Genomic DNA, 72089 nt, shown 5'->3' with positions numbered 1-72089 from the left:
TTCTTAAATTGCTACCCCTAGAAAATATCTAGCCAAGGCAACTCATGGGAAAATCAAAATATCAAATGCTAGTGGCCTAGGGAAGCCCATGGTGACTTTGGCCACTAGCCGCTTGGCTGGCCACTGGACAACCACTAGCTCATAATTGGTTGGGCCACCCAAGAACTGCTATTTGGTAGCTCATGAATACTTTGGAAGGGGTTGCCATAGGATGGCCACACTTTGTATGATGAATGCTACCTCACTTGCCTTGGTGGTTCGAGCCCCACCTTGGTCGGCCGATGTGTCCACATTGGGCGCTCGCCGATGAGTGGCCCAAGAGTGCCCAAGCACCCAAACCAAGTATGGTCCAATTGGAAGAGAATGTCCTCTAGAGCATGGCCACTAAGGTTTCCATGAAAGATGAACCCTATGTATCCGTATAGCCCTGCTACAAATGCCTGCCACTATCCCACTTTACTATCTTGGTGCGTGGTCGGATGAGTGGGGTGGCACGCAAAGAAACTATTGCAAACCATAAATGCAACCACTAGAAAAGAAACAACTACAAATATGACTAAGAAAACTAGAAACTATTGAAAACTATTCCAAAGCTGAACTGAGGAATGAAGCAATTTCAACTAGGAGAGCGTTGTATGTACAATGGGCCTAGAAAATTGTGGTGAACTCTAAGGGTGGTGTTGTGGATGATTAGAGCCAATGAATGTTAGTGGATATTAGATCCAATTTATATAAAAAGCAGAGGAAGGGGTTTTATATGTAGCTTCTCCCGATCTCATTTTTGAAGCCATGCACAAACCATTGATGGACTCTTGAGGTGCAGTAGCAAATGATGATGAAGATAATATTTCATCACTACATTGTATACTTGGACCAAATTTTAAAAGTGGGATTCTGAACGAGGAGCATTGCTACAATTCCAAGCTTATTGAACCTCTTCTCCTTTTTTACTTGGTGAGCCAAAGGCTCTTTTCGCAGTATCTCAACGCAAAAGCCACCACGTGGCATTATATTTTTTTATTTTAAAAAATTTGTTGCCATGAAAAGCTCTAAAAATAAAACTCCAGCATGAAAAGCTACCAAGTGAATAAAAATAAAAGCACTTTGCGTTGCAGTTCATCTTCACTTTGGATGCTTGCCAACGTGATGAGCAACAGACTATATCAGATTTCAATCAATGATCAGTTGGCCTAATCTAGAGTCGAATCACCAACACTCATTGCCTTCGCAAGCCCGTTCATTACATTTTTCTACTGATGCTATCAGGCTGTTTGGCAATGCAAACGACAGAGGCCGAAGAAATGGAACAAGTAAATGTCAAAATGGATATGAGGGTAGAAAATCTTAGCAGGATCGATCACACCAAAGCTTATGATGGTTATCCTCAAGTAGTTAAGCCAGCGGCTTCATTGCTAGCTGCTTGCACTTTTAGCAGAGTGTGTGAGGGGATTAGTGGCAGATATAAGCTCAATGTTGAGGGAAAGGCATTGGGGAATATTTCCTATGTGCAAGTCATGGGCTGATGAGCCGTTGGCTTCAGTCGCACTCCTTGTCTAGCTCTGTTGATAGCCTATCTAAAAATTTGATGATTTCGGAACAATGTGCAGACAAACGGGAAGTAGTAAATCACACGTACGTTGCCGACCAGGATCAAAAGAATAGTCAAAGAGCAAAAGTGGAAGCGAAATTTTTTTTCCACACAAAGAGATTTGATGTTGGAGAAGCTGACGAACACAGACTACGGAGTAATGGCATTTCTCGAGACGGGCATACCAATATGTTAGCACCTATTAGCCTCCAGGAGAAGTTCACTGTTGCCCATTCAACAACTACGTGGGATAGCAAAAAACTCTATAGACAATATGGCCAATATTGCAGCCTGTAAAGAGCTTCTCTTGCTCCTAACCATGATTCGGTGGCAGATCCTATGAGAACAGTAGCTATCGGATCAAGTTCAGATGGTTGTAGATGATAGACCTCAGTTTGGTATTGTAGCCAACACAAACCCTCATTTTTCCTTGGAGAAAAGCTACTCCAGGGCGGGTAGTGAAAATCTATTCACATCTTCTCAAAGGTCTTTTGTGCAACATGCAATTGAGGTAGAAACTCCATACAATAGCTATAGTATTCCGAATAGATCGAGTGCAATTATCGCCAACAGCAACTTAACATTCCATAGCGCAAGGCATACTGCTGTTAGTGCCAAGCGTCCTCTTCTACAAATACATTCCTCATGATGCTGCATCTTAGCTCGGTTTTCTTGTAGAGAAGAGTCATCTTTCTTTGCATATCTTAGTGGCTTAGCGTATAAGATCCATTACATCGACAAAAATTCGAGGAGGGTTGTCTGGACAGAGAGGTTGGTTGGGGTGCTGTGGATTAGAGGGCTGCCAAGGCTTGAGAAGGAGAGTTGGCCGCATGGGGTGGTGGATGCGACATCAATTGGACTGAATATATGGAATCTAGTTGTATGCAAAAAAGAGCTAGATTTCTCGCAGGCTTCATACCGCCACCTCAATTGCATCATTAACAGAACTACTAGTATCTCTATCGTAAGCACTAGCTTCTGCATCTTTTGGAGGGATCGCACCTTGAGAGACTTCAAGTTGCATGTTTTGATAGAGATATTAGTTTCTAATGGATGGACATGTTCCAATTGCATAAGCACGACTCCAGCTTGACAACACTGCAAGGTTCATTATCTGCATCCAATTTCCCATGCGCATGTGTTTGCTTGGCGCAACACATAAACGCTACGGGGCAAGGCACGGCTTCCATTTCTTATAATTTTTTGGAGAGACCACAGTGCCAACTCTCCACCATACTTTTGCATGGCACCTCTGTATGACATGCACTGTATACTTTGCACTTTCAATCTGTGATGTTTCATTGCAAGACGATATGTTTAACTATTTATAGTGTTTTTTTGTAGCTCAACTCAAATATCATCTTGTAGATTGGTCAATTGAAGAGCGACAGTACAACATGGCAGGTCAGTAAAGCACCTCATTTATTGTTGCAGCTCATTCATGCTTTATCTATTTGCTTGTTTTAGAATTTTTTGCATTACTTTCTTTGCTTCGGTTTATTTGGATCTCATTTTCATGACTATACTCTTGATGTCGATCAACATCTACACATGTTAGTAACACCTGCAACTCTTTACATGTGGTTGCTAGCCAATGCACGTTATGTATTACAATAGTGAATGCATGTGGTATATCACAATAGTGAACTCACACTCTAAATAATTGATACCATACTAGGTGTCGAAATAATTGATGTCATACTATATATGTCCTTGTTTCTCTCGTACTAGGTGTCAGTATGAAGTTCTCAAGACCTAGAAGATTACAATCCAAGCATCAATAAGCTAGTGAGCAAACTGTAGCCAGCTTGAAACTAGCTTACCGTCCATATGCTGGGTTATGGTTTAAAATTACTGCATTGTATAAAGATTGGCGCATGCAATGTGACATCTTTTCTCACAATCTAGAAATATGTCCCTCCTACATGGCGGCATACCTCACATATATAGCGATAAACAAGGTCGACAGACAAATGAAATAGACACTCCTGTTGCCCTCATTTGTGTATTATTATTGGGCGCTTTGCCTTCGGAGAGGGAACAACAAGACTTAGCAGCATTGCATCTAAAAGCCATTACCAGTTCAAGATACCAACCACGAATCAACAGTAAGCCCTCTCTATTCATGAGACCGATCAGTGATATTTGGATATAAAAGAGGCAGATACTATAATTATAGAGGAGCTATACATGTTAACCCAAATGACTTTTTACCTTATCGCAAGACAAAATGTCAACGTGACAAGCCATACATTGGCAGATCCCTTCAACAAAAAATGTGTTCTCTTGCTTGGTGATCTTGCCCAACTACGCCCAGTTTATCATGCATAGGAGCTTTGTAACACATATATCACAAGCTCAGTCCACTGTCTACATGCAACTTTCTACAGGATGTCATGCTCTGTAAGACATGCAACGGACCCTGAATTGCTTCATTTCTTGACCATTATTCATGAAAGAAAACCAGTTGTAGATGAGATCAATTGTACTTTGGGTGCATGTATTATAGATGAATCACGTATGCATGACTACATCAACAACTCTACTCCAATAATCTGTATTCACAAATCTGACGTCCAATACTATAAGAGCCTGGCCTTGAATAAGTTGTACAATCAAACTGACATTATGAAAGTGGAAATGAAGACGAACGGGTGTAACATGAATGTCCCTCAGTAGTGGCTAAGTTCAACAAGCTAGATTTGATCTCAATTGGCGTGTACTGCATGATCACTAAAAACACCGACTTGACAATAGGTGTGGCAAACGGTGCAACATGCATTGTCAATGCCATAACACAAAACACAGAAGGTGAGGTTACATGTATCACCGTCCTCATTCATTGTACTGATAATAACTACAAAAAAAAGAAAGGAAATACACATTCGTCATTCACCTTCAAAAATGCGAGCCGACATCCTATGCTACCAACCATTCGATGAAAACTTTCTTTTTGAAATACTTTCTGTTTATAAGAATTTACATGTAGCATGTATACTAGAAAAAACATTCATCAGTAGACAGCCTCGCTTGGATATAATCTCAGTTGTAACCATCCCTATAATCTCAACTAATTGATGCACTTAACTTTGTCTCCTCCCATAAACATTATAGCATTTTTGAAATGTATATCCCTTTCACACAGTGCCGCCCTTGCCAAATTAGTCATGCTCTTGTTCCTTCCAATGCTAGATATTAAATGTCAATTTGCATATGTCCTACTGTATTCTACAGATGCTATATAGCAAGGACAACCAAGCAAGACTTTTTTTTTTCCCTAAGGCTACTCTTTGCATTGTGCTACTAGCGAATGTGAAGGCAGGCGAGCGAGAGAGAGAGAGAGAGAGAGAGAGAGAGAGAGAGAGAGAGACTCATCATTATCTCACACAGGCATGGCTGGATGGGATCAATGGCCCATGCCTTTTTTGGGGAGCGCAGGCATCGTGGGCCGTTGATCTCGCGGCGCGCCCCGAATTTACCAGTTTGCTCAAATTTACTAAAGTTGATCCAAATTTACACAACGATGGGTTTATCATAAAATAAACCCTTCTCCCATTGCTTTCAACGAGCACGCGCAGGTGAGGTGGTTAAGGTGATAGGCTTGCAAAGGTGGCGTCCGGGGTTCAAGTCCGGGGGATGAGAGGGGGAAAGGGTGCCCAAATTTACAAGTTTTGGTGCGCCCGAATTTACCTGTTTTTTTGAATTTACACAAGTCGCATCGGACGGCTTATATCGCACCCGATCCCCGAAATGGGTGTGGGTCATTGATCCCCTCCAGTCCATGCCCGTGTGAGATAGTGGGGAGAGAGAGAGAGAGAGAGAGAGAGAGAGAGAGAGAGAGAGAGAGAGAGAGAGAGAGGGGGGGGGGGGGGGGGGGGGGGGGGGGGGGGGGGGGGGGGGCAAGGCAAGAGCGAGATGTGAGAGAGAGTGGCAACGTGGCGAGAGGGGGTAGGCCAGGTGGAGGGTAGGGCATGGGTAGGCTTGGTGAGGGTAGGATGGGAGAGGCAAGAGGGGGCAAGATGGTTAGGCGAGGGCGAGAGGGGGCGGGTGGGTTCAGTGAGCAATGAGACAAGAGAGGGAGGGTGGCTAGCGAGAGGGAGGGAAGCAAGAAGGCAAGGCAGTGCAGGTCAGATGGCTCATCGTTCAGGAGGGAGAGCAAGGGGAGAGGTTGAGAGAGAGCGATAGGGGGTCAGGGGTAGGAGATAATGCGAGTGAGTAGGTTAGGGGGAGAGTAGGACAAGCCATGTAGTGACGAGCACTGAGAGAGTGCAAGCCGCGGCGGCGAGTAGCAAGGGGGAGAGAAGGGTGGTGAGAGAGGGCAAGGAGCGAGTGAGCTGGGCAAGCAGGTCAAGGGTGATAGCGTTAGTGGGAGGGCAAGTGCGCGAGGTAATTAAGTTTGGACGAAGGCAATTAGGCAAGGCAGCCATACAATCGATGGAGGGAAGGGAGAGAGAGAAACCTTTAGAGACATCATCAAGAGTAAGTAGAATCTAACCAAGAATTACAACAATCATGAAAGCAAGGGATAACAATTGGCAATCAACAAATGGGATAGAATTGCTATTTAAGGAAACCCAAAAGAAGAGAGGCAAAAAAATGCATTGCATAGACAAAGCCAAAATTGGAGAGCTAAACTAATGAAGAGCTACTTGAGGCTTGGGAAATCTTGGTGGAAACAGAAAGCTAGTCAATGCAGCTGGATGCTAGTGAAAGGCATGTGAAAATTGTGATGTCTAAGTGTGATAGGGCTTTAGGCAAGAGCCATTGACTAATGGAAGGGACTCCCACGACAAGGTGTGCAATTGGACCGCTCCTTGAGGAAGAATGTTGGTCACCATAGATGGCCCTTGCCAGACTGGCAACAGCTTGTTTCCTTTCTTTCAATAATTTGCTTGATATAAAAGAACTAGGGAGCCTTTGCCAGAATTCCTTGTTTTCAAATGCCGATCATGTTCAAGCCTTTCTTCTTTCTTGCTCAATCTCCAAGGACTTTGCTGCTAATAGACGCTCTTCTTCCAATTTGGTGAGTTGACTTATCCTTGCAGAGTTTTGGCCTCTAAGGCAGTCCACTTTTATTGTTGTGACCGAGGTGAGCCAAAGTGAAATTCAAATGGGGCCACTGTCCTGCATCTCAAAACATGTATGGCCACCACAATCCATTGTGTAAAGTGACATGGGTGGTGATGTGCCCTCGGTAGTGGCCACATGTGATACCAGAGTGAGCCAAAGAATACCATCAAGACCACTTTTGTAGAGCGTGTTGCCAATCATGGTGTAGGGCTTACTTTTGATAAGCAGACTTCTCTTTTCAAGCTTAACAAACCTGGTGGGTAAGAATCTATGGATTGAAGATGCATAACATCTGAATACCAGTCTATGACAGTGTCTATCTTAAAAAGAAAACTATCAAGGAGGTCATCTTCTACTCCTGTTGTTGGTTTCTCTTGACTCAATCCTGGAGAGATGGTCGGCCATTTGATGCTTCTTGTCAGGCAAAGGACAATCTCAAAGTCAAATTCTTGAAACAACCAATAACCACCTCCAAACATGTCATACCACTTGAGGCTTGTTGAGAAGATAGTTGAGAGCGTGGTATCAGTTATAACTACAAAACGTACACCGAAAAGATAATTCCTAAACTTTTGTAGAGCATAAACAATGGGAAAACCCTCTCTCTCAGTGGTGCTATAGTTTCTTTCGGCCTTTGTGAGTAGCCAACTGGCATAGCAGATAGGCTAGTCGACTTGTGCTCCTTGTTGGTGCATGTGTGAGGCATTTCTTCACATAACTAAAGGCTAGTTCTTATGCAGAGGTCCACTAAAAAGGTTGGGTTGAACTAGTGAGGCGAGACAGAGGCCTAGCAATATCAGCATACATTCTAATAAACTACCGATGATAGCCAGTGTGGCCTACAAAGCTATGCAATCCTTTCATATTGATTAGCCTAGGCATGTGTGAGATGGCTATAACCTTTTCTAGGTCCAGGGAAAGTCCTTTAACTGATACAATATGGCCTAGCAGAGTACCTTAAGTGACCATAAAATGACACTTATTGGGGTTGAGTTTCAAATTTACCTCTCAACAACGAGCAAAGATGAGGGCCAAATGTTCCATATTCTCTTGGAAACACTCCACTGGACTTGCACAGCCTTGGCCCAAGAAGGAAGAAAAGTCGTCCATGAAAATCCATGGAAACTTGTTGTGAAAGGGCTCAAACACAATGTAGGCCGTTCGGTTCCAGGAAGTTGGTGCATTCTTCAAGCCAAAGGGCATCCGCTTGAAGACGAAAACTCCCCATGGAGTTAAAAAAGTTGTCTTGATCCTATCATCTCCTAAAATAGGCATCTGATTATAGCCACTGAAGTATTCCATAAAAGTAAGCAGAGCGTGGACGGCTACATCTTCTAACAATCACTCAGAAAATGGGGTGGAAAAGCCATTTAGGCTAGTGACCTTATTCAGAGCCTTGAAGTCTACACAAACCCTAATCTTGCTTGAATTCTTCTTTGGGGCGATAACCATATGGGAGAGCCATTGTGTGTGTTCAATGGGCTCAATACCTGCAGTCAGCATCTTATCAATTTCCTTTCTGACTGCTACTGCATACTTGGGGCTGAGCTTGTATGATCGCCACGCATAGGCTTGTCATTCTCCTGTAGGGGTATGGAGTGAATTCCTAGAGCCGGGGGTCAAGTCCTGTGAGGTCCTTGTATGACCGGAAAAAAAACATCCTTCCAACTAGTAATGAAGGAAACCATCAAATCAAGTAACTAGGGATGATCCCAAAGCCATGTTACCAGCAAAACTGGGTTGGACTTTTCTTCAGAAGCGAGCAGCCAAGGTGGGCAGGTTAATAGAGTTAGATAAGTTAATAGAGTATGTCTATTTTGCAAATGGAGTATGCCAAGCTCTGCAATGAGTGCCTAGAAACCCAAGACGATTACGAATTTGTAACCAACTTGTGTGTTAATGTGAAGAGGGAGATGACATATACATTGACTCCAAGGTCTCATGTTGTGGACCTTGAAAACACAATTCATGTGTTTGGTACTTATAATGCACGGTGGGGAGGCTTTGGAGGCTTCTTACGTGGTTGACCTATCGTCATGCTTTCTATAGGCATCAATACCATCCACTACGTTTTGCAGCTATATTAAGAACGATATCTGCATGAGGCAAAAGCATGGGTATCAAGGAGGTCATTATTGAAAAGTAAGTGAGGTGTTTGTGTTGGACACTATATGCTTATATTGTTTGAATTGATGATCTAATCTTGTCTTTTATCTTCGTGTATATGTAGGTAGAGGACCTTTTGGTGCGGACACCCATGACAACACACCAATGGATCAAAGGATCTCCTTGGTCCCAACAAGTCAAATACCACTCACGTGTCCCAGGAAGATCTTTACAAGTCAGTGCAAGAAATACTAAGACCTTGATGCCAGCACAATGGAAAGGAACGGGATTGAGCTTGCCGTAGAATCTAGCTTGGAAGAAGATCAACGGAAAGCCTAAGTGCAAGAAATATTACAAGACCTTGATGCCTTTGCTAATGATTTGTACACAATTTGGTACTATATGGTACTTTGGTAATTTCGGTATGGTTTGAACAATTTGGTATGCCTGCGTGTTACTTCACACACGTCCCTCTTCTGCATGCTCAGACAAAGCCTGCTGATTCTTCACTGTTGTGTATAGAACTTAGTATTGTTTGGGTTTTTGGTAACTCTAGTGCTATGGTACTTTGGTATTGTGTACACAATTTTGTACTATTTTGTACTTTGATTCTTTGGTACTGTGTTGTACCAAGTTTGGTACTGTGTCACTACTATGTACTATTTGTTACTTGATGACATGGGTTTATAGCCTCCAACAAACTTGAGGTGATCTCTCAGCAGCAGCAGGGTGCAAGTCGCACCCCAAGTCCTCCCAATGACAATGCATGGACGTTTGCATGCCTCTTTCACCTTATTTAAAATGGCTTTTGTTGCCGTCCATTGGAGGCAGCATGGCATATACTGAATCTCGAGCATCTTTTCTCTTTTCCAATGGATAACAGTGCATTCAGAGCAATGAACGGGCTGACCATAGAGAACAAGGATGTTGTAGACTCTGAAAGGAAGATTGGTGACCACAACGGACCTTGAGACTACAGCAACAAGGCCTCAGTCAGCTTTATCAAACAGCTGATTAGGTACTCCCGCAATTATATACATCAGTAAAAGAATTTAGAACCATCTAATTCTGACAAATCTGAAACTGTAAAATTCCTCCACTTTAGGAGTCATTCTTGCACTCCCACTAAGTGAGACTCTGGAGGACTGGGACAATGCTGCTTCTGGAAGGGGAAAAGAGATCTCACAGCCATTCATCGCACTAAAGGCGAGAGATGCTTTTGGTGGAAGCGAGAATTGTGTGCCGAAGTCTCAGCATCAGGACTGCAGAGGCAAAATGCATAATTCAGCATTGCTGAAACTGCAGCCTGGATATTTTGTGATGACCCATGGCTCTGACGTTTTTGGAGGCCTTTGGTGAGAATGACTAACACCACACCTCACTGAAAAAAAGGGAGGATGGGCATGAACAGGAGCATCATAGGTCTCTCTCTTGAAAAGAAAACTCCCCTTTCCCATAGAGGCTCGAAAGCCCTCCTAGTGCCGAGTGATGCTTACGCAAATGGGTTGCAGCTGATGTGCCATTCCATAGCCAGCTTTTTGCCAGAGACACCCAGACAGGTGGGCAACAAAACTGGCAACATTTTGTGCAAGTACTCATCTAGCTGGTTGTCCATACGTCAGCTGCATGAACACCCATACTCAATTGACAATGGTCATTTCCACTAGTATCATCCAAAAGGAAACCTACTAATTTATGTCTCCATGCTTAGTTCTCCATTCTCATGGCTTCACCGTATTCTGCATCTTCTTGCATGCCAGCAGTCGCATACATGCTTCCCATGAGAACGTAAGCTGCTGAATCATGTTTATCTAGACACAATGCCCGATCAAAAGCCCATCTTCCAACAGATATATCTCCCCATTTCTGACAAGCACTCAACAGGGAATGCCAAACTGCATGATCGTTCAGATATTGCAATTCTTGGACCACTCCTACAGCCTTATCAAGGTGGCCTGCACGCCCAAATAGATCGATCATGGAAGTGAGGTGCTCCAAATCTAGCTTAATGCCAAACTTTGTGCTCATGCTGACAAACTGCTCATAACATTCTTCTACTAAACCTAAGTGGTTGCATGCATTGAGGACACCCAAATATGTCACAGCATCAGGAATAATGCCCTCATGCTGCATCCTCTTAAAACACTTAAGTGCCTTCTCACCTTGACCTTGTTGGGCATATCTTGTAATCAGTACATTCCAAGGACCAACATCTTGAAATGGAAGCTCTTCCAGCACTTGGTGTGCCTTTGTAAGTGCCCCAAAGTTGGCATACATATCCACAAGAGCTGTGCCAAGCTCAAAATGCTTACTCAGCAACCCCTGCGCAACAATTTCATCATGAATTTCTTTTCCCTTGTCAATCGCTCCAATGGTGCCACAAGCTTTCAAGATGCAAGCATAGGTCACTGCATTTGGAGACACGCCCTCTTGTTGCATCCGCATATAACATTCAAGTGCTTGGGCACCTTGATCATGCTCCACAAACCCTCCAATCAATGTAGACCAAGAGACGACATCCCGACAAGAAAGCTCCTCAAGAACTTCTTGTGCCTTGTCAAGAACGCCACACTTCACATACATGTGTATCAGGGCATTGTCAAGAACAATGTTTTTTCCTAGCAAACCCTTTCTAGCAATCTCATCATGTAATTTTTTGCCCTCAAGAGGTGCTACAATGCTGCAAGCTTTCAAAACGCAAGACAAGACAACAGAATCTGGGGAGAGGCCCTCACGTTTCATCTGCTCAAAACTTTGCAATGCCTGTTCACCATGGCCATGCTTGACGTACCCTGCAATCAGTGCACTCCACGTAAAAACATCCCGAGAAGACAGCTCCTGGAGTACTTGGTGTGCTTTTGCTAATGCACCACAGTTGGCATACATATCAACCAATGCAGTACCGAGTACAATATCATTTTCCAGTAACCCTTGTATGGCAATCATTTCATGGACTTGTTCTCCTTTATCAGCTGCTCCAATGCTACCACATGCTTGTAAGATGTAAGTAAACGTTACTTTATCTGGACAGATGCCTTCACGCTGCATCTTCTCAAAGCAGCTAATTGCTTGCTCACCCTGGCCATGTTGAGCAAAACCGCCAATAAGTACATTCCAAGAGACGGCATCCCGAGTAGGAAGCTCTTCATGGACCTGTTGTGCCTTGGCAAGATCACCACACTTGACATACATACCCACTAGAGCATTGCCAAGCACAACATCATTTTCCAACAGTCCTCGTTTTGAGATTTCGTCATGTATCTCCTGCCCTTTGTTAAGTGCTTTCATGCTCCCGCAGACCTTTAAAATGCAAGACAAGGACCTTGAATCTGGAGAGAGACCCTTGCTTCGCATCTTTTCAAAACAATGAAAGGCTTGGAGATCCTCGCCCTTTTGGGCATATCCTACAATTAATGCACTCCAACAACAAACATCTTGTGAGCTAAGAGTTTCGAGAATCTGCTGTGCTTTGGAAAGAGCACCACATTTGACATACATATGTACTAAAGCATTTCTCAGCACATCATCACTCCCCAACAAGCCTTGTCTAGAAATCTCTGCATGAATTTGCTCACCCCTTTCAGCAGCCTTCAAATCCCCACATGCCTTCAAAATGGAAGTGAAAGTCATGGCATTTGGAGAAAGGCCCTTATGCAACATCTCATCAAAACAGTCCAAGGCATCTTGCATACGCCCTTGCCGGGTATACGCTGAGATCAAAGCAGTCCAAGAGAAGACATTGCTACTATTAATAGTATCAAGTACTGCTTTTGCCTTTTCGAGTTCACCACATTTAGCATACATGGTCACTAAAGCATCCGAGCATTTTTCGAGCAGTCCCCTCTTCAATATATCATCATGCACTTCAATGCCTCTGATCAAGTCCTTACTCTTGGCACAAGACCGCAGTTCAGAGATGAAGGCAGAGGTTTCTTCATATGAAAAGGGTGTACTTTTAAAAGCTATCATTTTTTGTTTTCCACGGAGTTTTCCATTCTTTGTCTGTGTAGACGATTTGAGCTCTTGAGCAAACCCACTGTGGTCATGAAGCCATGGCGACTTATCATCGTCAGACATGCGGTTACGATCTTGATCCTTAGACGTCTGCAATAACTCAAGCCTCCATAGCCGGTAACAACCCATCAACTTTGGCTGGGGAGTCGTGGGCTGCTTGGCCTTTCACACGGGATCGAAGCCTGAAGGGTCATTGAATTGGGCAATATAGATTTACATGATGATGCATGGCCGAAGGTTATCTTATCCTGAGTTTACACGATCAACAGTTCACATGGCAAGATATTAAAACCCGGCATTCCCCACCCTTGATCCCATTTCCAATATAGAATAGTGAGGGATGACAGCTCGCAATGAGGGTGGGCATACGTTCTCTCTCTCTCTCTCTCTCTCTCTCTCTCTCTCTCTCTCTTCTTCTTCTTCTTCTTCTTCTTCTTCTCCTCTCTCTCTCTCCTCCTTTTTTAACTATTTTAGCTTTGGATCATGAGTGGGCTAGGGTTTTGAGCCATGAAAGGGAACACACGTTTTTGTTGCTCACAATAAAGGGTGGGGCTATGATAGGAGAGATGCACATGTTGCTACACAAGGACCCCAATTGCTTGGAGAAATGGTGTTTAACTCCTCACAGGGTCTAGGAACATGGGTGTTCATCTCTACAAAACCATTCTTTATCATCTTGTTTGAGGTAAGTTAGCCAAGTTAGCAATAGTCGCCTACATTGTAGCTAGTCAAGGGTAGGGTTCTTGCAGATCTCCTTTTCATAGCAAATATGTGAGCTCCTTGCAAGCCCCCTTTGGTATATATTGTCTTGAATGTTTCTCTAGTAATCATGGAGTTTATTAGTGCTAGAAGATCTATTTTTCTCGGAATCATGGGAGTTTTTGCCCAATGCTCCCTCCCCATAAGATTGTTCCCTCATTGGGATAGTAAGGTCTATGTAAGGAGTATCCAAAGGAGGAGAAGCCATCCCATTCAAATTTGAATCAATGTCATCGTTGACCACCACCACAAACTTGGTAGAAAGATATTTTTCCGTCATAAAACTCCTCGTCCAAATGATCGGTAGTCCTCTCTAGTGGCACTCTCAATTCTTCGCTCCCCAACCATGACAATGGCATGCAATGCGCCCAATGTTAGCATTGCAACATGTTCTTGTAAGTACCTAACCCCAAAGATAATCTTTGTGTTGGTAATGGGAAAAGCTCTCTCAAAGGAGGGAAAGACTATAGTGCATGACATGATAGTAGAGTTCAAAAAACTAGCACTAGATTGAAAAATGAGAATGATGGTGCATAACCTTGTGTAGGAGAATTATGAGTATGTTATGTTAACCCTAAAACTCATTTGTAGTTTTTTATAACTTTTGAAATCTGAATTATTCTATTTTACTTGTTAATTTAAATTATTTTATGTGAGAGCTTGTTTGGGATGCCTAATGTCATTGTTCACTAATATATACTAGTGAGTATTGCCTATAGAGAATAATAAATTGATATTTTCCTCCTATGCTCCATCCTACTCACTTGTTTCGTGTGGATAGTTTATTTAAGTTAAAAAATGGTGTTAATAATGGTAAGCAATGACAACCAATCCACTTAGTAACAATGAGTGCATGACTCGTCTCCACACACACACACACATAGAGAGAGAGAGAGAGAGAGAGAGGGACATTATGGTGAAGCCCATGAATTTTGTGGCGGCTCACCATTGTTTAATATATAGATCAGAGATAACTTTGCCATGGAGTTTATGTGCTAGTGATTTGTGTGCCATGGGCTTCATGTGGTAGTGAATAGTGCATCTTCTCTCTCTCTCTCTCTCTCTCTCTCTCTCTCTCTCTCTCTCTCTCTTCCCCCCCCGTAAAGTTGCACATTACAAAAAATATGTTAGCATTACAAACCCAAAAGAGACTATTACAAACATAGCTATCCAAAGATGGCATTGGAAATATAATTAAAATTGGTTGTTAAACCAAGTGTCCCTAATATACTTGGTTTAGCGACCCAATTGTTGACAAGTTTCCCATCCATGGTGGCCAAGTCCATAGATCTTGGCCAACCGTATGAAGTGATATATATGCATCACCGTATCGATAATTCCGCTCCTCATTGAAATTGGTTGTTAAACCAAGTGTCCCTAATATACTTGGTTTAGCGACCCAATTGTTGACAAGTTTCCCATCCATTGTGGCCTGAAGTGATATATATGCATCACCGTATCTATAATTCCGCTCCTCATTGAATTGGTGAGGTATCCACCCTAAAGAAGCTTGTTAGCCACATACTTGAGTGCATTCATTGCAATCAAGAGATCGCTCACTTGGTGGTATTGATTGTCATCAAGCTCAAACTTGAAATCTCCTAGGTGGGTGAAGCCATTATCTGCATAGTTGATGAAGCGAACAGTTTTGTCACCGATTCCAAAAAAGTGTTTGCCTGAAAAATGCTCACCATAAAATATCTTCCCTTCTTATGTAATAAACATTGTACCATTTTGCATCAGAATTGCTCCAATTGCATGATTTCCAATACTTCAGTTGTACATACATACTTGTTTCAATCTGGAGGCATCATAAGGTGACATGTGGAAAGTAGTCTCTTGATAGTCTCAAAGGCATTCTCCTCTTCTTGACTCCATGCAAAAGGGTCTCATTGAGTAACTCTTTACAAGAAATGAATATGATCCACAAGCATACAAAAAGACCTTGAAATATAATGAAGCTTTCGAACAAATCTCATCAATTGACTTTGGTTGATTGGGGAATCTCAACAAAAATAAACTCTCAACTTTAGTAAGATATGGAGCTATACTATTTTTGCTTATTTCATGTCCTGGGAACACTACTTGTGGCCTTGCTGGATGAAGTGAATTGTGCTCCATCTTTATCAAGCTTCTTCATCACCTAAATGAGATCCATGACATGTAAAGCTCTATCACCTCAAACACAAAAGTCATCCATAAAGAATGGAACAAAAGAACCATGGTAAGGAGTAGGAACCTTATCTATCTAGCTTTGGAAGCTTGCAAATGCATTCAAGAATCTAAACAACGTCACTTAGTAGCAAAAAATACCCCAAGGTGTAATAGATCTTGTCTTCTTTTAATATATCTTCAAGTGTGCTATGAAAATTTGAAAGTAGACACTAAAGTCTTTGTTACAGAATACCTCTCATGCCTTGTAACATTATCCAAACTTTTATCATGGAATGGAAGAAGATAATTATACCTCTTTGTAGCATTAAGGATTATGGGCAACACAAATCCTTCACTTGTTGCCTTTCTTTGGAACAATGAGAATACGAGAGAGAGAGAGAGAGAGAGATGAGATTGATTATGAATCATCAACTTAATAGATAAACCTACTCAGTCATGGATGCTTGAGAGTCAGTCGCGCTGCCTGCATCATTGCTTGTGTCATCGCCTACATCATCACTAGAAGGCTCTAGAAGAATCTAGAAGGATCTAAAAGATTCTAAAAAGTTCTAAAAGTATCAAGGAGATTCTAGAAGTTTCTAGAAGCTTGGAGAAGATTCCGAAAGAATCTAGAAGTTTAGAAGATTCTTTAACTCTACCTCATGAAACATACTTGAAGTCCCTCTCATCTGGGAATAATCTTTTGCACAGAGCTTTGGATACTTATAGAAAAGAGTCAAAGAATCTTCTCTTTCATTGAACACTCGAGTCATTAGCGAGGATGCCCATTAATTCCTCCTTTGATATGTCAGGTTTGAGATTGATTTGTCGATCATATTCCTTCTTCTTCTCATTTTGAAAGACCTTTCTCTCATCCATATGTAGCCCCACAACATCCATGTCAAGCTGCAAAATATTATAATTAAAATTTCTTCCTTGCTGCATGTAGAAGAAGCACTGAATTATTCACATACATGTCTTGCATGGCCAAAGTAGACACCTCTAGTTCTTCCTCTTCCTGTACATTCTCTAATACTTTGCTTGTCTTCATGTCATAGTGTTGAATTCTCTGAACTCTTGGATAATCCATTGACATATCAATACAACCTCCATACAATCCTCTCATTATCTCATGGCTATCCACCATAGCCTCCCATAAGCTTCCAACCTTGTTGTCCTCACATGCGTATCCATGATAGCTTTCTACCCAAATACATTCAGCTCCAAACCATGAATAGCACCCAAGCATTTAAATGCAAGCCATTCTCACAGTTAATAAAGTTTCATCAGTGGCTTGTAAATCAAGTAGATGCATTGTTTCTTTAGTCACAATGCATAAACAAGTAGATCCATCTATACACTTTGCTCACCCTTTTTCCACGGATCCACACATCTACAATGAGCAATACATATTCTACCCTATGAAGTTGAATCACATGAGTGTCAGGCATCTTCACCCTAATGCTTCACATGCTTGCTACCTTATGCCAATTCCTCTAGATCCCAAAGTTCAATTGCAAGAGCTGACCATAGGTCATATCAACCCTCTTCTTTTTCAAATCTTCTAAGAGATAATACATTGTTTTCCCTTGACCAAGCTAGAGATCCTCCTCCTTCATGCCCTCACCTTCGCTTGCTTGTTTGACTTGCCCACTTCCATTGGTCCTTTACCTTTATCTTCCCTCTTCTCCCCTTTGCTCTTCCTACTTTTGAAATTTCCTTTTGAAGGAGTACGAACGGAAGTGCGATGCGAGAGAGAGTGCGAGAAGAAGAGCACGACGATATGGTGAACTCGCTCTACTGTAATGTGTAGAGCATATTGAGTTCTTATTAGGTTTTTACAAAAGAATATGTGTACATACCTGGCGGCCCGCCCACTTACCTGGGCGACCACATTGGGCTTTATACCCCAACAACCTCCCACTTAAAGTCCAATGTGGTACTTTAAGTGTGAGAGAAGCTACTATACAAGCTAATATACAAGAGATGTAGAGAAGTGATGTACTACCCTACACCTAACTGCTTGCGAAAATGCGCAAAGCTCTCTGAGGGAAGTACTTTTGTAAGTAGATCAACAGGATTTTCTGTGGTGTGAACTTTGACAAGCTGAAGTTGCTTATCCTCGAGCATTTCCCTGATGAAATGATACTTCACATCCAGATGCTTTGTCTTTGAGTGATAAACTGGATTGCGAGCCAATTGTATAGCCCTTTGACTATCACAATATAACACATGCATCTCTTCTTTGATTCCCAAATCTGTTACTAGTCGATTAAGCCAAATTGATTCTTTGCATGCCTCTGATGCTGCAACATATTCAGCCTCTGTAGTAGACTGAGTAACACAATCTTGTAATCTAGAACGCCAAAGGCATTGAGTGTTCCATTGCCACCATATGTGAAACTTAGCAAACAAGATTGTCCTGTGTCTGAGGAAGAACACGCTGAAATGGATAAGATTCCATATGCGTCTGCACTGGGTAGTTTGATGTATGCAATGATTGCTACTCGCCCAAACATTGCATTTGCAGTGGGAGTAGTAAGTCGATACATGTCAAACCCAGGCAAGAAACATTGGGAGGCAGTGAAAGGAATATTGAGATACCTGAAAGCTACAAAGAGTATGCGTATATGCTATGGGAGTCAAGAGCTAAGTGTAAAGGGTTTTACAGACTCAGATTATGCAGGTGACTTAGACAACCAAAGGTCTACGTTAGGGTATGTCTTTACATTGGCTGGTGGAGCAGTATCATGGAGTTCTAGATTACAAGATTGTGTTACTCAGTCTACTACAGAGGCTGTTCCTTTGCCTTTGTCCATTGTCTTTCTATTGGTTTCTTCAGTAAGCAGACTTCCTTCTACACCTGCTATGTTCAAACCATCTGGAGGTGCAGAATTACTCAAAGCTGTGTGAAAAGTGTCCCAACTTTCCGGCAATGTGATCAACAGGAACATAGCTCTAACAGGTTCATCAAACTTGACACCTTGAGCTGACAACTGACTGTAGATTGTGTTGAATTCATTCAAATGATTGGACATAGGTGTCCCTTCTTTCATCTTCAAGTCAGCAAGCTTCTTAAGCCAGTATACCTGTGAAGCTGCACTCTGCTTCTCATAAAGATCACTCAGCTTTAACCATGCTTGATAAGCCGACATCTCGTCTGCTACATTGAAGTAAACGCTTTCTGCCAAAGTCAGCATAATGGTAGAAAGTGTCAATTCATCCATTTCGCTCCATTCATCTTCGTCCATATCTTCTGGTTTTATCCCCTTGAGCTTTATAGGTTTTATCTGCTTCTTTTGTACCAACACGTGCCAAATCTGCTTCTTCCACAATGGGAAATTGGTTCCATCCAGCTTCTTGATATTGTAAAGAGCAGTGTCCTGTGATCCAGCTATAGCTACGCTTCATAGTAGTTTACTTTCCTGGGAAAAATTCGGCAGAGTTTCCCCTGTAAACTGACCTCTGAACCAATATCAACCTGATGAACTAGTGGATGTCGCCTATAGTCTATGTGTAGATGCGCCCGTGTCATATGTGACACGCCTCCAAGAACTGTGAGCCGTCCTTCGATGTGTAAACAACCACAAATCAACACTCTAGGAGTGTCGATATCCTCAGCACCTACAGTCGTAGGCCGAAAACCCCAAATTTGCAGAGTCGGATCTGCACCCGTCGAGACCACGTAGTCGAAAATGGCCTACGCAGAACTTTGTCGAAGCCGAACGGTGACCGAGATGACCTCAGAATGAAATTATGAGCACACCAAGCCCTACGGGCTTACCCACAAGATTTGGGGCCGTGTCTTTGCCTGTCGAATTTCACTCCAATCTGAGATGGTGACTCTAGCCTCCTGCAGTGCTGCCCCGAGCCTCGATCTGAGCTCTGATACCAGTTGAAGGAGTACGAGCGGAAGTGCGATGCAAGAGAGAGTGCGAGAAGAAGAGCACGACGATATGGTGAACTCGCTCTACTGTAATGTGTAGAGCATAGTGAGTTCTTATTAGGTTTTTACAAAAGAATATGTGTACATACCTGGCGGCCCGCCCACTTACCTGGGCGACCACATTGGGCTTTATACCCTAACACCTTTGTCTGTGATATTGAGCCCTAGTCCTCTTGTTAGCCATGATGTCTACTTGCTCATCTTCTTAGTCTTCTTGAATGATTTCAAGGCCTCTACAAAAGCCTATCCTTGTCACTACACTTGAGCTTTACCTTCATATCCATTGCCATTTTCTCCATCAGGAACTTGCCTTGGAGAATTTCAATAGATTCTTCCTCATTCTTGTTGTGGAAAAGCACATCAAGGAGATGTTTGACACTCTTTGCAATTGCAACATTTAAACATGCTCCATTCAATTTCTTTGTTGTCTCTCTCCTTATAGTCTTGGAGCATATCGTTGAGTGGCCTACATATGAAAATTCAAATACCAATTATTCAGCTAGCATTTGAACTTGTTTTTGAATACCAACTTGTCATCTATCTTGGCTCAATTCCTTAGGAAATCTCCACATGTTGTTCTCTCTCTATAGGCATGTCAATTGGAAGATGTTACACTTCATGACCATGTGGAACATGCTCTTCTCAAGTAGGATATGCACCTCTCTTTCTCTTCTTGCTCGCTCTTGCTTTCTCACCTTCTTCTTCCATTGCTCAATTGCAAGATTCTTTGCATCTACATACAAATCTGGATCCTTCCACTGTAAACACATAACCAAGTGGGTCAAAAGGCATATTAGCCAAACACACTCAACAATAGTTGTGAAAGCTACCCAATACTCAGCCTCACAACTAGAGTTGTCGGTTTCTTCTTGCTCTACCAAGATATGCATGAGTTGTCGAGAGCATGAAACAAAAACCAAAACTAGTGGGCACTCATGTGTCATATCAACCAACCCAATTCGACTCTAAAAAAGCATATGAGTTCAGCAACAAATGATCCCCCCTTAGAATAAAACAAACCAAGATGTATGGTGCCACCCAATTGGTGAAAGATCTGCTCAATTGCCCTCCAATGCATAGACCCTGGGCTATGCACATATCTATTGAACTACAAGAGTGCAAAATGAACATCTAGCCATAATGTTTCCACAAACTAAGTAACCAACAATCAATTGATATGTGACATCAAATGAGTCTCCAACATCATGAACACTAAGCTTCAAACCTATCCCCATAGGAGTAGCAATAGGCTTGCAATCTTTAAGGCTGCATCTATGCAACAATGTATCGATGTAATTTACCTGGCACAAAGCAATTTCTCCATCAACCTACTTAAGTTGTATGCCAAAATAACGACTCACAAGGCCCAACTCTGACATTTCAAAAGAGGCATTCAAATAAGCCTTAAAATTCGCAATATTTCCCTCATTTGATCCCGTATGTAACATGTCACCGACAAAGAGCAATGGTCACAATACATCATCCACACACTTGACATACAAAGATCCTTGAGTTTAACTATTTTGAAAACCATGTGCAGCTAAGTAAGCCTAAATCTTTTCATGCCAAGCATGTGAATCTTTCTTTGAATCGTACAAAGCCTTTTTAAGCTAACATGTCTTGTTTTCTTGGCCTTTTAAAAAAAAACACACAAGGATGTGCTACATAAACTTCCTCAAAAATCACCATTGGAGAATGTAGTTTTCATGTCCATTTGATATACATTCCAACCATTATGAGTTGCCACTAGACAAAGGCTACAAACGACAGTCATGCAACAAGTGGGAGGTAATTTTTCAAAATCAATGCCCTTCTCCTGAGCATACCCTTTTTCCACGATTTTATAGCAATCAATACTACCATCATGCTTACATCTTAAATTGAAACCCCATCCTAGGGTATTCACTAAGGTTTGTTATGGGGTTTCACGTGATTGTACAATAGGGGGGTTTATAAAGCAAAAAAAGGTAGATTTTACAAAGGAGGGTCCCATATATAGGGGAAGGCAATTTTGGTGCACGTAGGTGACATCTCCCAAGTATTAATAGTGAATCCATTGGGAAACCCACTTAGTACCAGTAGCCAAGTCATACAAAGATTTTGAGTGAATTTTCACAATAGAATCACACTTAGATTGTAGTCAATTGGTTTTCTAAAATTTGTGATGTATAAAATGGCAAAGCTTCTTTCTCAGCATACATACTAGACACAACCAAAACATAATAGTTTGATGAGAGGCATGTTGAGAACCTAACAAGTATGACTAGATGAAGTTGCACCCAGTTTATTATCACAAAAAATTTGCTCCACCCATTTGGGCATACATTGATACTCATTTTTAGACTCATCCTCTTTCGTTACATCTTGTAAATCTCTATATGAAAATGGCTCGTTTTTGTGGCGTCATTTGAAACCAACATAGATTATACATGTACCTCGTTAGGACTTACAAACTAAGGAATACATGTAAAAAGCAACAATAAAGTTAATATTTCAACTCATATTTGGGTCTTAAAGAATGTAAAAAGCAAGGAATCAAGAGGCTGATCATTATGGAAAATGTTATGCTTGTCTTAAGGCCAGTACAAGATATATGTAAGTTCAAGAAGGAACAAATGAAGGACCAATCTTTCAAGCTAAAGAAGCTTCTTCAAAGTTTTAAGCACATAAGATATGTCATGTTTCTCAAGAGTACAATAGATAAGCACATGTTATAAGCGAGTTTCTCCAATGGACTTGCATGCGATGAAAGCCAAAGATCCTTCGTATCAAGAGAGAGGATTTCTTCACAAAGAGGAATATGTTCTTCTTACAAGTTTTGCTAGAAGAGGCTTAACAACATCAACAAAAGAAGTGATTGTGAAGAAAGCCTTGAGGTTTTTTCTCATTGGTGATGTTCTCTATCATAAAAGCATTGTTAATGTTATGTGAAGGGTTTTAATCCTTAACGAGATTCAAGAATGTTCAAAGGCATGTCATGAACAAGATTATGGAGATCACTGTGCCAATGTTCTGCATCCAAGTATGGGCAAGGAAAATCACACATTTATGTAATTCTTGTCATGAATGTAAAGCCTTTTTTAAAAGTAGGTTGATGCCAAAGCCAATACATCGTGTGATATCCTATGGTGCCTTTAAAATGTGGGATCAAGATGTTACAAGACTTCTTCCAACAAGGAATAATAAATTGTTACCACAAACGACTATTTGACGAGATTGCCAGAGGTAAGAGCAACAACAAATGCAATTGCAAAGGAGGTGTGTAAGTTTGTATGAAATGTTTGTTATCACTTGAGAGTCTTTTCAGTGTTGATCATTGATCCAAGAAGATAGTTTAGAGCTAAAGGGTTGGAGAATCTTACCGAAGTGTTGAAAATCAAGCACAAGTTTGGAACACCTTATCACCCTAAATGTAATGGACTTGTTGAAAGCTTCAAGGGAGTCTTGCAGAGGATGTTGTTTAACACTAGTTTGGTACCAAAACAGAACACGTAAGTGTCCTTTTTTTACAAATTTAAATTAAATGCTACTTGCATTAGACAGTTTATTTTAAGAAAACCCTCTTGTTATTCTTAAATATGTTATCTAGAAGGTCTTTTAAAAATATAACCTTGCATTTTAGAATCTACCATGATCAAGAACTATACTCATCAAGTTGACCCTTGTAAGACTGTGATTGATGGTTTTAAGAAATCAACTTTATAAGCTCAAGAAAAAATGAAGCGACCTTGTAGAAAATTTTAGGTGTCTTCTCCATAATTTTGCTATAGATAATTGAAAGTTTCATGTGCAAAAAAATTGACTTGGGAGTATATAAAGTAATGGAAAGTTCTATGTGTTTGATATATAGCCCCGACATAAAACTGCAATTTTCATCACAACGTCCCCTGCTCAACATAAAATCATCATCTCTTCTCCGACCGCCAAAGAGAACCAAAAATCTATATTCTCATCCCTAGTTCTAGCTCTACTAACACATAATTTGTCATAATAAAGCCTTCTAGGCAAAGGCAGCAGTTCAAGATCAAATTACTTTTGGGTTATTTGTCCAATCAGTCACGATTAATCATCGTAGACGTCTGTTTGTCCTCAATGTAATTTTGTCTCCCACATTGCACTATAAAATCCAATTTGATCTCCTGATTTACATTTTTTCTTCTGCCTTGTTCATGGTTTTTGTCTATCTATGCTATTTCCTTAGGACTGCAACATTTTCTCACATTTCCATTTTCGCAGGGCTATGGCTAACTTTTAATTTGTGTTCCAGCTGCATTTAATTTATTTTGCGATTGTTGAATCAAAGTGCTAACATTGTATGTGTAAATATATGATCGCACACTAATTTTGAATCGAATTCTCAACAGACAACATAGTCTTTTTTTTAATTTCAAATTACTAACACAAAATTAACATATTTTGGAATTGTTAATTATACTATGGTGCAAGTTTGATAGTCGCGGTTCTCCTTAGCTTCTACAAATCTGTTTGACACGCCTCAGATGCAAGTTACGGTCATCTCTCCCCACAAACACACTGGCTCACATAATTTTGATGCAGTGTACCCTCAAGGTATGTACATTAACCTCACTCCCCTTTTCGAAATTGCTTTACCGACAATCTTTTATAGATTAGGCAACCCAACATCTCTCATGTCATCACTAATACTTATAAAATGGAATCTCAGATGCATCACTTTTATTTTTAAATTTCATTTCACTACATTATCTGCTCACTGAATACTCCATCAAATGCTTCGATGATGACCTCTAATTGTACTACAAGTACTTTTTGATGATTTGTCAATAAGCCCTACAGCTACTCATGTGAGCCACGGTGTTTTGGGATAGTGCACAAAATTTGTAAGTGCCTTGATATACTGCGATGTCAACATAGTAACTATTTTTATTTTCTCCTTTATGCCTTGTCTAGTCCAATGGTCACAAGCACACAGATTCGCCGATTTAGGCAGTGTGTCAATGCTCATCTCGCCGATTTAGGCAGCACAACAACAAACTACAGATTTACGCTTTTTGAACTTATATCAAATGCAGATTCGCCGATTTAGGCAGCACATTGATAAATAACAAATTCATGATTTTTAAGCAATATCAAATGCAGATACGCCGATTTAGGCAGCATTAGTGCAGATTCGCCGATTTAGGCATCACATCGAGTGAGATTCGCCGATTTAGGCAACACCGATCACAAAATCATGATGCAGTGACTGGCCACCACTGCAACTGGTATGATTTTGTTACCCGGGTATATAATGAAAGTTATTTGGATTTGGACTTATATTGTGGACTTGGAATTGGATTGGGATTTGGTATCTGATGATTATTTTATCACGGCAGTGTTTATGTGATGAGACTTGATATTATGAGACTGATGATGAGTGTGACCAATGATATCCTGATTCATTAGGGTATGACATATACTACTTATTCTAGTGGTATGGGACACTAGAATAGGTAGTATGTGGATGACGGCAGGCATAACCAATGTGTTTAATTTTATTGATTTTTTCTTTTACTATTTGATACAGATTTCTAATCATTGTTTTTGACAAGTATTGTTTGCAGATTTTTATCTTCGCAACTGAGGACAGTTGCTTTCCAACGGAGAGGTATGTTATAGAAATGATATTTTATGATTTATTGCAGTTGACAGGTGAAAAAGACTAGACCAAGCTAGGCCTATGCGACCGGAAATATATATTGTACATTTTATTATTCAAGTGCTCTTTATGAGCTTTGGCCATTTATGACCGGACGGCCAGTTTGTACTCACATTGACCATTGAAGAAATCTATAAATGAAATACATGCAAGAGGGAAATGGTCACTCTTGCACGGGGGGAGATTGCACCCAGTGTTTGCGTTGCTCTTCTCATCTCTCCTCTCTTCTCTCTCGCCGTGCCGGTGTAGCACTCCGCTCTAGGAGGTGCGCCCGCACGTGCTCTCTAAATCTCTCTCACTATCTCTCTCTGTTCGTGATTATGCCTCTATGTGGTTGCTAGGTATGTCGATTAGTCTATTTATGGTTTGTAGTATGCTATTTCGGATGTTTTGCAGGGAGCTCCACGCCTCCGGCTGTAGCACTAAAAATGTTACATATCATCTTATTACTTATGCAGATGTACATGATGTACTTGATGAGGAAAGGGCTGAAAATGAGTAGGCTAGAGGTATGCCAAAATGGTTGGTTCATACATTGTGTGATAGTAAATTGGATGCACCTTTGTCTAGCCGTACTCGTTCATGTTCTCACCATGCATCTTATGCATTAGATTGTTATGCTTTGGCTATGTCTAGCCTACACTGTAGGCTTTTGCTTACACTCGATAGATGTTTTAAAGAAAGTATATGATAGACTACCTACCGTGTCTCGGCAACAATGTTGAGGAACCTTTGTCTTTTGATGAAGCACAAAATTCCGAAAATTGGATGGCTGCCATGCAATCAAAATATGATGCACTTATAGAAAATGACACATCGACTTTATGTGATTCCCTCCTGGCAAAAAAGGCCATTGGTACAAAGTGGGCAAGTTGAAACGCAAGCCGGATAGTGAGGTTGATCGCCTTAACGCTCGACTTGTTGCAAAAGGCTATGCGCATCAAAAAGGCATAGATTATGAAGAAACTTTTGCTCCCACTTGTTGTATGACTACTGTTCGTTTTCTATGTGCATTGGCAGCTCATTTTGGTTGGGATTTTACATCAATCAGACATTGTTACTGCTTTCTTGAATGGTGGCATATTTGAGGAAGTTTATGTAACGCAGCCTCGTGGTTTTTTCAAGAAAGGACAAGAGGACAAAGTGTGCAGATGTAAGAAGGCTTTGTATGGGTTGAAGCGATCTCCTCGTGCTTGGTATGAGAAAGCTGACACTCATTGGATCAAACGAGGCTTTCGTAAACAGCCCAACAGAAAGCACATTGTATGTCAAGCATGAGGGCGATGTACTTCTTATCGTTGTTCGTTATGTGGATGATTCGTTGATCACTGGTCCCAATAAGGCACATATTGCTGAATTTAAGGTTGATTTGAATGCTACTTTCAAGATGAAAGATTTGGGGCTGTTGCATCATTACTTGGGTATACAGTTTAAGCAATGTGATGGTGGTATTGCCTTGTGTCAGAAAAGTTACATGGAGATATTGCTATCTAAGTTTGGACTTGAGGAATGCAAACCTATTGCCACTCCCATGGAAACAAGTTTAAAATTGAGTCTTCATGATGCTGGTGATCTTGCAGATGTCACTCTTTACCAAACAGCTGTTGGATGCCTCATTTATGCATGCAACATGAGGCCGGATATTCAGTTTGCAGTCTCACAAGTCGGCAGATTATGCATAGCCTAGGGTCTACGCATTGGCAGGCTGTCAAGAGGATTTTTCACTACCTTAGTGGTGTAAAGAATGAGGATGCAAGAGAGCTACATAAGACAAGCACAAAGCACACAGAGATGGAAAGCTTCTTCTTCTTCTTCACAGAAAAGAGAGTACAAAATGACTAAGTGCTAAAGCTGAAAAGTAGCACATATGTACATGCGGTCACTAAGTGTGAACTCGCTAGAAGCGTACTAGGCTGGCACTATAAGTGTAGTCCAGCTGTAGAATCACTGGCAGAGATCCTCCATGTCGGTCACCTAACGCGCCAGTGAGTAAATGCCGTAAGCGGCCAAGACCCGTAGTGGATGCCAGCTCAAGGTGTAGAGCTCGACATCTCAACACTCCCCCTCGAGCTCTGCATGTCGCAGAGTCCAAGCATAGTCCGGAAACATCGAAGCTTCTCAGCTCCGAGGGCCTTGGTAAAGATATCCGCTATCTGCTCCTCTGTGCTGACGTAGACCAAGTCGATGTCGCCCGCCAACACTCGCTCTCGAACGTGGTGGTAATGGACCTCTATGTGTTTGGTCCTAGCATGGAACACTGGGTTCCTAGCCAACTGCATGCTGCTGAGGTTGTCACAATGAATGACAATCTGCTGGTCCACCTGCACTAAGTACTCAAGTAATGTGCGTAGCCAAGCTACCTCGCACGCAGCAACTGCTGCACCTCTGTACTCGGCCTCTATGCTCGATCAGCCATACCATACTTTGACAACATGTCCAAAGCATATTGTCTCTGTGACAGCCATACACCCTCTGGAGTCCTGATCACCTCAATGCCAAGAAAGTAGCGCAACTCGCCCAAATCTTTCATTTCAAACTCCTGTTTGAGAAGACCCTTCACATGGTCAATCTCCATAGCATTGTCACCAACAATTAAGGTCATCTACATATATGGTAATGACCACAATCCCCACATCACTCTCACGTACATAGAGTGAATGATCAGCATGAGCTCTCCTAAAACCATTACTGACAAGCTACTTGGCAATCCTGTCATACCATGCTCTAGAGCCCTGCTTCAAACCATACAAAGCTTTGAGAAGTCTGCATACATAATCTGGGTAACCTGGATCGACATAACCAGGTGGCTGATCCATATACACTTCCTCTTGCAACTCACCATTCAAGAAGGCATTCTTTACATCCATTTGATGCATAATCCATCCTCTAGATGCAGCCACTGCTATGACAGCTCTCACAGTCGTCATCTTTGCCACTGGAGCAAAGGTCTCCTCATAGTCTATGCCATACGTCTGTGCATAACCCTTTGCGACCAGCCTTGCCTTGTGACGCTCAATGTTACCATCAGCCTTATGCTTGGTTTTATACACCCATTTACAGCCAATAGCTTTCTTGCCACTTGGCAATGGCACCAACTCCCATGTGTCATTTGCTTCCAATGCAGCCATCTCTTCATTCATTGCATCATCCCAATGCACATTTCCAACTGCATCCTCAAAACATGTGGGCTCCACATCCTGTATCACCTTAGCCATGTAGGCTTGGTGATGCGCTAGATACCCATCATAAGTCAATTTCTGAACTGGATTTCTGACTCTATTAGATCTGCGCGGTCCTTGGTCACTCCTTTGCCCTCTAGCATCTTCTTGTACTTTCCTTACACCAGGTGTCCTGACAGCCGGAATTCCAAATTCCTCATCAAGACTTTGTTCAGAACCATCTGAATCCATGTCTACATGTGAAAAACCTGATGATGCATCAACCATAAAGGGAGGTTTATCAACCTTTTCCTTTCCTTTTCGTGATACATTCCCTGTACCTGTTGGTGGAGTAACCTGCGTACATAGTCTACCATTCCATGGTTTCTCAATAGAGCCACGAGAAGAGGACTCTTGTGGTCCACTCAAAACCTGTGACTGTGGCCTCACATTTTGTACAACCACATCATCTTTTACATCAGCCCCAATAGTGCCATGTGCATTACTGTACCAACTGCTCATCTCATCAAAGACTACATCTCTGCTCACTCGTAATTCTCGTGTAGTAGGATTGTAGCACCTGTACCCCTTTTGTTCAAGGGAATATCCCACAAGAATACATTTCTCTGCTTTAGGATCCAATTTCCTACGCAACTCATCTGGTACATGCACGTAAGCTATGCAGCCAAACACTTTCAAGTGTGCCAAATCAGGCTTTGTACCTGTAAACTTTTCCTCAGGTGTTACATCATGCACCGCAGCTTAGGTGTCCTGTTCATAATGTACACAGCTGTATTTACAGCTTCAGCCCAGAAATGATGAGGCATGTTCTTCTCATTCATCAATGCACGTGCAACCTCTGCAATGTGCCTGTTTTTCCTTTCTGCGACCCATTCTGCTGTGGAGTATATCTGCATGTAAACTGCCTGTGTATACCATGCATTCGTAGAAAATCTGAAAAATCATTGGAGAAGTACTCTCCCCCTCCATCTGACCTCAATGTCTTGATTTGCATATCTGTCTCCTTCTCAATCATGACTTTGAAGTCTTGAAAGTGACCAAACACTTCACTTTTGTTACGCATGAAGTAGACCCATACTTTCCTTGTATGGTCATCAATGAAAGAGACATAATACCTGCAACCATGTATACTTGCAGTATCGGTTGGACCCCAAACATCTGTGTGCACCACCTCAAGTGGCCTTTTACATACATTGCGCTCATGTGGAAATGAGCCCTTTGACTGTTTTCCAAACTGGCATGCTGCACACACTTTATGCATACCATCCACCTTGAATTTGGGCAAACCTTTTACAATCTGTTTTGATTGCATGATGCGCAATCTCTGCTCATTGACATGGCCAATGCGTTTGTGCCAAATGTCAACATCAGCCACAACACCTGTGCCCTGTGCAAATAATGCAGCTTTTACCTCAGGCATGTCTACATTCAGCGTAAACATTCTGCCCACACATTTGCCTTCTGTGATCAGCTTACAGCCATTCTGGAAATCTTCTACATAACAGCCATTTGGATTGAAGCGAACCTGCAAACCCTGCTCAACCATTTGTCCAACAGAAACAAGATTCTTTGTAATGTTTGGGACATGAAGTACATCTGCTAAGTACTTTGATTTCCCACTCTTCGTATTTAGAGGTATGTCCCCTACATGAGCAATGGGGTGAGCTGTGTCATCTCCTGTCTGCACATAGCCTGACACATGTGGTTTGCGCATATCTCTAAACCACTCTCCACGAGACGTCATGTGATTAGAGGCACCTGAATCCACATACCAAACATCATCTTGGGTAGAATTCTCTGCAGTCATTGTATTCATTACATGCTGCATAACAAACATGCGCTCGTTTTTGCTGTCATCTGCATCTCTGCTAGTAGATGCATAGTTGCCCTGTTCTCTCTTTCTACTTGCTTTTCCCTTTGGACAGTCACGTGACATGTGACCTCTTTCACCACAAGTCCAACATTCTCTACTATCTGGAGTATGTTGCTGCCTGCTTGATCCTGCACCACGACCTCTTTGACTCCCCCTGCCTTGAGACTGGTTTCCCTTGCCACCTGTATTGTTTTGATTTGATTGACCTTCCAGAAATTGGCCCCTGCAACCCCTTGGGCTTCGACCACGACCTCTACCTCTACCTCTGTTGGAGTTAGAATAGAAGGCCTGTTCAGAATTATTTCTGCCATGAGAAGAAGATGTGTCAAGGTTCTTCTCCTCAAGAATAAGCATAGAAATCAAATCTTGGAACACGGGGATGTCGTCTCTTGTATTCATGGAAGACCTAAAATGTACATACTCATCTCCTAGACCATCCAAGCATGCACGGACAATGTCATCGTCTTCCACTGAGACTTTAATAGATCCAAGAGCCTCAATGATACTCTTGATCTTCAAGGCATAATCATTGATTGAGAGGTTGTTCCTCTTAACCTGATTTAGCTCCGACTTTAGTTGAAGCTTCCTGGCCTTGGTGTTCACCTCGAACACTCTGCCTAAGTTTCTCCATGCAATGGCGGGGGTTTCAGCATCCTGTAGATAGCCCATCATGCCATCTGTGATGCTCATAGACAGCCAATACATCACTTTGCTCTGGCCTTGTTGCCAGTCCCTCAAAGCTTTCCTTTGTTCTGCTGTAGCATTTGCCTCGGGAATCTCTGGTTCCTTTTCATTGTCTCCTTCTACATAGTCCCAATAACCTTTTCCTTTTAGGAAATTTGTTATTCTGAACTTCCATGCAGGGTAGTTATTTTTCTCAAGCTTCTCAGTAACAATCTAACTGAAACCGTCAGACATCTTGAAGCACTAAGACAAAATAGCTGCAATCTGCAAAAACCTGCAAATCTGCTGAACCTGCTATCGTGGTTCCTGTAACGCTTTCTACACTCAACGAGTGTCCACAATCAAGCGTTTCACAACCACTGTACTTGTACAGTAAATCTCTGTATACTGCACTTTGGAGACCTGTTCAGAAACTTCGGCATCTGGTCGTGGATTGCGAACGAAGGGATTGTGATGCTCTTCCTCTCTTAGCCTCTCTTGCCTGCACCAGGCTCTGATACCATGTAAAGAATGAGGATGCAAGAGAGCTACACAAGACAAGCACAAAGCACACAGAGATGGAAAGCTTCTTCTTCTTCTTCACAGAAAAGAGAGTACAAAATGACTAAGTGCTAAAGCTGAAAAGTAGCACATATGTACATGCGGTCACTAAGTGTGAACTCGCTAGAAGCGTACTAGGCTGGCACTATAAGTGTAGTCCAGCTGTAGAATCACTGGCAGAGATCCTCCATGTCGGTCACCTAACGCGCCAGTGAGTAAATGCCGTAAGCGGCCAAGACCCGTAGTGGATGCTAGCTCAAGGTGTAGAGCTCGACATCTCAACAAGTGGCACTTTACATCTTGGTTTGTTTTATCCCAAGGGGAGATCATTGCCGCTAGACTTACATGCTTTTTCGGACTCAGATTGGGTTGGTTGTTTTGACACGCGAGTGTCCATGAGTGGTTTTTGTTTCATGCTTGGCAGTTTATGTATATCATGGTTGAGCAAGAAGCAACCTACTATGGCCACTTCGAGTTGTGAGGCTGAGTACAGGGCAGTCTTCACAGCTACGGTTGAGTGTGTGTGGCTTAGATGCCTTATGGCTGATTCGGGTGTTGGACAGGACACTGCCAACACTATCTACACTGATAGTCAGAGCGCATTGGCAGCTGCAAGGAACCCAGTTTTTCATGCTCGCACAATCAGATTGAGGTGCATTACCACTATGTCAGGGAGAGGCTCTCAGCAGGAGAGATCAACTTGGCTTATGTGCAAACACAAGACAACCTTGCAGATCTTTTCACAAAGGCATTGTCTTGTGAGAAGTTTGAAGTTTTCCGCAAAGCTTTGGGCTTACTCCCCTTTGTGGATTGATCATGTCCTCAGGGCATGGCACTTCCCTTACTCATGTGCCAGCTCTCGTTCACCGCATCACTCTAGGGGGGATTTGCTACCGTATACATGTGGTAGTGATGTGTGTGAACACACTAGGACCTTCGGGGCATTTTTTCCCTCTTTAGGAGGTTTTTTCCCACGTGCATTGTATATACGCCCATCAGTCTAGGGCTATCTATCTTTCCATTGCACACTAAGTAATACACTCTCAGTTGTGTGCCTTGATCTTCCTTCGCCTTCTCCAAGCTGTGTGTGTTTTCCTGCAACCCTTCTCTACCTCGTCTTTCAACAAAATTGATCATATTCGCCGACAAAAAAAAAGATTGTGCCACCTACTAAACTGGTAGAATGCAAAGCTTTGTGTCGCTCGTATGACTTATTTCTTAAAATGGCTTATGGACTTCCTTCGAGCCTTATTCATTTAATATGCATTCTTCTTATGCAAATATAACTGTGTCCAAGTTGGAGCAGAAAGCAGTACACATTTCCTCCAAATCCAATTGTGAAACCATAGATGCTTCAATTTGCACAAGATTCTTAGATGATATGGCCTCCACCACAAGCCATTAACTCAACTTGGATGCAAAATAATATCAAGATTCTTCAATTCATAGCTTCCATTCGAGCCTAGCCTCATGTATGATGAAAGCTTCCAGCTCCCACCTTATTCCTTCTTCAACTCTTTACTTTGCAACTTCTCATCGAATACCTTGATCCTTCACAACTTGGCTCTTCATACCAGTAAATAGCTGGCTTTTGGTCCAAAATGAAGGTCAATCCATCTTTGTTTCTCTTGCCCTTCCAAACTATGCTTGAGTATAATATCAAGAGAAAGAAACATAACATTTATAGGCAACACACAATCTTCTTCATAAACAAGGTGGGATGGAATAGAACATGTAGCATTCCTTTCAGAGAATGTTTAAGCCCTAAAGCATTATTTAAATACTCACCCCAATCCTTTGATTATCTTCAACAAGCTTAACACTAGTTCTGTAATTGGACACTTAAGTGTCCTGAGACACTAAAGTGTTCTGTTTTCCTTCCAAGTTTTGGCAATTTATTTGTCAAGCTAGAAAGAAGTTTTTTATACCTTGCTTCTACCATAGGTTGGTCATGAGGGAAAGAAAACACCCGATTTTTCTCCATGTCAAAATACAATTTGTATGGATAGAATTATGGTAAGTTCTAAGTCATAAATTTTAGTAAAATTTCAAGCTATTTTGCCAAAAAAATCATAAAATTCTTACATCTTTTTGTAGAGATGGCCCTTTTTATGTTTATAAAAGCCAAGTGTTAGGACTTAGTGTTACAAAACAATGGAATGCACTTTAAAGACAAGTTTTCAAGTCACATGTAAGTTATAGACATAATTTCATACTTGAGCACGTGCTGAATTAGAGCATAATTTTGGTCTTCCAAAGCTCCCCTCATGGAATTGGGGCTATTATAGTGCAATTTGACAACTGCAAATGACTTTATATGTTGAAACCAAGAAACTACGTATTTTTTGGGCTCCCTAACTCAATTAAATATCGTTGCTTGAACTCTATCTCGAATTTATTATCGTGAAAAAACTCTTGAAAATCTTGAGTTCTCCATAATAACATTAAAATTAAGATTTTGGGCACCCCAGTTGTGTATGTACCATGTACTTTGATACATTTAGTTGATCTACATAGAAAGTTTGATATTATTTGAGGTTTTGAATGCTTATGTCTCAAGAATGAAAATTTCAAAGTTCTCTCTTATGCTGTTTTCAATATTTAAAATAATCCAATAATTGTTGCATACCAAAGACCTTCTATTTGCCAGCTTGAGTCCTAGATGGAAAGGGTAAGCAATGCATTACTTTCTAAAACTCACAAATACATCAAAAACATATTTTTCTTTGTATACAATCTTGAGACATACGTGGTTTGTGATAAGTATCATACATGATGAGGATATTGTGGGGGTTATTACATAGAATTTTACCAAAGACATTGTGGAAGTGGTCGGGTGGTACACAATGAAAAGACTGATAGACATTATGCTTGACAGGCCTGTCCCAAACTTTAAACATAACAATAGGAAAACAGCCCCACTGTTGATTGAGGATGAGTGCTTTACGAGCCCGAGTGGTCTCCACCGTCGGCGAGTACAGTAAGTCAAATGCATTAATGTAAAGAATTTTATTGGTGATGCTGATTTCTCCTGTGCGAAGTTTTGCTTTAGCCCACTCGATGTTTCCGGGGCGAGGTGTGCCGAGGTTCGGAAGGCCACGAAATTCTGGTTGCCCTTCAACATATTCATGCCAAACGCGGAGAGTGTTGGGTACCAAATAATCTGTAATTGAGCGACCAGTGGGAAAGTAGCGACAGACTTCAATACCCCAGCAGATGTCATTGCCGACGGCGTAATCTTGCAGAATAGAAATCCTAATGTCGTGGAGAGCCATGAAAAAAAATGATTTGACACACGTAGTCGAAGCACTTTTGAAGAAGTTGGCGTGTGGAGCACCACCTGATAATCGGGGTGGTGAGCACGAAAAGATCTTCGTCAATGTTCGGTAGTGAGTCAAGACCCGCGGCAAGAGCTTCCACAAGTTGTACCGTGTACTGAAGAGCGTGCTCAATCAATAAGGCAAGTGGTTTCCTTAACGTGCTTCAAATGGTGCCTTGTCTGCACAAGATGTAGCAAAACTAGAACAAGAAGAGCGGCTGTGTCTGCAAAAGAAGGAGAGAGAGAGAGAGAGAGAGAGAGAGAGAGAGAGAGAGAGAGACAGATTGGCGGGTGGTGAGGATATGTGGGCGATCCTCAAATGGGATAGAGAGAGGGATATTGTTTGACCCCCTATGCATGGTGTGGGCGACAACAAGAGAGAGAGAGAGAGAGAGAGAGAGAGAGAGAGAGAGAGAGAGAGAGAGAGAGAGAGAGAGAGAGAGAGAGAGAGAGAGAGAGAGATGTTGTTTAGTGGTTGCATGGCCGTTCAAAAAAAGAGAGGCAGCTAGTGTAAGGTAGGAGCTGGGAGCTGAGAGCGTAAAAGCAGCGCAGGGATTCTCAGCCGCCGCAGAAGTGATCGTTTGTGCCAGTTTGAAAGGCCAAGGTTGGCAGCCGATTTCGGCTTGCGTGAGTAGTAGGTGGTTGGAAAACTAGCAGTTTAGTTGGTGAAATTGTTGGCGGCCTCAGCCTTGCATGGAGAGTGTTGTAAACGAGGGGTTGATGGCGGCTGAGGGTTTGCAAGCGGAGGCAGAGAGAGAGAGAGAGAGAGAGAGAGATAGATAGAGAGAGAGAGAGAGAGAGAGAGAGAGAGAGAGAGAGAGAGAGAGAGAGAGAGAGAGAGAGAGAGAGAGAGAGTTTGCATGGCGGCTGGGTGGTGCGCATCCTAGTGCCTGGCAGCCATCAACTGAATAGAGAGAGAGAGAGAGACTTGATGTCGCTTGTTAAGTGTCCATAGCCGCAACACTGCATGGCAACGAGTGGAGGAGATAGTTTGAGAGTGAGTGTCTAGTTGGTGCCGCAAACGAGTGAGAGAGGTAGGGTTGGTTGGCGGCTGACGTAAGAGAGGGATAAATTCTGGCCGCTACTGGTTGGTTGTTGGACATGGTAAGAGAGAGAGAGAGAGAGAGAGAGAGAGAGAGAGAGTAGAGCTGCAGAGAGTAACGACGACCTCTGTGTGTGTGTGGTGGCAGCGCAAATGCTACAGCCGCAAGTGAGTGGGGGCGGCTTCAACTGCATGTCAACTGATGACGGCGAGATAACTGGGGGAGGGTGGGTGGCTACCATCCAAGCCTGAGGTGGGCGACACTGACTGCGTTCCAAAGGGGGGTGTGAGGCAGTTGGGGAGATGAGGCGGCGCATCATCCACGGTGTTGATTGAGTCCTAGTGGGAGAGGCCTGCACTGACCGGCTGCCGTCGTTGCTGCTATTATTGCCCCTGCTTTATGATTATAAGGCCTTGGCCGCCATGAGACTAGTACGGTAAATGGGTACTCCATTACCCGATTGATGATCGAATTGGCTTGTCTGGACTAGGGACGTGCGCAGCTACAATGGGCAAGATTTTGGAGGTGGTTGGTGAAGTTGGGTGGCACCTTGCAGGCACCTCTACGCTGTGTGTGATTTCCCTCTTGCGCCACCTTCTATGGAGTATCCTTCTCCTATGGTGTTTAATTAAAATAAAACATTATTATGGCTTTTAGCAAGTCTTACAAAATTAAATTGAGGGTCATTCCCACTAAGCTAAGAGATAGTGGTCTCCTCCCTTTTACTTCTTCACTCGGACACTCCCAAGGTCTCTCTGGTTTATTCCTACAATAAGCTACCGTGAATTCTTCTTCTTCTCGTAGCCCGGACGAAACTAATCAAACTTCCAGTACTTATAAATCGACCATCTTAGGCTTAACGTATGTAAACAATATAATAGACTAATCTCTTTCTTTTCGTACTTGAATTTGAAGGCATGCATCATATTAACGAATATTATGCTCTAAACTATACTTATTTATTATTATCTTTAAACGATTTGAAATACTTATGATGCAAGTAGGTTTGTAATAATCACGTACCTCTAAGAGAAGTTAAGTGTAATTAAGCATAATCTCCATATTATGATCGCTGCAAGTCCAAGAGCATAGCCACAGCTCTAATACCACTGCTACAGTCGGAGGCGTGGAGCTCCCTGCAAAACATCCGAAATAGCATACTACAAACCATAAATAGACTAATCGACATACCTGGCAACCACATAGAGGCATAATCACGAACAAAGAGAGACAGATAGCGAGAGAGATTGAGAGAGCATGTGCAGGCGCACCTCCTAGAGCGGAGTGCTATGCCGGCACGGCGAGAGAGAAGAGAGGAGAGATGAGAAGAGCAACGCAAACACTGGGTGCAATCTCCCCCCGTGCAAGAGTGACCATTTCCCTCTTGCACGTATTTCATTTATAGATTTCTTCAATGGTCAATGTGAGTACAAACTGGCTGTTCGGTCATAAATGGCCAAAGCTCATAAAGAGCACTTGAATAATAAAATGTACAATATATATTTCCAGTCGTATAGGCCTAGCTCAGTCTAGTCTTTTCGACCTGTCAACTGCAATAAATCATAAAATATCATTTCTATAACATTTAGAAACCTCCATAGGCTGTACATTTGCCTCATTGGAATTTACATTTGAACTTCCACCACTAAAAAGAGGCAACAAAGTGTCATAAATGTCATGTGAGCTTACATTACTGTCTCTAGTACATGCCAACAAGGGCTGAACAGAATCTTCCACAAACACTACGTCCCGTGAAACTAGAATACGCTTTGTTTGCGGATGATACAACCTGTAACCTTTGCTTTCAGCATTAAATTCATGAGACATATACTCCCCCCCTCGATCGAAACGGAGGGTGTCCATAATACATTTTGAGACATTTTGAGCCATAGCCAAAAATTGTTTGAAGCATAAAAACTTCGGACTTCTCTTTAAGCGGAAATACCCATGCATGCTTGGAGTAATCATCAATGAAAGTCACGAAGTAAAGGTAATTTCCCAAGGACGGAGTTTGCATGGGCCCACGAACATCACTATGCACAAGCTGCAATCTACATGTGGCCCTAACTAAAACATCCTTTGGAAACTTAGAACACTGCATTTTACCCAATAATACAGCCTTCACAAACATGTTTGACAGGTGCTTCAAGAGGCGGCAAAGAAGCAACCATATTAGATTTCTGCAAACGTAGCAAACTGGCAAAATTCAGATACCCAAAACGTGCATGCCACAGTTTTGCATCAGAAATAGCCCTTGAATCTGCAACTGCATTTGCAAAATTTTGTCCACACTTGTCATACAAAGTGAGTTTATACAGCCCACGACACAAAAGGCCAGATGCAACAATTTCATCACCAAAATTGTGATCATGAACTATACATCTGTCATCCACAAATTTGACTACAAGTCCAAGTCTAGCAAGTGCAAATACAGACAAAAGATTCTTCTTGATCCCAGGTACATAAAGTGCATCAACAAGTGTGAAAGAACTGCCATTTTCCGCAGTAAGCACAAACTTTCCAACTCCCTGAATAGGATAAGAGGCATTGTTGGCACAAGTGACTAAATTCCCACGAGGGACAAACTCGAGAAAGGTAAATAATTCACGATGTGAGGTAATGTGCTTTGTAGCACCGCTTTCGAAATACCACACATGTGAATCTGTAGCAATTGACATGCATGCATCATGGACAACAGGATTGTAAGTACACTCTGCACTAAAAGCCCATTCTGCATCAACATCAGCATCATAGTCTCCTTTCACAGAAGACTCAACAATGGATGCATTTGTAGTGGAACCAACATGAACCACCCTCTTTCTTCTTAGCCTCTTTGGCCTTCAACTTATGACACTGCTTGATCAAGTGATCATTAGCTTTACAATAATGGCAACGCATCTTCTTTTTGCCCTTATCACCAAAATTTCCAGACGGATTGCTGCCACAACAGAAGCATTGGGAACAGAAGTTTTGCCACTCGCAGCAGAACCATAAGAAGTGGCTGCATTGCTGTTACCATCCTTTCTTTGAGAAGCAATAAAAGCCTGTTCAACTGCACGCAGCCTAGTGCATAATGCATCAAACTTGACAACTTCAGGATTTCCTTGGGTCATAAGTCTCCAAGTACTAGCAAAAGTCTGTTAAGAATCTGGTAAGGCATCAAGAACAGTCTGCACAAGGGAACTATCTAAAATGACTTCACCTGCAAAAATAAGTTGCTCATTGATATCCTTGACACCAACAAGGAAAGTGTCCATATCATCTTCCTCATGCATAATCTTCGATTCCAGCTCTTTACGCAGCAAAGCAATTTTAGCCTCATCGTGGCTTGCATAAAGACTTGCTAGAATATCCCAAGCATGTTTTGTAGATTTTGCTGAACAAATGTGAGGAGTAATGGTGCGCTTCACAGACAACGCAATCAATGCATGAGCCTGCGCATCCTTTACATCCCAACGAGCTTGTTCTACCATAGGCAAAACTACTCTAATAGCAGCAATCCTTGCAGCAAGACTTGCAACATCCTCAACATCGCCTGCATCCGCAGAACCAGGACATACATCAATGCCTTGTACAATGTTTCAAATGCCCTTTGACACAAGAACATGTTGCATCATATAAGCCCACATAGGGTAATTGTCCCCATCCAATCTGTCCTCAATAGCAAACATCTTGAACACATCTGTGTTGTTGTCAGCCATGGTAAATGCTACACCTGATGTGAAAACTGTTCGAAAAGAGGAGAAACGAAGTAGGAATAACACATGCTATATAGAACAAACCGTAGAAGACTGTAAGGCACCTGTTATGCAGAAAACGACACTAACAGAAATTCTGCACAAAATGACGAAATCGCTTGTGCAGACCTGCCTGTAGTGGAAACGGAGGCCGAAATGAGCCCGAATCAGAAATCTGAGCAGATTGAGCTCTACGAGCCATCCCAAAACATTTGTCGACCTACGAACGCTCGCCAAACCTCACTGAAATCGGAGAAAGTGAGCAGGCTTGTGCTGAAGCAGCTGGCGACTAAGCCTGGGAGGACGCAACCTGCTCTGGTACCAATTGTTGGAATTAGGGTTGCAGGAAAACACACACAGCTTGCAGAAGACAAAGGAAGCTCAAGGCACACAACTGAGAGTGTATTACTTAGTGTGCAATGGAAAGATAAATAGCCCTAGAGTGATGGGCGTATATACAATGCACGGGGGAAAAAACCTCCTAAAGAGGGAAAAATGACCCAGCAGTCCTAGTGTGTTCACACACATCACTACCACATGTATATGGTAACAGAAGCTTCCGAGATAAGTGAGGGACTTAAATACAAAGTGGGATACATGTTTGTGGATGAGAGAGGGGTTTTTGCATGAGGAAAATAGCAAGCATGTACTTGTAGAAAAGAGGATGGATGCATGGGTCTTGGTTTAGAGTCATAGCTGATGCCTCTAGGAGTGATTTACGGCTTGATTGAGAGCGTGTCCCTCCTATTTTCACTCCCAAATTGATTGCTATGCATACATGCATCTCTCTTCCTACGTGTGTAGATGTTGGTTTTGTATAGTCTTCTTGTTCTGAAGAAGGAGAGACCTCTCTTTGCTTTGTAGATATGGTTTTTGGTGAACCACGATCAACACAATCTCTATAGTTTTCTCTTCTTTAACCTTTGCGATCATTGGATTTGGTTATGGCTTTTGTATTTTGTGCTTGTGAAGACCCTGTGATATAGTTTTTGCTTTTGCATAGAAGGGTGTCACTGTTGTTTCTTCTCGAGATTGCAAAAATGATGCTTTTGCAAGCTAACTGCTGAAAATGGCAAAGTTGGCTGGAGCGAGGCTTCGTTTAGGTGGAAGACGACAAGAGAAGTCTCGGTGCTCAGTCTACTTAATGGCAAAGACACTGCCGCTGTCGTCAGCTTTACCCTCGCCCTCTTCTCGTGCGAATCTGCCCTTAATCGTTATGCATTTTGTTATTTTAGAAAATTTATCCAATCTTATATCTATATTAAAGAAAGAAGGTCAACTGCCAGGTGGCTGCACATGCCGGCTCCCTTTCTATTAACCCGTTACCCTTCCTCTTCCTTTTGGCCAATGTGGCAGTGGTGGCAGGCTCACCGAATGCATACTGGCAAGCTTCCACTCGACTTGCGGGAGCTCCCGTGAATTGCGAGAGGGGAGATACTACCTGCCTTGACGTGCGGGAGCCCACTACCTACCTGCGAAGAAGAGAGGGGGGGGGGGGGGGGGGGGGGGGGGGGGGGGGGGGGGTTATTTATGCCTTGAACCTTCTTCACCAATAGCTACTTCTGCGCTGTTGCATTCCATCCAGAGCTCTCTCTTTCTCTCTCTCTCTCTCTCTCTCTCTCACACACACACACACACACACACACACACACACACACACACACACACACACACACACACAAATTGAGGCGCACAGTAACTACAACCCTGCTCTACTAGCAACCCGAGTTCAGCGCCTGCAGCTTGATGAACGGAGCTCGCGCTAGCTAAATATCCAGAGCTCGCGTAGTAAACCTCAGAGACAACCAACTAGGAAGCTCTCTCTCTCTCTCTCTCTCTCTCTCTCTCTCTCTCTCTCTCTCTGTCTCCGCATGGACAAGGATCAGATGAGCGAGAATCATCTCTCTTTCCCCGCTATGCACTATGCAGCCCCCCTTGGCAACCACCTTTTTCCCATTTCTCTTCACCTCCCATATTTGAGGTGCTCCAATTGGTTGTTTTCCCATCTAGCGCTTTCTGAGGCATATATAGGATCAATAGCAATAGATACATCATCAGATTTCGTGCCGATCAGCTACTACATGCCAACTGCCTCTGAGATGAAAGCAAGCGGCCCTCAAGGGGAAGAGAGAGAGAGAGAGAGAGAGAGAGAGAGAGAGAGAGAGAGAGAGAGAGAGAGAGAGAGAGAGAGAGAGAGAGAGAGAGAGAGAGAGAGAGAGAGAGACACTCTCCCAGCTTGCCATTGCCTGCAAATGTGGAGAGAGGGACGGTGTGTATTTGTAGAGGAGTGGAGTAGCTTGCGTGCGGCTCCGAATCCGTAGCTTAGGTTATAAGCGCGACAGTTAGGCATCATCCTCCATCAATCGAGTTGATCACATTGATCAACGATGTTAATGAGCATACTGCATATAACTGCAGCGCGTTAGGGTGTCAAGCTAAATGTACAAATTAACGTGTTGGTGTTGTTTTGTTAATGCTAATTTTGCGAATACTGCAGCATGTCAAGCTAAATGTACAATGAGGATATGTGTGGGTGATGTATTGTTAATGAAAATTTTTTATGCAACTATATGGACATGGGAAAAACGTTGTGCATTACATTCAAATCGTTTTTTTTTCCCTCCAACAAAGCTCACAAACCATTGAAGCTGCTTCCTACCATGCTAACGACTCCTCATCGCTTTGATCTACAAGGCAGGAGGTGCGACTTTTCAAAGCTCGATTGTTGCAATCTTAAGGGTTTTGCAGCAATAATATACAACTATCCTGGAGGCAAGCAAGTGCGGGAGGCTTCTATGATGGGGCACCCAAATGCGGGCCTAGCCCAATCAATAGTTGAGAGAAGCAATAGGTGGTCATCGACATGGCCCTGCAGGAGGTTGAGAGCACGAAGAGGTGTAGCGCTTTGGCAAAACTGTGTACGACATCAGCTTGCAAGACGGGCTACTTGCAAGTGCTCGATTTCTCGCTCTCCCTAGCTACATGCTCGGTCTATGGGGTTGTGGTACGGAGGTGCCTTCGTCTTCACCTATACAAAAAAGGGCACTTGAGTGTTTATAGGTACAACCTACAGGTTCCATGTTGTATTTGTCTGCAGCGATTTATTAGGGTTAGGATTATTATCCTTCATCAGCGAGAGATGGATTGTGATTAACCGTGAGAGAGAGAAAGAGAGAGAGAGAGGGAGGCCGCCGGAGGCGGCCGGCCATACTATATTTTGGAAGAGCCAGAAATGAGAATGTTTTGCCGGTGGAGTATAGATAGTGCAAGTATATAAAGCTCACCTCGACCGAGCCGCAGCAGCAGCCATGGCGGATCTGCAAGCCTCATTGAGCTCGCTAGTACAGCGTTTAGAAGCGGCAGTCTCTCGTCTGGAAAAAACGCAAGGGCAAGGCCAATCCGCCTCTCTTTCCTCACGCGATCTCCCTCTTATGGACGCCGCTACTTCTGTCGCTGTCGATGCTTCTGTATCTGCCTTCGATTCGCTTATTGAAACCCACGTTGGACGTGTTCTTTCTGCTTCCCAACAGATAGGTGGTCAAATTTTGCAAGGGTCGCAGCTCCTAAAGGATGCCTTCTTTATAGAAAGAAGCATTGTCTTGGCTATCTCAAAATGCAAGGTTGGATTTTTTGCATTTTGAGAGAGAGAGAGAGAGAGAGAGAGAGAGAGAGAGAGAGAGAGATCTACCATTACTCATATTTTCAATTGGTTGAAGTGATTGCATGGGTATCCAAGGTTGTGGGATTGATTTGTGCTTGGCGCTTATGATGATCGATTCCTAGTTGTCATGGTGGGATATTGGGAGCACAGTAAGATTCAAAGTCAGCCGTTTACATGCCAAACCGTCAGTGCATAGTGGAGAAAGAAAGATTTATCATCTACTGTCCTTAAAAATTTTGTGACTCTCCAAAAGAGTGATATCCTGTAAAAAGGGTCTTTTTCTTCCTTGTGACTCTTCTTTAACCAGAGTTGTTTCAGTACGATGTCTGGCTGTGTACAATGCACCACTGCTGGGTACTAAAATAGTTTGGCTCGCTTTGAGTTTAATGGAGCACCTCCATGTAGAAGTTAAAATGCGTTGCTTTGAGTCATCAAAGCAAAATGTAATCTGGGATATACCAAGGTGTACATCAAGTCATCTTAGCAGACATGCATAGTCCACAATGTGAAGTTTGCTTTTGATTGTTTGCCGTGTATATGTGCTAGCAACTACCCTTTTGTTGTTGTTAATTTGTTACATTCAATGCATTTGTTTAGTGCTAGGCTTAATCTGCCATATATTTCTAAAGTCCTGATGATCTGTGTATTAATGGATGCTCATGTGTGCACTCAATGTGCTTTACGTCACTGGGGATGTTGTAGTGTTTGGCCAATGGTATGCACAACGTAGTTGATGGTTGCAGCCTTGTGGATGACCAACGTGAGTGTATAACTTGCACTTCCTTTTAGGAAATCTGGGAATTTTGTGGATTCATTTTGGTATAAAAACTAACTGCCAGTTAGTTCCCAGGTGTTTAAATGCTCTTAAAAAGTGGTGTGTGGAACATAGAACATTCAAGCTGCAAATCTTTGACTTCTCTGGAACTGAATCATTGCTCCTGCAGAATTTGTTTCTTGTCTTCTAAGAGCATTTCTCCCTCGCTGTAAGCTCTGTCTTGTTGATGCTCCTAGCATTCTCTGAGGTAGAGTGCGGATTAAGATACTGTTTGAGGAAGAGAGCGGAATTGGATTACAAAACATTAATGGTATTCTACTTCTTATGGTATGGTATCTGCATGCAGCAACCTGATACGACTGAATTGCAAAAATTGCTTAAGCCGCTTGGAGATGCAATTACCAAAGGCTCAACATTAACAGATGGCAAACGAACGGATGCTTACAACCATTTAAAAGTCATAGTAGAAAGCCTAGCAGCACTTACATGGGTTGCATTCATGGGGAAAGACACTGGTAAATTTTTGAACAAAGATACAGTGCTTCCTATCTTTTTTGCTGGTATCTTGATGCTGGTGGTATGTGCACTAGGGATGAGCTTTCCTGCAACGCATGTGGAAGAGTCTTGGCAAGCGGCCGAGTTTTACAACAACAAGGTAACTTGATGAAGTATACTTATTGATGACACCCTTGGAGAGTTGAAGACGGAATCTTGGGTCTGTTTTTAAGGTGCTTGTTGAGTTTCGGAATAAGGATGCGAGTCACGTGGAGTGGGCCAAGTCCATAAAAGAGCTCTATGTACCTGGGCTGAGAGATTATACAAAAAAGTTCCATGCTACAGGGCCTGCTTGGAATGCAAAAGGCATCAGCTGTAGTGATTTTTTGGCTTCATGTACTGGGTCTGCTCCTAAACCTACGGGTAGAGCCGGGCCACCTCCTCCTCCACCAGGAGCTCCACCTCCCCTACCTCCAATGGTTGCCACCTCTACTGATGTGGCTGGTGGCTCAAGACAAGGGATGAATGCTGTTTTTAAAGAGATCAGCAAAGGAGAGGCAGTCACCTCAGGTTTGTGGGAACCTTGATACAAGCTTAGACAGTAAATTCTAGGAGAATCATTGACTTACCTTGTGGTTTCAGGTTTAAAAAAGGTAACTGCAGATATGAAAACTAAGAATCGTACTGACAGGTCAGGGGCAGTGCCTGCTGCCGCTGGCTTAACGAGGGACAGCAAGGATAGTGCTGCAGCTACTGCTAGTGTCAAAGTAGCACCTACTAAATTTGAGCTTCAAATGGACCGAAAGTGAGGAATATTCTAAAATTGCTCTTTCATTTGACTTAATTATCAATTGAGTTACCCAAGTATTTTGAGTGTACCCAAAGTTTTAGAATGGATGTATGGGCTTTGTCTTGACTTTCAAGCATGCATGAGTTTCTTTTCATACCCTCTTTCAATCAGAAACTCAGTTCTCTCTAGGATTTCTTCCCATGTGTCGTATTTTACTGCAATGATGGAAAGGGGGAAGGGGGAACACACCCAGCACACTCCAAGCTTTCTTCTCTGTAGCCCAGGATAAATTCCACACCCCTAACCACACAGAATCACACACACACGCACACTTTCTGCCAACCTCCAATGCACCGGCTCGCCTTCAAGCACCACCAGCTACATGCAATCACTTATCGACAGCCCACCATCACACACTGTAAACACACCCACACCGGGAGGCTACACGTGCCTCGACCGCCTAAAGATGTTATTGATATAAGCATTGACCTAGCTGTGAAAACCCATATGTTATCCAATCGTATGTATTGTTAATTCCGATCCCAAGTCTTTTTCTGAGTTCTACTTAATTGTCTGAACTTATGCATGCATATTGATCCTATCCGAAATTTCAAATGCATTGTGCTTGTTGTCTGGTGCAATGTCTTACATCTGATATTTGCTTTTAGGGTTTGATGTTGTCAATGTATGTGTTTGGGGTCTGCAAGCTCTATTAATTGGGTTCTTTTTGCTTCTAGGTGGGTTATTGAAAATCAAATTGCAAACAAAGATTTGGTCATCAACAAATGCAATGCTTGGCAATCAGTCTACATTTTTGGTTGTCGGGACTGTGTCATACAAATCAATGGTACTTCTTTCATTGCATTGTATGATTAGCTGTCAAAATAGTATTGACTGTTTTTTTTGGATTGTTAAACCTTTTTTGGTATCAGGCAAAGTTAACAATATTACTTTGGACAAGTGTCGAAAGACAGGAGTAGTGTTTAAGGTAACAGATATCGTATATTTTTTCATTTTGTAAACCAATATTCTTTGCTGGGTTTAATATATTTAAACTGCAAAATTTATGGCTATGTACAGGTCCACATTTTATGGCCACTATAGATTCTCTTTTTTGACCTCTCAACCCAGTAGAATCTTTAGTGCTGTGAGATATGACCAATGGCTGTATCTAAACTGGGAATGCTGGGACCAAACCATCTCTAGTGTTGTAGTGTTTTGGGGCTTTGGCAGTTACATGACATTAGAGATTTTCGTCTCCTAAGAGTTGCATGACATTATAGAGATTTGCACTTTCACTTTGGAACATCTGCAGCCATAAACATATGCCACGTGCTCAAGGCTCTAGGTGCTCAAGGCTCTGTGTTGAGGGCTCTGTAGACATGGTCCAAGGCATTTAGAATCAACAAGCTACAAGGGTGTCTGCAAAGCAACATGTGGAATGCTTTTTCTAAATGGTATCTGACTGATACTATTTATGATTTAGCTGATGATTGCATAGTCTTGCATGACATTACAAGTTTGGAGGTGAATTTGGGCAAGTTAATTGAATTTCTGTAGAGTTACTTCGAGTTGTTATAGTTATTAACAATATTTTCTATTTCTAGGATGTTGTCTCGGCATTCGAAGTTGTAAACTGCACAAGTGTGGAGGTGCAATGCCAGGTACATTAACATATTTCTTCTATAATATCAAGTCAAGGCTTTGTTGAGAAAGCTTTGTGTGAGGTTTGACTGGCTGAACCTGTAGTGTTTATGTGCGAGGCGTGAGAGCTTTAAACTTTTCTACTACTCTCTTCTTTATTTATTTTGTAACTTCGCTAGAATTGAGTGTCTTTTAGTCTGAGGTGAGAAAGAACGGTCAGTAAGTACAAATACATTGGCAGTCAGTAGTGGAGTGGGATGGCATTGACAATTTTCGGTTATAATCTGAAGATGGTATCACTTGAATAATAGTGTCTGTCAATCATATGCTCTCCCAGTCCTCATGCTATCAATGGCCTTCTTCACCATGTTAGCGGTGAAAAAAGCACATGTGTGTGGGCATAGCTCGGGGGGGGGGGGGGGGGGGGGGGGGTTGGGGGTTGGGAAGAGGCGGCTGTCCAAGAACTGTGTACAGAGATGACACATACTGGCCCCAGGCCTCTGTAGCAGTAATGGTAGGAGGGGAGGAGTGCTCATGAAAGAGTCGCCATGCCTCACCTGAGTCTTGACTCAAGAATAGTTGATATAGATCCACCTCTAGTCGAGCCAAAATTGCCCTCTTCTTCCGCCACATTAATCTGTGACTGTCTATGAGTGATTCCCCCAAAACCACCTCCCTTTGAAGCTTGGCTCTCGTCTCGTGGCACTCCTCATCATACCAGCTGTTTTGGGGCATGCTCCCAGAATGTCGTCTCTGCTCAGGCTGGGTGTGTGGGTATGCCTCTGCTGTTGCATCATGCAATGTTTGTGTCAGTATAGTAGTAAGCTCTTCCAGAGGTCGCCCTTGCTCCTCAGTGTACATGTGTTTGTAGATCCCATCTATGTAGGCAGAGTCCGTCTCCCATGTAAAGGTGTAGCGAGTAGGGGCTGCTATCTGTGGTATGTGTGCTACACTAAACTGGAAAGAGATGGTCATCAACACAAGAGCATGATCTATTGCCACACCAACAGGTCTAGGTCCAACTGTGAGGTCGTGGATACTAGAGATAAAGCTCGGCTGTGCCATGACATAACCCACTGTGCTGGCTCCATGTCTGTGTGGAAAGCATGTAAAACCTCCTACAGCAGCAGGAAATCTTTGTAGGCCATTCAAAATGGTTAATCCATGTGGCAGTCCCCATGTCTATCAAGTGCCGTCCATACTCAGTATGCTCCACATCTTGTGATATTCTAGATAGGCCCATCTCTGCAACATCCAGCTCTCTCAACGTCTCTCTGAAGTATCATAAAATACTATCTAGTGATGGGTAGTCCTAGCATTGAAGTCCCCCAGGATGATAATGTCACCATCCCTAGAGAACTCCCATATGTCATCATCCAAAATAGAAAAGGGGGACTGTCCTATGGTCTCTCAGTGACTGTTGCAGTACACGATATCTTCGACATCGGCTTGATGATCTATGGGCGTACGATCCTTGGGAGATCCATTCATTCCAGCCATCATTCGGCGTTTGCGCACTCCAAAGGGGTGGTGACTTGTGGTTTGCTATGGACATACCTATGCAGTGTGCACTCATCATCAGAGTTCACACGAGATATTGCCATGCTCACGGCATATGGGATTCCGACATTCCCAGAGAAGACATCACCATCTTGGGTGGACAGACACTAACCACTTGACCTCGACATGTCAGATTACTTGGTTACACAGGAGCTTCTACATGGACTTAGGGAGAGTGTAAGGTACAATGGATATAAATATTGAACTTTGCTCAAGATGAGTGCTCCGAACTGTGCTCAAGATTCCTTTTACTTACGAAAGGGAGAGCCTTCCGTTCCTTTAATGAGAGAGAGTTCAAATGATTACAAACAAGTGGCAAACATTGTGAATGAAGGTGCTGAGACTGAGAGATGGAGAGAGAGAAGAATACGACAACCCTCCTCCGAAGGCCCCACTCTCTGTGGCGAGAGCGGTCTACTATTGATTGCACAAATCTCTACAATGCTATGGACTTGCCAACGATGTCGACGATGATGAGGACGACGATGAGATGGGCTGAAAACTGAAAACGCTAGGGCTGAAACCTACAAATGTGGTATCTGCTGAATTTTGACTCTATGTCGGTGACGACGGCAATGACGATACGACGACGACGCGCTGAAAACGCAGATGCTGAAATCTGCGAATAGCGGGTTGAATCTGCAAACGTTGGCTGATTTGACCGTGCGGCGAATATCTACTGCGGGAAGGTGAGATCTGCGAGGTTTGGGGGCTGTTGTGCGGTGTCTATATGCTGAAATCTGAAAACGCTGATGCTGAAAGGTTGAACTGTCGTCAGAAACTGCAAAACGCGAGGTTTACTTGCTGGTGCAAAAAAGCTAGGCTGAATTGGTGTCCTGCTGCAAAAACGCTAAGGGATCTGCTGTGGTCTACTATCACCAGGCTGATCTGCAACTGCAAAACATTGGGGCTGATCTGCACTTGAAGAAAACGTTGGTTCTTGGTGGCTGAAAACGCTAGGTTGCTTGCCGGGGGAGTCTTGTTGAGAAGGTGCACTGTTGGACGCCTGGTCCCTGCTGCCTGTTCTGCCCGAAAACACGAGCGCTACGTTTCCTTATATATTGGCTTGGCTAAATTGCCCTACCCAGTTTCCCAACAAAGCCACTTATTAATAATAAGTGAAAAATGGCTAAAACAGGGAAAATAGGTCTGCGCACTGTAAAAATGCTCTGATGTTTGATGGTAATCTGATGATCATGCTGTGTGCAACCAGAGGATATGCATCTACTCTAAGTGCCTGGGCATGCACGGTCTGCGAACAGACTCATAAAAGTGCCAGAACACTTCCTAAGCTAGGCTGACTGAACTAAATTGAACCCTAGTCATGAAGTAGCTTGTCCACGTCACATAGGGTTAGATGTGCACGTGACATCCCCTCCTTTTCAAAGTGAGGTATTGGTACCAAATTGTATGGCGTCGAGGGAGATCGCCAACAGCATCCGGAATCCTGGAAAGGACTCTTCATCGGCCCTGTAACAGACTTGGACACTCCAAGTCAAGAATTTACCACGACAACACCAAATAACCACTTCAAAACAGTTCACAGTTCACAATTGATTCAACACTGGCCTGGCGGAGTTTCGTGCCTAGAGATATTGGCCCCAAAGACTGGCGCCCCTTTCGGTATTTCTTTTTGTATTAATTTGAGTTCAAAGTACAAGAGTGTGGGCAGGCGCTCACACTCAGACTTTGTGTCCAGATGCTTTGAGTTGTGAGAGGCCTGCTCACATATTTAAAGTTACAAGGGTTGCTAAAAGCAAAGCCCCAAAAGCTGAAATCAAAAGCTTCAAGTAAACGCTTTGAAAATAAAGCAAAAGTTCTTCCTCTCTCTTTCTTTTAATAAATAAAGCAGAGAGGCTTTCTCTTTCTCTCTCTCTTGCTAAAATAAAGCAAAGAGGCTTTCTCTCTTTTCCCATTGCGTGGAAAAGCAATGCCAAAAGCTGAAATAAAAAACAGCCCACGCTAAAGCAAAAGCAATGCCAAAAATCTGCCCAGCTTTCTGTAAATCGCGATGGTGTCCGTACAACAGGCCATGTGTCAGCCCGCCACATCAGCAAATCAGGGTTAGGGTAGATTAGGGTTTCGGATTTTTAGGGTTAGGGTTTCAACAAAATTAGGGTTTCGGATTTTTAAGGTTAGGTTTTCAACAAATTAGGGTTTTTGATTTTCCTGCAGAGCGGGCAGCCACGTCATCACTTTGTGACATACCCCCCTCTTAAAAGCATTGTAATCGCCCTCGATTACGCTTGCAAAACAGACAGAGGCCATAAATTGTCTTAGCCCCGGCGGAGTTTTGTGCCTGAAGCCATAGGTGCCGCCGGAAAAAAATTTGGATCGGATTTCTCACAGAAGAGAAATCGGCTGTACTCTGATACCACTGTAACAGACTTGGACACTCCAAGTCTAGAATCTACCGCGACAGCACCAAATAACCACTTCAAAACAGTTCACAATTCACAATTGATTCAACACTGGCCCGACGGAGTTCCGTGCCTAGAGATATTGGCCCCAAAGACTGGCGTCCCTTTCGGTATTTCTCTTTGTATTAATCTGAGTTCAAAGTACAAGAGTGCGGGCATGCGCTCACACTCAGACTCTGCGTCCAGATGCTCTGAGTTGTGAGCGGCCTGCTCACATATTTAAAGTTACAAGGGTTGCTAAAAGCAGAGCCCCAAAAGCTGAAATCAAGAGCTTCAAAAGTAAAAGCTTTGAAAATAAAGCAAAAGTTCTTCCTCTCTCTTTCTTTTAATAAATAAAGCAGAGAGGCTTTCTCTTTCTCTCTCTCTTGCTAAAATAAAGCAAAGAGGCTTTCTCTCTTTTCCCATTGCATGGGAAAGCAATGCCAAAAGCTGAAATAAAAAACAGCCCACTCAAAAGCAAAAGCAATGCCAAAAATCTGCCCAGCTTTTCGTAAATCGCGCTGGTGTACGTACAGTGGGCCACGTGGCAGCCCGCCATGTCAGCAAATCAGGGTTAGGGTTAGGGTAGAATTAGGGTTTTGGTTTTTTAGGGTTAGGGTTTCAACAAAATTAGGGCTTCAGATTTTAGGGTTAGGGTTTCAGTAAATTAGGGTTTTTGATTTTCCTACAAAGCAGGCAGCCACGTTATCACTTTGTGACAGGCCCACTTTGATGCGTGGGTGATGCGATACTTGAACTTCATAAAGGTCTGCTACGCTTGCTTCTTTGGGCTGCGTCGAAAGCGGCACAAAGTCATCTGTGGCTCCTTCAATGCTTCAACTTCGTCTATAGTCATGCGTCTACCTTCTTCAAGAATCTCCGAGGATGAAAATTCCTGAAACCACTTCCAACACAAAAAACATGAACATACCCGTTTCATGTAAAGTGACTGGAAAAATTCTAGTCTTCTTTAAAGACTGTGCATGCAATGTAGATGAACATATAGACGGAGTGCCAAACGGTTCATCAAACACATGCAAACAATGGAATCGAAACTTGTCTTTCTGATCTAAATCTATCAACTGTGGCAATTCACAATGGAAAGGCCGATGTCTGATTCTTAATCCTTCTTGTGCTCTTTCGGATACTGTGTCATGCCGAGGAAGAGACATGGAATGTGAATTCCTTGAATGCAAACATTTCATCTTTTCATGAGTAATCCGCATATATCCGTGCTCATTCATGAGTGAATTGTGTTCATCGTACAATATGTCATGCCTATGAAAAGGGATCACATAAGGACGGTGACTAAAATACATGAAAGCATTACGAATGAAACACTAGAACAATGCGTGTTGACTTATCATGCGCACACATAATACTTCCTGTGGGGGTTCTTTGGACCTTGACTCGAGAGCCAACATCGGTTCTTCGTGATTGATCGAATCTGCAATGAGGTTAGCTTCATTAGAAAAAGCATCAACTAAACCATCATCCTTGAGAACAACCACATCTTTATCCTGCAAATCATCATGCTTGTGAATAACCACATCATTATCATGCAAATCATCATGTTCGTGAATAATTACATCTTGATCATGCAATCATCATGCTTATCATCTCGCTTATCATTATCGTGCAAATCATGTGTGTCGTGTGTTGGAGAAGACAAGACTGAGACTATCTCCTTCTCCTGATTCTTTTAAATTTGCGCCTGCACATCAGAAAATAGTAGGACCAACTCTTGCTGTAAGGTGCAACAGAAGTGAATGTTGAACTTTGCTCAAGATGAGTGCTCCGAACTGTGCTCAAGGTTCCTTTTACTTACGGAAGGGAGAGCCTTCCGTTCCTTTAGTGAGAGAGTGCAATGGACACAAACAAAGTGGATAAACACTGTGAATGAAGGTGCTGAGATTGAGAGATAGAGAGAGAAGAATACGACACCAGAATGTTGTCAAACCCTCCTCCGAAGGCCCCACTCTCTATGGCGAGAGCGGTCTACTATTGATTGCACAAATCTCTACAATGCTTGGACTTGCCAACGATGTTGACGACGATGAGGACTACGACGAGACGGGTTGAAATCTAAAAACGCTAAGGGCTGAAATCTGCAAATCTTTATCCGCTGAATTCTGACTCTGTGTCGATGACGATGTCAATGGCGACGATGCGACGACAGGGGTTCAGTTCAGTTAGGGTAGGAAGCGTTCTGGCACTTTGGTGAGTCTGTTCGCAGACCGTGCATGTCCAGGCACTTAGATGCATATCCTCTAGTTGCACACAACATGATCATCAGATTACAGTCAGAACCCATTAGGAGCATTTTAACAGTGCATAGACCTATTTTCCCTATTTTAGCCATTTTTTAATTATTTTATTAAGTGACTTTTGTTGGGAAACTGGGTAGGGCAAATTGGCTATGAACATATATAAGAAAAGCTAGCGCTAGCATTATTTGGCAGAAGAGGCAGCAGGGACCATACGTCCGACAGTGCACCTTCTCAGCAAGACCCCCGACAGGAACTCCTAGCGTTTTTCAGCCATCCAGAATGCCTAGCGTTTTTAGCATTTACAGATCAGCCCAACATTTTGCAGTTTTTGCAGATCAAGCCTGGCATTAGCAGACTCAGGAGATCACCTAGCATTTTTGCAGCAGGACCCCAAATCAGCCTAGCGTTTTTGGATCAGCAAGACAACCTAGCGTTTTGCGGATTCTCCCCGACAGAACCAGCAGATAGATCAGCGTTTTCAGTTTTCAGCATATAGACCCCGGAGAACAAGTCCCGAACCTTGCAGATCTCACCTTCCCGCAGCAGATGCTCGCCGCATGGTCAGACCAGCAAGCGTTTGCAGATTCAGCCCGTTATACGCAGATTTCAGCATCTGCGTTTTCAGCGCGTTGTCGTCGCATCGTCGCCGTCATCGACAGAGTCAAAATTCAGCAGATAGCAGATTTGCAGAATTCAGCCCCTAGCGTTTTCAGATTTCAGCCCGTCTTGTCGTCATCCTCACCGTCATCGACATTGTCGGCAAGTCCATAGCATTGTAGAGATTTGTGCAATCAATAGTAGACCGCTCTCGCCATAGAGAGTGGGCCTTCGGAGGAGGGTTTGACAACATGCTGGTGTCGTATTCTTCTCTCTCTATCTCTCAGTCTCAATACCTTTATTCACAGTGTTTACCACTTTGTTTGTGATCATTTGCACTCTCTCCCTAAAGGAACGGAAGGCTCTCCCTTCTGTAAGTAAAAGGAACCTTGAGCACAGTCCAGAGCACTCATCTTCAACATTCACTTTTGCTGCACCTTACAATTTTCTTTTCAGTTCTTTGTACTTTTTGTATCCAGACGTGGTATTAGATTCACCACATGTAACCTTTTGGTCTCATAGGTCATTTTGGCCTATTGAAGACGTTAATATTACATCTCATTTCATTTCATTTCTCTTTCATGCTTCCGCACACGCGCACTCTCACATGGTATCAGTCGCCAGCATTGAGGGCGCATCTCTGCATCAGGTCCTCCCTCCCAAGAAGAAGAAGACCAGTCAACCTTTTCCTTAAACAGCAGCGTTTCTGCAATTTGCCTGCAAGAGGGGGTGGAGCCACCTTCTGGACAGCTTCCATCGCGACGGAATGCTTTGCCATCTGCGTTTTGGTTGGAAACCTTCAGATCTGCTGTTCCCTCTGCTAGCGCTAGGGCTTGGACCCCTTTTCCTCGCTGGAAATGCCCCTTCTCCATTTGCGGTTTTGATCCAAATCTGCGTTTTTGGACAGCTGCTGAGTTTTTGCAACAGGAGGGCAGCGCTTAGCTTTTCAACCCTGGATCTTGCCACCACCTTCCCGGCCTTGGCATTCAATGCCTTGTTGGTCTTGTTCCTCTTCATCTGCTACAGATTTCAGCCATACTTCTACTGCTGTTTTTCTCTGTTTTCAGCCCATTTTGGGTTGTGACATTGATTCCCCGCCCTCCCTACACCCTTTGCACCGCTCCGGACCTTGTTGGGAGCGTACGAGCACGCTGAAAATCTCTGGACAGCAGCGTTTTCAACACCTCGTAGTTGCGTTTTTGGGTGGACAGCAGACACATGGTTTGTGTTTTTTTACAGAGGATGAAGTTACCTCCTGCGAGGACACCATCTGGTGGTGGTCCATGCGGTCTCTAAGTGACTGGTGCAGTACACGGTATCTTTGACATCGGCTTGATCATTACAGGCGTACGATCCTTGGGAGATCCATTCATTCCAGCCATCGTTCGGCGGTTGTGCACTCTAGAGGGGATGGTGATGTGGTTTGCTATGGACACACCTATGCACTCATCAGAGGAGTTCATTCGAGATATGGCCATGCTCATGGCATATGGGATTCTGACATTCCCAAAGAAGACACCACCTTCTTGGGTGGACAGACACTTACCACTTGACCTCGGCACGTCAGATCACTTGCTTACACAGGAGCATCTACATGCTTACAAGATCTCTTCTTGTACAGGTTTATTGCTTGGATCTATAGATTGGAGTGGTACTTCAATGCTTTGGACTCTCTTGGAGAGATTACCCGCGAGATGTGGGGGATTAGATACCATTACGCGACTACATTCGGAGTCACCCGGAGCTTGGCTTGGATGGTAGTGTAGTTGCTCTTCTACACTCTCGATCATTTGGATTGCTACCTTCAAAGTTGCTTACACTTACCCTCGGTAACCTTACAACAAACTTATCCCCCGACCTGGGCAATAGGCCACTCCGAGCTCATTCACATTGAGAGCCACACTGAGATGCGGTTTGGTGGCGTTGTTGGCGCACATTTTGTTTTGGTCGGCACCGGAGGATTGGAGGCAAGGGATACAGGCAAGACGGCGAAGTTTGATTGGTCTGGTCTTTCCTATTCTTAGAGAATCTTCTCAGCGCAGACTTCTTAGTCTGGCTTCCCTACTTCATACATGATTATCACGGTGCAGACAGCTCAGTCTGACCACACCTCTGCTGAGAGGCCCTTCGTAGCGCAGACTGTTGAGTCTGGCTTTTCCCTCATCTTGGATTACCCTACCTACTCACAGGACACCTTCGATGGTGGTCCGTGTGGTCTCTCGGTGACTGTTGCAACTTACAATAGCTTCTACAATGCAGACTGCTTTGTTTGGCTTTCCTTGTTTCGAAGGACGTTTACGACGCAGATTGCTACATGTGGCCTTCCTCGAGTTTTTCACAGCTTAGTCACCTGGCCACATTGGGTTACAGGTCATTCTCATGACGGTTTTGGGCTTCCCCATTTTCTCTAGACGGTTTGACTACAAACACCACATATCCTATTGGGCAGGACACTTGCAGGTCTATTTACACTCCTTTTACGACAAGGAGTTGTTTTCACACTCAGTTCGAGACCTTCATGCAATACCTTCATTTGTATCCGCGAAGTAGAGCTGTTTGCTACACTCCTCGTGACGACATCTTTTCACGGAGATTTCTTGGCAGTCGTGACACCCCAGATTGCTGCTACACTCATGGAGTATCCTTCAGTGGACATTGCAGCAAACATCTTCATCATTTGCCTCACATCTTTTGCTTATGTGCGGTTTGTTCAACATCAGGTGTTGAGAGTGGGTGTTAGATTTACACCTCTGTTGCTTAACACAGGTCTAGGGCACTTCCTTGTACGGCTAGTGTCTCCGGGATGGCCACCCATAGGATAGGTTGTACCTTGTTTGGCTGATCGAGTCTGGGGCCGGCCGTCCACTTGAGTTGGGCGTCCACCTTGGGCAGCTAGGGAGATACTACCTAGGCTTGGTACTATAAACTGTATGGGAACACTCCCTAGTGCCTACACCTAGTAGACACTAGGTGTGCTCATGTGCAATTAGAGGGTATGCAACTAATCCAAAGTGCATGGACGTGCACATCTTGCGTATAGGTTCACAAAGGTGCCAGAACATTCCCTAGGTTGTCCTAAATCCTAGAAATAGGAGTCAGCTTGTCCACATGCCCTTAGGGTTAGATGTGCATGTGACAAAGATGGAGGATCAATATTGCGCCTTTTGAAGAATCTCTTTCAAATGCTTATCATTGAGAGCTTTAATAAATATTTATGCAACATTACCTTGAGTGAAGGAATTTAAGTTGATTATTCTGTGCTGAACTAATTCCCTAGTGAAATGATAATCAATATTAACACTCCTTACTTAAAATGCTAAAATGATTTCTTTGCTAGAGCGATGACACTTTGGTAGTGTGAATGTAGTTAATGGTGTAACAAGGGACGGGCACCACGTGCCAACGGAAAAGAAGAGATTGAACACTTTTAGCTCTTCAAATAACACTGAACTGAGAGAGAGAGAGAGAGAGAGAGAGAGAGAGAGAGAGAGAGAGAGAGAGAGAGAGAGAGAGAGAGAGAGAGAGAGAGAGCACGACACACGAGATGGGGAGTGGCTGTTACTCATGGCCCGGACCAGGATGGTTATATATGGGGGGAGTATTGGGGAGTGGCTGTTACTCATGGCCCGGACTTGGATGGTTATATATGGGGGGAGTATTAAGAAGTCTGAGCATATTGGTTACTCTCAGCATCTTTAAGCGACGCAAGGTGCGGTCTAGGGAGCGTTTGGTTGTTATGGTCCTCTGTATCTCATGGCCCGGACCTGTTTAGGTTATTTGTGGGAGGAGTTCTGAGGGAGTCGTTGAACAACTCGTGGCCCGGACCAAGATGGTTATTTGCCGGGGTAGTGGAGTGTTTTTTTTTTTCCGAGAAAAAGATCCTTCTATTAGTTAATGAAAACTGCCCATAGGGCTACATCCGCCTCTGCAAGAGAGGGCTACACCAAGCATGATGGGGAGACTCTCCCAATGAAAAAACAGCATATATACAATGGGGCTAAATCAAGAGATGGGAGGAGGGAAGAGCCACACAGGTGGACAATAGTGCCATCTGAGCACCCCCTGGACCATGGTGTAGAAAGGCCCAGGGCGCCAGAGTCGAAGGAAAGCCTCGCGGCGCTCCTGCATGCGGTCGGAGCTGCCTTGTAGTCCCTCAAGCTGTCCTCTGAGAGTATGGATCAGCTCTAGCCAAAAGTCACGAACAATCTCTGCTGGTGGCACAGGGCGAGCCTCAAAGATGCGGAAACAACGGGCCCGCCAGATGAACCAGAGAGCTAGGCCGCTGATGAGCTCCCAACACTCCTCTCTCTCACTGCACCACTCCTGTGGAGTAAGGTCTGTAGCAGGTTGGAGTGTAGGTCGCCCCCCCTGTATCACTATCATCCTGCTGGTGGAAGATAGCTCAAACTGAAGTGCCGGGCCCGTGAGGGTGGACCAAGCCGCTGCCCCCCAAGTGTACTGTCGAGCCGTGGAGAGGGTAGGCAACAGCCGAAGAACTCGTAGCCATACCTGCTGGGCCGAGGGGCAGTCCCAAAGACAGTGTCGTTGACTCTCCACCAACTGGTCACAGGCTGTACATGCGGTCGAGAGACCACTATGCACAAGCCAGCTCCCTACTGCTGTGGCTCTGTGTGCAACCAACCACTGGAACAAAGTGACGCGCCTCGGCTGTCTGGAGTCCCATAGCCTCTTCCAAAAAGCTGCCAAGAATTCAACTGTGAGGCCCTCCTCCTGCCAATGACGTGCTGCAGCGGGGCGGGCCTCTCTCTGTGCTGCAAGTATATGATGTCCAAGCCGAACAGTGTACTGAAAGAAAGGGACTCGTGGGCGGTCTGTAGAAGATAAGGGGTCCCTCCAAAGCCACTCACCAGGATCCCACTGTACTCGTGCCAGTGGACAACACTCCCAAGCCCATAGCCTCTAGTGTCCTGTCTCAAGAGCTGCTGGGTCAGGGTCTATGACGCAAGTCCTCCCACAGATGCCCACAACTCGGATCCTCTGGAAACAGCATTCTGCTACCTGCGGGGCCTCTACTGCAACTCGCTGTAATCGTCCCCCACCCTGAAGCTCGAAGAACAGGGCTGGGACAGTCTCAGAGCAAGCCCTGACTGAAATGAGAACCTCCAGTCGTGTGAAGGCTCCCATCCACCAGGGTGCTACTGGCTCGAAAGGCGTGAGCCACTAGCTGGAACTGACTCTGAGATGTCCTGACACATGCTCTGACCCCCTCTCATGCCCTGTAGGTGGATAGCCTGCACCTCCTCTGACAAACCTGTGAACTCTAGCCAGTCACCTAGAGAGCGCGCTGGACCTGCTGCCATGGGACCCCAAGAAACATGAGGCCTACTCCCAACCAAGTGGCCTCTCTGAGTGCTAACCATGGGGTTCCAGACGAGGGGTTGCCGTCGGCGCTCCTCCGTGCACGTCGGCTGTCTCTGCTCTAGGCCACGCCGTAATAGCTCCCAAGAACGCAGCAAACTCACAGCGAATCGGTCCTCCAGTCTCCTGCTCAAACCAACTCGGCGCAACTCTGTAAAGATCCATCTGGTCGAAGGTTGCTAAGGGCCTCCTAACTGAGGCACCCTGGCACGAAGCCTCTGCAGCAAGAACTCCTTCCAGGGCTCCTCGCCTGGAAGAAGTCCTCTGACGACGAACTTCCCAAGAAGGGCTCTGCTCTGCTGTGCTGGATCAATGATCCCAAGCCCTCCCTGCGAACAAGGAAGTGTGATGACCGACCAAGCCACCTTGGCTCGGGCAATCTGAGTGTCGCGACCTGACCAAAGGAAGTTCCTGATCAGCTTCTCTACCTGGCTGATGCAAGAACTCGAGAAGATCCAGCAAGAAGTGATGTACCACATAGTCGCCAACAACACCTGGTTGGCAACTACTACTCTACCAGCCAGCGAAAGTCGTGCTGAGCTCCAATGTAATAGCTTTCTCCTGATGGACAGGAGAAGAGGAGCAATCTGCTGCTCGGGGGACAAGTCCAAACCAACCTGACAACTCAAGTACCGAACTGCAGTCCCTGGAGGAATCCACCTGAAACCCTCTCCCGGCATCCAATCTGGTACAGGAGCACTACCAACCGAGAAAGCCACTGTCTTTCTCCAGTTGATCAGTGCGCCCGATGCACAGCAGGTCTCCAAAGCCTGCCCACATCTGTGTAAATTGGCCTCCTGGCCCTCTAAGTACAAGGCTGAATCGTCTGCAAACTCAGCGTCCAGGAGCTCATCTCCTCGTATAGGGAGTGCTAAGCCCCTCAAACCAACCTGTTGTGACACCAAAAATCTGTTCATCGCCTCCGCATAGAACAGAAAGAGAAAGGGGGCAAGAGGACAACCCTGTCTGACCGATCGTGTGAGCATGAAGCGCTCACCTCTACCTCCTGCCAAAAGCACCTGACTGTGAGCCTGTCTGTATAAAGCTGACACCCCTCTGATCCAAGCATCTGAGAAGCCCATCCTGCGAAGCGTGCCCTCTAGAAAGTCCCAGTCAACTCTGTCGTATGCCTTCTCAAAATCGAGAAGAAGAATCACAAGGTTCTCCCCACGGAGACGTGCCAAGGCAGAAGCCTCCCAGAAAGTGAAGATGTTGTCAAGGATACTGCGTTCCTTGACAAAACCTGTCTGAGTCCCATGTATAAGGCTCTCCAAAAGTGGCTGAATCCTCAAACTCAGAGCCTTGGCAAGAATTTTGTAGGCTGAGTTGAGGATGGTGATGGGGCGCCACTGTCGAATCTCATCCAAGGAGCCACCCTCCTTCGGAATGAGGTAAATTAGGCCCTCACTCATGCTATCCGGCATCACTCCTGTGTGCAGAATGTACTGAAAGGCACTACAAAGATCTGGGCCAAGCAGGTCCCAGTACTCCAAGAAGAAGCTGGGAGTCAGCCCATCCTCACCTGGACAGCTACCACGAGGGAGGGCCCTAAGAGCCGTGTGCAGCTCCTCAAGCTGAAGAGGTATCTCTAGCCTCTGGCGCATCTCCTCAGTCACAAGACAAGGCATCTGCGCCCAAACCTGCTCCCTGCATGCATCCTGTCTCTCTGAGTGGGGCTCAGCCGACAGTAGCTCACGGTAAAAGTCAGTAGCAACTGCACGCATATCCTCAGGCTCACAAACAACTGATCCATCGGGTCTCCTCAGCTGATTGACCTTGGCATGCGAGTGCCGAGGTCCCATTGTCTGGATGCTGCTGAGGCTGAGGTGCAGGTCGTGGCCTCCTCCGTGGCAGGTTGGGGCTGAGGCTGAGGTGCAGGTCGTGGCCTCCTCCGTGGACAGGCCTTCGCTAGATGGCCCATCTGTCTGCAAATGAAGCACTGGTTCGGGAGACCCGAGTACTCCACACTCTGTCTAAACCAACCCCCACTCACCCGAGGCAGAAGGATGACCTTCGGGAGCGTGTGGGTATCTCTGACCAAAACTTGAACTGAAGGGATGCCAGCCGCCTTGGCAACTATTGATGCTGCCGTACGAGGTGTCTCCAGGACAGTCCCGATGGCGGAGCCAATCCTGGAGAGAAGTGGAAGGTACTCCCTCCGTAAACCCGGAAAGCAGACTGAGATGGGGATGTCTGCCTTCTCTACTAGCACATCCGAAGTCGGGTCAAAACCATGTCGCCTCTGTCGAAAGTGGGTGCGTGATACTCGGATGACCAGTGGACTCATAGCTATGACCTTGGAGGCCATCTCAGAAGTCTCGAACTCGATCTGGTAGTACCCCCGTCCGAGGATTTGGACATCCAAAATCTTGCCCACCTCTGCGAGAAGGCGGGCCTGGAGAAGGTCTCGCAGCTCTCCTCTGCTAGGACGGGTGCCGAGAACCTTGCAGATGACAGAAGTCGCCTGCAAGCGCTCTACCTCTGCGGCAAGGCTCGCTTGCTCTGTCGGCGAAAGAGCAAGTCGAATGGTGGGCTCAGCGGGGTCGGGCGAGGGGGCTTCAGGCGAGTCCCTCTGTGGCGGAGCTGGAGCCTCCATCTGTGTCTACTGCTGAGTCGAAGAAGCGGATGGTGAAGAAGAACTGCAACCGAGTACGCCGAACACTAGTCCGAAGAAAAAGCGATGCAGAGCCAGGTGCAGAAAACCTTCGGGGGCAATGCGGAAGAGGGGGGGGGGGGGATGGAGGGAAGGATACAATGGCGAGCGAAGGAACAAAAGGGGGCGGGGGGGAGAAAACAGCTAGGGAATGGGGGGGCAGAGGGCGGGTTAAAGGGCAGCTAGGGGCGAGAGCGGCGGGCAGAGGTGGCGGGCTGGGCTGGGCGAGGGAGACAGAGCGAGGGCGAGAGGGGGGGGGGGGGGCAGGGGAGGCAGCGCGAGGGCGAGGGGGGCTGGAGGCAGCGCGAGGGCGAGAGAGGGGGGGGGCGTGAGGGGCAACGATGGCGCAGGGGGGGGGGGGGGGGGGGGGGGGGGGGAGCGTGCAACAGCAGCAAGCGTTTCTTAATATTCTTCGGGGGGTAGTGGAGTGTTCATCGGTAGTTGTATGTTTCTATGTCTTGTAACATGCATTTGTGAGCATTTGTGTTGCATTGTGATGTGCCAACCACTGAATATTCCTAATTGGATGAGATTGCTTGGGTAAGTAATTTTAGTGCATTGAGGCACCCGTTAGAGATCAATGCGGTATGAGTGTGATGACTAATTTTGCTACGCCATAATATCAAGAGCTTCGATATGGAATGAGACCCCATTACAGATCAACGTGGTCTGGGTATGCTATTGAATGTCTCTTGGAACGACCCTCAGAAATTTTTGAGCTAACTTGAGTTGTGTCACGTGACACATCCAACCCTATGTGTCCGTGGACAAGCTACCACACGACAAGGGCTCAGTCAATCCAGTCAGTTTAGATTTAGAAGTGATCTGGCACTTTTGTGAGTCTGTTTGCAAACCGTGCATGCCCAGATACTTAGTGTAGATGCATATCCTCTGGTTGCACACAGCATGATCATAAGCATTCCCATCAGAATCCATCAAAATACTTCGTTCTGCAGTTGTAGGCCATCCGGCGACAGCAGAGCCATTGTCAGCCCTAGCGTTTTTGATTTGTAGATCAGCCCTAGTGTTTTGCAGATTCACCGCGACGGAACCTCAAGAAACCTCAGGGTTTTCAGTTTTCAGCCTTTAGACACTGCAGATCAAGTCCCGAACTTCGCAGATCTCACCTTCCCGTAGCAGTTCCTCGCCGCACGGTCAGATCCAGCGAAGTTTACAGTTTCAGCCCGGAAAACGCAGATTTCAGGATCTGCGTTTTCAGTGCGTCGTCGTCGTACCGTCGTCATCGACATAGAGTCAGAATTCAGCAGATAGAAGATTTGCAGATGTCAGCCAATAGCATTTCAGCCCCTCTCGTCGTCGTCCTCATCGTCGTTGACATCGTCGGCAAGTCCAAGCATTGTAGAGATTTGTGCAATCATAAGTAGACCGCTCTCGCCATAGAGAGTGGGGCCTTCGGAAGAGGGTTTTACAACGTCTCTGTGGTCGTATTCTCTTCTCTCTCTATCTCTCAGTCTCATACACTTGCACGCACAGTGTCCATTCACTTTGTTTGTGATCATTGCACCCTCTCATTAAGAACGGAAGGCTCTACCTTCCATAAGAACAAAAAGGAACCTTGAGCACAATTCGGAGCACTCATCTTGAGCAAAGTTCAAACATTCATTCCACTGCACCTTACAAGTTGTCTTGCAGATTTATTGTAATCGCGGATGATTACTCTTTCAAGAAGGGGGGATGTCACAAATTGCTGACGTGTCAAGCCACTGAAGAACGAAGCCAACTTGTAGATCCCGACCGAGGGGCCTAAACCCTAGAGGCAATAGAAGCAACAAAAGAAGTGTCACCAACATGCAAAGCCTTGACATGTGGCCTAAGTTTAAAGAAGAGTTCCCATCAACTTATGGCACTGCGGCCCTAGTGACACAAGACGGTTAAATAAAGCAGGACCAATGCACACTCTAAAATCTAGCGTAAAAACGTGACGATGTATGTGGCAGTTGTACGGACATCTACGAATTGCATTGATGACGTGGCAGGGTGTATGGACTTCCGCAAATTGCATTGTAGCACGATGATGTGGCAGAATCGTATGGAACCTCCTAAATTCACGTTAGGCTGATTTTGGGAGACCCGAAGCTTTTGGGATTAATGCTTTTCATGTAAACTGTTTTTAGAGGGCCAAGGGCTTTTAAGTATGTGCCATGGGCTCGTTCTCTGGCACGCTTCCGGGTGGCGGTGAGAGAAATGTCTCAGGACATGGAAGTGTCCCATTATCAACGTAGTGTTATAAAAAGTGGTCAGGGAGACATTGGGAAGGAGCTTCATGCATTGCTGTATCCTGTTATTTATATAAACTGGCTATGTTGCATCCATTGAAATATCCTGTCATACTTCTCTCAGCAACTTCACAACCCACTTCTAAATCACGTGAAAGCAACCAGATTTGAGCCTGAAACCTTACAAGTATGTACGGTTCACGTTATCCACAGAGACAATTTTCTGTAGTAACCGCTAATGTTACGGCTGCATGGCTGAGCCGTTTCAACCATTGCAGGACTTGCTTTTGCTCTTTTGGAGTCCTGTAATCATTTGTTTTTTTGAAACGTGTTGCACAGATGGCATAGGTTGCGCTGATGTGTTTTTGGGAACACTTTGCAGAACACAGCTCCTTCTATCTCTGTCGACAATACAACCGGCTGCCAAATTTATCTTAGCAAAAACTCTTTGGGCACCTGCATTACAACAGCCAAGTCCAGTGAAATCAATGTGCTTGTACCTGGTGCAACAGAAAATTCTGATCTGGTATGTGTTCACTTCCATAGCTTATTTGCTCTTTGGCATTCATACCTGCCATGGTACGTCCACTCGTTTGATATTTCTGCTTTGGCTTTTGTAACCTGGATCCTTAATTTGACGACTCTTATTAGACGATAGTTAATTCCTTCCTCTTCTGCATTTAATGTTCCTGTTTTATGCCTAGCAGGTAGAGCATGCATTAGCAGAACAATTTCAAAGTTTCTTCAGGGATGGAAGCTTTATAACCACACCCGTATCACATTCAGGTGGCTAATTAAAGCATGTGCAAAATCTCAGGGGAAGAAATCAACTCGAGTTATTGTCACCGTTTTCTGCGGGTTTACATCGTTTACACCATATGTGGAGGTGCATCTGGCCATGAAGGTTTTTTCACAGGGAGAGTAATCATAGCAATAAACAATAAATCATTTGTGTGGTGTATAGTGATTGCTGTTCATGTTTGAGAGCAATGAAAGAAGAGCTTTGGTAACTGCATCATTGGTTGTCATTGGTGTGAAGTCTACAACTTATAGGACATGATAAAACGTTGCAACACTTGCTGAGGCTGAATATTTGGAAGGGTGTATTGTGACACAGGCTCTTATTTTAGCTGAAATCTTCTTTTCCTATGAAGGTCAGTTACAAATTCAAGGTTTGTCCAAAGTGTCTCCTACCTCTTCCTTTGTCACTCCCTTGGTGGTCTCCCAATCAATAAATTGATCCTATTTGTTTTCTTTTGTTTCCTCCTGTTTGTATCTCAAATAAATGCTCATGACCACCTTCCTGCAAAAAAAGAAAATTAGTTGTGTTACTTGTTTTCAAAAAAGGTTATGTGGTTGAGCATCCCCAAGGGAAATGTGGTTGTATATGGCAACAAATCACACCTGGGAGTGATGTGCTGAACGAGAGTTGGCACACAGAGTATAGGGAAGTGCCATGCCATATGGATATGATCAGTCTACAAAGGGAGGCAAGCCCAAAGCTTTGGCTTGTCACTAGGCAATGCCTCTGTGAATAGATCCACAAGTTTGTCCCGTGTCAGCACATAAGCCAAGCTAATCTCTCCAATTGAGACTCTTTCCTCGACATAGTGATAATACACCTTAGTGTGCTTTGCACGGGCATGGAAGAGTGGGTTCCTGGCAATTGCCAATGTGTTCTGACTGTTAGTATAGATGATAATGCTAGACTCTTGTTCAATCTAACTCTCAAGTCACCCAACATCCTCGAGAGATATAGCAGTGGTGCATCGACCAAGTAAAGAAAAACAATTTTTATATGATTAAATACCTGCATATGTGGTGGTTGAAAACCACAAGGGGATCATATTGCTAGTGTGTCACCAAGCCAAGCAGCTAATCCTAGGGGCCTCCCTTGTAGTGTAAGTGTGTGTGTGTGCGTGTGTGTGTCAGATGTTGGAGAGAGCAAGGAGAGTACTCAATTGTAGTGCGAGCATAGAACCAGGGCAATTGAAAAAAAAGGGGTTGGCTTCGAGGGGTTGTGAGCAAGAAGATACTTCAAAGGGTTGCATCTACATGGGAAGTTTCGACCTTCAGAGAAAGCAAGAGCAGGATAGAGTTGAATCAGTAGACAAAGACCCAAGGTGGACTACGTGGTGCGCGAGCCAAAGATTGTAGGAGCCAATACTCAAAGATTAGAAATAGCTTATAAGGGTTTGGTCTGAATGGCTTTACTTTATTCAAGTATGGGCCTACTGATTATGCTAAGCTTTATTAAAGTGATCCAATAATAACTTGACAGCCACTGGTAGTTAGGTAATCATATCATGAGCATATACTCCCATATACTACTCCTGTGTACATTCATGTGCCCACATAGGACAAAGTTACACCAGTTTAGAGTAAATATTGAATGCTACACATGATGTGCGATATCGGCCAAGATGAGAAATCCCGCGATTGCAATCAGTATATCTATTAGTATGGTTTGTGTGAAGTAAAAGGCACCAGAGTGTTGATTCCAAAATCATGTCCTAGTCCATCTACTACCATTAGTGTACGTTCATGCAACCCATGGGTCATTGAACTCCCAGCACAGAAAAGGTTGTCAACCTCTCATGAGTCAACCATAAGCAAAATAAACGACTCTCTGTGTGTGTGTGTGTGTGTGTGTGTGTGTGTGTGGCCAAATGTGGTCCTGAAAGCCAAGTAAGCAGATCAAGTGACTTAGGAGGAAAAAGGCATCAAAACAGACTTAAAGTGACAATATAATCATTAGCACCAACAAGCCTAGCATAAGCCAGACACTCCTATAGAGGAGAGTACAATGTGACTATACATGGTGTTTATCCATAAAACATATTAAAAGCAAAGATAAGCCTTCTTCTCAAGCCATATGGGAGGTCATATCTAAGCAGGTCATTAGGTCATGCTCAGTATAGTGACAAAGAATGTGTGTGTGTGTGTGGGGGAGGGGGGGACATTGTGTGGGTGGAGCAAGTGTCTCAAGAGAAGAAGTGAGAGTGCTCCTTATTCATGTATATATATAATAAACAAGGGTAAGTGTGGTTAGTGGGCAGCCGGACACTTGATGTCCAGCTCGGTGCAAAGGCACATTGCCTTTATCCCAACAAACATCTCAACATTTCTTAAACATTAGGCATGGGAAAATGAGGTGCTACATCTTCCAAAGCAATGCAGGCTGTCTTAGAAGAATAGCAACAAGAATTAGAAGAGATAACACAGAGAATAGCAGAAGAACAATCACAAACAACAATTCATATCAGGTTATTGGGGTATAGGCGCCTGTGCCTTGCCCGACCGTCCAGAGTCTGGGCGCCCACTGACTTGTATACCTTATACATAGCATAAGTGTATAGGGGGCTGCTCACTCTTTGAGTCTCCCCACCCATATCTATGTTGTGTGTCTCCTTCTCTCTCTCACTCTCCGTCTGTGGTGCTCCCCAATCCCCTTCAATTGGTATCAGAGTGACAGGTGTGAGAGTGTAGATGGACGGCTTCGCGATGAACTCGTCGGCTATGGCGGAGAGGTCACAGATCTGAGCAAAGAAATAGAGAAGGCTTGTGGACAGCCATACAGAGACTTGCAGGAGAGCTCTCAGGAACTTCCTAGTGCTCACAGATCAGTCCACAATTCCTCTACAGATCAGCCCACTGTGTACAACATCTTCCCTCTTCTCGGCAAGATTTGCAACGGCTACATCGGCGACAAATTGGAGCTTGGAGCTTCCATAGACATGGAAGCATTGTGAGATTGATACATTCAACTCACGTATCGAGGTGGCAAGTGAGTTTGAGCCTTTCTATGAGCTCAAAGAAGCACATAAGAAAGTCGTTCAGTTTTTGGCAGTTTGACAGCAGTCTACTGTTTTGCTCATAACTTGAGCTACAAAGCTCTGATTCCAATTTTTTTTGGTTCAAAACGGATTTGGCTTCAAGCTCTACGACTTTGTAGAAGAAATCGTTTTCTGATTCGGAGTGCAGGTGGGTCTGAAATTAAAAACACAGAGACTGTTTTTCAGGACAGTTTTGGGCTCTGTTGTTTTCTTTGCTGCAGCCAGCTTACCCGTGCACACTGTAGGTAGCAGGTACATATGAGGTGGATTGGTTTGATTTGCTCAATTGTGAGCATTTGCAAGTGTTACAAGATCGGGTTTGACACAGGTTGAGTCTAGTACTCCCATAGGTGTTGACAGTTGCAGTTGAGTGGTTCTTCTGCAGTGTTGTGGCTTGCATACATGGTCTTTGAGCGGGTAATGCTCTATGTATGCTTATGTGGTGAGCAGTAGATCTTGTGAGCAAGTGCAGAGGTTGGTTGTGGATGACATGTATGGTCACCTGTGGTACTCTTTGTGAGCATTTGTTGGACACAGGTTTGCAGAGCTTATGCATGTATGTTGAGTGTAGTTTGATGCGCATTGATTGCTCATTGTATTGAGCTTGCAGGACAATGGTTATTTTGTGTTGATAGCCATTGTGTGTCGAAACTCTGGCGAAATTTTCCCAGGAGTTTTATGCGCATCATTCATGCGATCTAGGTAGAGATTGCGGGTTTCACTTAGCATTTGCGTGCGGTGTTCTCTACAGGTGGGAGATTTGTGCGTGTGTATGCATCGATACTGCACAGTGTGGGCTTGGTGATTAGCTCACGGTTTGACAGGCGTACAATTATCTTGGCACACTCACAGGAGTGAATATTGTGATGTATGCTTGTGTGGCTACGAGCTAGGTAGCCGGATTCAAGCACTAATGGCTTGAGGTTTTTCAGCAGGTTTCAGCTACAGGCTTACAAGTTTACAGGTAGGTTTGAGGGCTTATTTGGGCGCTGAATTTTCAGCCATTGTTTCGTCTTTGCAGGTGTCCATGTATGGCTTAGTTGTAGGCTGATCTGGGACACGTTTGTGACTTGTTTATGCAGCTGTTGAAGAGCTGAATTTTGGGGCTGTTTTGTAGCCATATTTTACAGCCATACAAGAGCTTGGTTTACTCTACAGGAGCCTCGTACACTTGGCATTTGGGATTTGCATCATTGCCATTTGTGGAGCACAGTGTGGTTACACTAGTGCAAGAGATTTTATGCGTGGATTTGCATGAGCATTGTAGGTGCTGGTGAGCTCTTTTTTTTGAGGGAATTTTCTCGTTGCAGGTTGCTTCTTTTGGATTAGTTGAGTGCATTTCATTGCTACCATACCTAGAGGGGAGTTACAGCTCTTGGTTATTTTTGACATTCACTTATAGTAGTCAATATGTGTGAGACTTTCGAGTCTAGGACAATGACTCATGAGAGACGGCGTTCTCATTCGTATCGACACTTGAGATGTTGGTATTGTGGTCACACAGGGCACATTAGACAGCGATGCTTCTGTCGTATGAGACGGCACAGGAGACATGCTAGTCTCAAGGATGCAGTAGATGCTATAGGCTCCGTTGACTTGACCGTTTTTGCAGGATCAGATACAGTGTCTGAGTACCCTAGTGACAGTGAGGTCACATTTGCTTCCTGTATTACTCCTGATTTTTTGACGTCCGAGGATAGTGAACTTCTTTTGCAGTGGGTGCTACTTTTCATGTCACTCCGTATCGTGACTGGTTCAATAGCTATTCTAGCAGAGTGCATGGTAGTGTGCGATTGACAGATGGGTCACTGCATGAGATTGCTGGTTCAGGAGATGTGAGATTGTCATTACCGAGTGGTGCATCATACATGCTCAGAGATGTGCGTCATGTGCCAGATTTGACGATGAGTTTGATCTCCGTTTGTCAGCTCAGGGATAGTGGATGTTGGGTATCGCTGCTTGAGCGATCTTTTACGTTGCATTTGGGTTCGCTGGTGATTGCGAGAGGTGCTAGAGTTGGCACATGGTACCCATTGCACGTAGTACTAGTGCGAGATGGTCGAGTCTCAATCTTGTTACAACCATGTAGAGAGCGAGAGACCCGGACAGTCTCTTTTGCTCATGGGTTGCAGGGTGCTTTGCATGGAGTGCAGAGTAGTGAGCTCATTGTGCACACAGTTGGGGCACGACTTGAGCAGTCACACAGAGAGGTGACAGAGTCAGACATGCATGCTTTGCTAGTGACTGAGCAAAGCAGAGAGTCAGTTGTGCGAGATACTTCTATGCAGGATAGACAGGTAGAGCGGTCTTGCTCTAGTGAGTCACGCCAGGAGGAATTTGTGCAAGAGTCTATGCATAAGGAGTTAGAGCATGAGAGCTCTAGTGAGTCACAACAGATTGAGTGTTCATGTTTGCAGTGGATGATTGCAGAGGAGACTGAGATGTTAGCAATTATGCAGTCATTCCTTTCTATGCTCGATAGTGAGCATGGGGATATAGTTGTGCAGGATATGTCTTCCAGTAGACACCTAGAGCAGCTGGTTTGCTATGAGGTTGCATGACAGGTTAATGCGTCTTTTGTGGACATTCAGGAGATGCATGTGGCTGACACGCCTTGTCAGTCAGAGATGCCTATTGCCAGGGATATATATGTTGATGCATGCTCCGTAGAGCTAGCAAGGCCAGCTAGCATTGCATCGGCATTCGGTGGTCTCATGTACGAGATGCTGATCTTGAGACCGGATATCGCAGTTGCAGTTGGAGCATTTGCAGTTAAGGTTGTCAGTCGTTTGTTGACTGATGATGGCATAGTGCACGAGGGAGATATGCAGGTATTGCGTACATATTTGCAGTACGTGTGCGGTACGTATGGTGGTGTATGGACTTACACGGGAGCAGAACAACCGGATGCACACGATCACAGCCAGCCAGTGGGCATCGGTTGAGAGCGATTTTCTCTCGCCTTTTGTAGTCTTTAGACTAGGTTCTCTTGCTTAAAGGCACAATTGCCTTTAAGTGGGAGGTTGTTGGGGTATAGGCGCCTGTGCCTTGCCCGACCGCCCAGAGTCAGGGCGCCCACTGACTTGTATACCTTATACATAACATAAGTGTATAGGGGGCTGCTCACTCTTTGAGTCTCCCCACCCATATCTGTGTGTCGTGTGTCTCCTTCTCTCTCTCACTCTCCGTCTGTGGTGCTCCCCGATCCCCTTCACAGGCTATAGGCAAGTATTCCTTCGAGTGCAATGAGAAGGAACTGCTCCAAAATTGGGGAATAAAGGTTCTAAAAGAGGAAGTAAAACTTCCAATTAACATGGTTGTCATAGAGCAGGTAGTAGGCACATTCAATGGTGACACATCCATAGTAACAATCAATAGAAGACACATTCAGTTGACTATTGCAATGATCTCCCACATCTTCAAATTACCCTTTGATTAGAAAGCCCAACCCTGTACAACTGATGCGATTAGTAGTTTTCTGAATGAGACACATAGCTCAAGAAAGCAGAGGAAATTAGAGGGCCAAGAAATTTTGGCGTCAGCGTTGGAACCAAATTTGTGCAGCCAAAGCCATCAGTCTGAAGAACGATCCCTCATATATGTTGGAAAAGCTCTTTAGCGTGCTACTGGCCAGAGCCTTGAACAAAAAATGCCCAAGCAATCTCAGTTTTATTCTATATCACACTGTAGCAACATAGATAGCCAAAGTGAAAACCGAACACCTATCCAAAGCATGGTATAGTTGGCAATACTTTTACTGAATTACTTGTGTACCAGATCATGCTCATGTCAAAACTCTCTTTGAAACTAGCGCGACTAAAATCTCAGAAAGGTCAAACACTGGTTTAAGCAACATCAAAGAAACAAACATAGCTGGCAACACAACTGACCAAGAGGCATGGTGTGAACAAGAGTGCAACAAGGATTTTGAAGTCACCTAAGAAAACTGACAAAAGAATACTGGGACCAGCTACCTGCCAAGAACAAGAAAGCAAAAGAAGAATCTAAAGAGAGAAATTTTGAAGTAACCACTACACACACTAAGGAAACATCAATAGCCACAACCATAGTACTACTAGGTACTACCCTTGAGACTAGGCTCAA

At 44.1% G+C, this 72089-nt stretch overlaps 2 protein-coding genes across 2 annotated transcripts; one reads left to right on the top strand and one right to left on the bottom strand.

The window, feature by feature from the left end:
• Positions 1-9519: 9519 nt before the first annotated feature.
• On the bottom strand, positions 9520-13140 carry LOC147430662 (pentatricopeptide repeat-containing protein At4g13650-like). The gene has a single exon (XM_086493256.1). It carries the CDS (start codon positions 12905-12907, stop codon positions 10472-10474), a length of 2436 nt encoding a protein of 811 aa, XP_086349382.1. The 5' UTR covers positions 12908-13140; the 3' UTR covers positions 9520-10471.
• A 29716-nt stretch (positions 13141-42856) lies between these two features.
• CAP1 (cyclase associated protein 1) lies at positions 42857-65332 on the top strand. The gene is made up of 10 exons (XM_086493255.1): positions 42857-43309; positions 44472-44640; positions 44716-44780; positions 44854-45190; positions 45263-45425; positions 46148-46257; positions 46343-46398; positions 47018-47074; positions 64532-64675; positions 64857-65332. Exons 1-10 carry the CDS (start codon positions 42998-43000, stop codon positions 64941-64943), a joined length of 1500 nt encoding a protein of 499 aa, XP_086349381.1. The 5' UTR covers positions 42857-42997; the 3' UTR covers positions 64944-65332.
• The last annotated feature ends 6757 nt before the right edge of the window (positions 65333-72089 follow it).

Source organism: Adiantum capillus-veneris, chromosome 21 (assembly GCF_014529385.1).
Source record: "Adiantum capillus-veneris isolate H3 chromosome 21, ASM1452938v2, whole genome shotgun sequence".
NCBI lineage: Eukaryota > Viridiplantae > Streptophyta > Polypodiopsida > Polypodiales > Pteridaceae > Adiantum > Adiantum capillus-veneris.
Note: the sequence above shows the minus strand (reverse complement) of the source record. Positions and strands in the feature narration are given on the sequence as shown.

Excerpts from the sequence above, each read along its gene's own strand:
- LOC147430662 (XM_086493256.1), bottom strand. The coding sequence starts at position 12,907 with ATGGGTTGTTACCGGCTATGGAGGCTTGAGTTATTGCAGACGTCTAAG.
- CAP1 (XM_086493255.1), top strand. The coding sequence starts at position 42,998 with ATGGCGGATCTGCAAGCCTCATTGAGCTCGCTAGTACAGCGTTTAGAA. Across the intron at positions 45,426-46,147 it reads GAGCTTCAAATGGACCGAAA|GTGGGTTATTGAAAATCAAA; the intron begins GTGAGGAATATT and ends TTTTGCTTCTAG. Across the intron at positions 64,676-64,856 it reads CAACAGAAAATTCTGATCTG|GTAGAGCATGCATTAGCAGA; the intron begins GTATGTGTTCAC and ends TATGCCTAGCAG.